At 41.3% G+C, this 72,089-nt stretch overlaps 1 non-coding gene across 1 annotated transcript; it reads left to right on the top strand.

Moving 5' to 3' along the window:
- The first annotated feature begins 62,571 nt into the window (after positions 1–62,571).
- On the top strand, positions 62,572–62,645 carry Trnat-ugu. Its single transcript has one exon. It is a non-coding gene; the product is annotated as a tRNA-Thr (tRNA).
- The last annotated feature ends 9,444 nt before the right edge of the window (positions 62,646–72,089 follow it).

Here is a 72,089-nt window from a genome sequence, read left to right as displayed (position 1 = left end):
GTGCCACAGCTGGGACTAACCTGGTCTCCTGCTTATTAGGCAGATGTGCTGACTACTACACCGCTGTATCAGTAGGTTTAGCGCAGCTCCACGCACTACACTAGTCCAGTGCCCTCCATAACATTAACATCTACTCACAACTTCAGCCCAGTTTTGCCTTCCCAAATAGTCAGCGAAGGTGTGAATTTAAATCTGTGTTAGGGAGGCACTGGACTATGGCAGTCCGTGCACCTGTGTTAGCCATACTGCTACAGTGATGCAATGGTCAGCACATCTGCCTAGTGTGGCAGGAGACCAGGGTTCAAATCCCAGCTATGCCACAATTCTTAATTCATTTCTCCAGCGTCTATCATTATTGAAGATAAACTTTAAATTGTTGTAAGAAATTGTAATTCCATCAGATCAATGAAATGGATTAGATCCATGGAGGAAAACTACTGTAACTCCATAGCATTCAGGTGATGAAGAGAAGTGATTTTTCATCACTACATGATAAATCTGCACTGTGAACATTTTTATATATTATTGCAAATTGGTAACAGATCAAATGCCAGTCCATTCTGAGATGTCACTCTATAAAGAACAGTGAATTGAAATCCAGTATCATGATATGAACTGGTGGTAATGAGAAGCAAAGATGAACAGTGATGTGTGTAACTGGTGATGGATGAAGGCTACCACCTTACACTATATTTTAAAGGAAAAGTACTCCAAAAATTTCAGTGAAAGGCATACTGGTGAGAGCAAAACTGAAGGAGTGGATGGAAATGACTGTGGTCAACAGGGTGACCCGTGTTTGGCAACATCACCCTGGAGTTACTGGATAAGTGGAACTTGTTGCTCCTGGACAGCTTTGATGGACTTTAACAGAGAAAGTCATAGTTAAGTTATGGAAAGTGAAAACTGACTACCATTATGCCCGGATGCCTAACAAAGTCCCGTTACACTTCATGTTTGTTGTAATAAGTCATCCAAATCTGCACTTAAACAGCAATACACATAATGGATGGCTGATGAAAACAAGTTCGCACCAAGTTGAAAATCAAGCAGCCAGATTTGTAAGTGGCTGAAATGTGCATGGGACTCCACATTCCACAAGCACTGGTGGAAAAGATTCTTAAAATTTATCACATGTTAACAAGATGGAACTGAGAACTATGCTCTATGGGAAGATTGTGACAATGATTCTTCTACTAGTGATTAAGAATAGAGCCTTGTTAGAATAATTTTCTGTAAATAAAACAAATTAAATCTGATATCTCTTTCCTCCCTTAAATTTAGGGTGCAGATTGGATGCCTAATTATGTAAATGTACTCTATTTTAATTTTCGTGTAATGCTGGCCCACATAAGCTGCAAATTTTCCCCAAAATTTGTCCACAAAGAGTTTATATTTGTGATTCTGATATGTTTTTGCATAGCAGACTGGTGCTCATTTCATAGAAATGGTGTAAAAATGTGGACAGTACCTGGAAATTATACATGATGTAAAGATGGAATCATTTTGACATTTCAGTTTTAATACTGACCAATGAAATCAGTCAGTTATTTCCCATGACAAGGGATGTATAGCATTTCTGCAACTAGATAGTTAAATTTAGGCTTAACCAGTGGGTTGGAAGATCATAACAAAATCAATGAACCTTTAAATTCAGCATAGTTATGCAATTTTGAAACTTGAAGTTAATTGTTACATTTCTAACACAGAAGCCAACAGAATGGTTTTGACAAATCCAGTGCATTCAGTGTTGATTCACTGAGCTGTAAACGGCTGTTTCACCACTGAAAAACAAAAAAAAAAAAAAAGTTTGGGCAGATCTTTAATTCAAGCTACAGTCAATTTCCTTGCATAATGTAAAGAGACAAAGTCCTTATTTCTTGACAAGCTAATCAAGCCTTGGAAATTATTTGGACATACCACAGACATAATGCAAGCAGAAGTATTGGTTGGCATCCTAAGATTTTGTGTAACAGATTAAGTACCTAAATATTTGGCCTGCAATGAGATTTTACTAAGTGTTCACTTAATCCAAATTCAACATAAACAGTCACCATATAAACCAGACAGGTGAGGTAATTGAATGTGCAGTCTTTTGGGAGATTCCAAGCAATACCATCATGGACTGTGAAGGGACATGTACCTGTTTAACTGTGTACAGAAAACCAGTGACTACAGTAATGTCAGTTACTACAGAGGAAAGAGAGCAATATCTTGTGTTATAAGGATGTGTCTAACAATTCTCAGGCAGTCAGTGACTTAAAGTAAAAGACAGGATGATAACATAACTGATTGGCTAGCAACTCATTGGTGCACTATTCAGCAAGAGGGTTATGCGTGACCAAGTACAAATACTTTGACACAGGACTTCAAGCCTGCAGATAATCAGAGCTGTTGCAGAGAAGTCACTTTAATATCTCAAGAAACACTCCAGGTTATTTAGAAATTGATCAAGCATTCACTTCACCACACAAGCTTAAAAACCATCACCCAGCTTTTCGTAGAAAGAGTGAAGTGCAAGTTTCTGTTGAGTAAAGATGTGGGGAACACCTTTCTGCATCTGTGGATTTTCCCCTCTGCTAGTATAAGATCAGTTGCATGCAAACTGCCAGTGACAGGGTGTGTCACAGGTGCTCATCTAATTATGATTTCTATAAGTTTTAAGACAACAAAAAACTGAGCAGCAATACTACATCAAGTTTTACCGAAAACTTGGCAACAGCCAAGTAAGAACCAATCAGAAGCACAAATATGTTTTCGATGACAGTGCCACGAGCAACTCTTGGATAAAGGTGTGGCACAACTGCTTCAGAGATGGCCAAAAATCACAGGACAGAACCACATTATGGCAAGCTGAAGGGAATGGCACTGACTAAGTGTGAGCTATGGTCCCAAAGTTCATTGTATCATTCTAGAAGATCTTGTGACCAAGACAGGAGTAAGCACTGGATTTGTACAGGGTGACACTTATTCATCTAAATGAAATAAAACCATCGTAACTTCTGAACTGAACAGTTGGCTGCAAGGCATGATGGGACTTAGAAAGCACCTTGTTGTTTGGTTTAGCAATTGTGCCCATTTTCATTTGGACAGGTTCATCAGTAAGTGAAACTGGTACATTTGGGGGACTGAGAATCCTCATTTTGGCATCAATATGTCTCTTCACCCTCAATGGGTGACAGTGTGGTGTGCAATGTCCAGTCACAGAATAATTGGTGTGATATTCCTCGATGGCACAGTGACTACGGAATGGTATGTGAAGTTTTGGAAGATGATTTCATCACCGTTATCGAAAGTGACGCTCATTTCGACAGGATATGGTTAGTGCCTGATGGAGCTCGACCCAATCAAAGCAGGAGAGAGTTTGATGTCCTGGTGGAGCACTTTGGGGACCGCTTTCTGGCTCTGGGGTACCCAGAGACCACTGCCACAGGCCTCCATTGGCTGCCATATTCTCTGGACCTGAACACATTCTTGCTAAAATACACTATAAATTCATGTAGAACATGCTATTGTATTTAAATACTATATTCAACAGTCATCATTATGAATATATGAACTTATTTATTCTACCTATATGAATGGATGCCTCTTTATTTTCTGAAAACAATGTCATATTAAATATATTTTGTCCAAGTTATACTAGACAGAATTTTGTTCATAGTCACATATTACAGAAGACAAAATGGGCTTAAAATAGAGTTAATTTTGTATTTATATGTCCGATATCCTCCAAGGCATTAATTTTTTAACACAGACAAAATTGCCTGTATTCTGCAGAGATGGATAAGTAGTGGGCTGATACTAATAGTGTTAAACTAATATACTGGGAATAAATATGATACTGTACTATTTTCTGGGACCATCATGAAATAATAAAGCCTCTCTTTGTTGCCACCAATTTGAGTACAGTGTTTAGCGCAAGCAGGAATGAGTTCCTCCAAACAAGTGACACACATTAAACATAACACCTAGGAAAACATGTCCAATATTCATGAAAGAGTAACGGGACATATTTTACAAGAACTTTGTTGCTAGACATTTGCTTTCATTTGCCATCCATACCCACTAGAGGTCATGCACATTCTTCACATTGGTGATAAAAGGAAATTTGTTTATGTCTTCCATATTCTCAATGAGCACTGTCAACAGATTTTTGCTCCAATTGAGTTTCAGTGATGAAGAAGTACTTCACGTTCAACTAAGGTTAACCAGAATAATGCAATTAGACATTTAGTAACAGGGAAACATAACTCATTTGTACAGTTTATCATACATTTGACATGCGACATTTTTAGACAGCTCCCTAGACTACTTCTGTTGTACCGTGACATTCAGCACTGTCATGGTACAAGAATTTTCTCTGTGGTGCTGTGCATTACTCCAAACTCGGTCACTGATTAATGTAGATTATACAAACCCATCACAGGTACTGCTGCTTGTGGAAAAAAACTGCCCATCTTGAAAAACTAGCAGTGTCCAACAGTTTAAGAATTACATGCATCACAGATGACAACCTCACAGACAGAATACCATTGTTCTATGCTGAAGTATTACATAGGTTCATCCATCATGACCATAAGTGTTGGCAGCTAGTTATATGTAGAGCTACATACCACTTTGCTGCAGCTAAGCCACAGCTTGTACATACAGGTGGAGATATCCGTTCACTGCACTGTTGGACACAGCAGTTGATACAAACACAGGCAAGCATTCAACCATTGTAGAAAAGTTTTACACTAAGGAATGTTTTAAAAAAGATCTCATGCTTTAACAGTCTACATATATTGATAAAAATAGTTTGGAAAAATGGCAAAAATTAGGTTTTTTATTTTGCAATTGCACTACAAATACTCAGTCTACCATTTCACGGACTTTACCTATGTCACACTTTCAATATTTCAACTTAACTATTTGCTGCAGTAGTCATGATTTCAATTAATTTATTGGGACCTCAAGAGGAATCAATACATTCTTCCAACCAACCACACAAGATGCTGTAACATCTGAAGACATTGGATGCTAATTGTCTAGGCCATTCTCTCAGGGTCCTGTTGGAGTTCCACAAACAAGGGTTTTGGTATGACATGTTCCACTCCACAGACTGTCACCCTGCTGATATGTGTATCAACTTTTACCCTACAGATGTGTCAGAGTGCCTCTAGATTGTGACATGTCGACTTGACAATGGACTTCACATATAACAGGGATGGATGCTCAAAGAGAGCTGCAGTGTGTTCCAGCTACTAAAATGGTCACATGTGCAACAACTCTACTGTATTATAACTACAATCTTTCCACTGTACAACTGTGGGTGAGCAGATGACCTCGCCTGTGGAATAGACCATGTGTATTTGTGTACTGATATATTACAGTATGGCAGTTCTCCTACATTCAGCTGTTGTGACATATACATTATCACACATGTCCTCGCCCGTTGATATCAGAGTGTTGGTGCCGAACTGTAAGTGGCCTTCCAAAGCTGGTGGAGACATCCACTTCATTCTGCCTTGTCAGTATCCTGAGTTGACATTTTGTACACCCAGTCTGCATGTATGGGAAACCAGAATGTTCACAGAGGATGGTTCTGCACTTAACTATCTAAAAGTTTCCCTTGGAACACTTCATGTCAACTTCCATTTTTTTCATTTCTGCAAATGCCAGCAACGTAGTAGTTGTAGTGTCAAAATTGCCTGGTGAATCTCGTTGGAGTTTCTGTTGGTAGTGCAGATTATGTCTGCATTTCGCCTCGCACATCTCCGCCTACTGCAATGATCAATCTTGTCATTGAGCTTTTTGTTCTACACTTTTACCAACTGTTTCTTAACATTGGAAATCTTGTTATTCCATTCACACCACCACCCCCGAGTGCAGTTGGAATTCTTCTTTAGTACCACTTGTTTCACACACTCAAAGAGAAAGACTGGACATGATGAAAGCTCAGACAGTAATAAGACTCATTAACACAATGAAAGTAAATAAAATCATGTCCTAATACAATTTCAAAAGAGCAAGTTCAAATATTTTCTGAAAAATTGTGAAAAAATATAAAATAAAAATTATGGCACTTGATATTGCTGTTTTGATATCAACATTTTTATCAGCAGCCCTAATTTACACCATAATTAGTACATCACATCAAGTGGCCAATGTATCTGTCAGTGAATTATGAGAAAAAACACATTAACACTATAGACAACACTTGATTGAAAAGCAGGTCACATTCAGTGATTCATCAATACAGTATTATTCCAACTACAAATTGAATTGGTTGTGTGTCTACCGTTGGATGGAAAGCAGTTTGAAGGCAAAATAGATATATGCGAATCCAAAAATAATGGACATCACAAAAGAATTTAGTTAACAGTCGCAGCAGTTTAGAATTGCAAGATAACAACAAAGTCAAATCTGAACACATTGCAGCCTACACTGTTCACCTGTGCAGACATCCCTGATAGCCAGCACCACCTTAGAAAAGTGGCTGATAAGTTGGCAGTGAAGGTAGGCTAGTGTCAATAATTTAGTCCTCACGAAAGCTAAGCTTGAACACTTTAATAGCACTTATCTGAACTATTGTTCATAGTATGTTTGGGTCTCTATTACTTCAGTTTTATACAGAAATAGGTAGCTACTTACCATACCTAGTAACAGTTCTACAGTAGCAGTTCAAGTGCAGTAACCAACCACCAACAGTTTGCAGTGCTTGACTTGTGGAAAATAAGCAATCAACACAAGTCAAAACAGATTTCTGTGTGCATTATGTGAAAATTTTAATATATCACAATGTTTGTCAGTCACACTGAATAATCACCAAAATATCCACAAGAGCACAGCAAGGAAGCAATTTTGTTACTTAATATTTTCATTACAAGTCAATGTTAAAGTTTAATTCAGTCATTAACTTCTATGGTGAATTTGGGTGAGGTTAACCTGTTTCAGCCATTACATAATTATTGTACGAACTTAACTGAAGAAATTACTTATAGAATTTTAATGTGCTCTAGACCAACACACATAGGTTTAACTATTATGAGCTCACTATATTCTATCTCTTTCAGCACGTACGATGGTCATGGCGGTGAAGGGATTTTGCAAATGACATAATGCTTTAAAAATATGGCCACATTGGATTTAATTGTTTTAAAATAACAAAACAAGAACCAATCAAATTTTAGATTACAGAAAATTTTGCTAAATACAAATGTAGAAAAATAAATGAACACTGTTGTTCCATTTGAAATGTGTATCCCAGTTTACAATTATGAACACCACATTGCAAATCTTAGTAAATTTCATTAAATTTATTGTTAACACACTAAGAGTGCTATATGGCCTACTATACAGAAAAATTAAGCTAACAATTGTGTACTCCAAATCTGGAATCTCACATTAGTTACCACAGAATTTACAAAGGTACCTGGCAGCCCCTCAGAGTTTTAAATACAATTAATATGGAAGACAGTTTCAGCAAAAATAAAATGCAAGTCTAATGAGTCTTATCACAGTTCACTACATGGAAGAAAGTGCATCTTGTCCACCTCTCCTCCAACAGGGAAGCCTACCTCTGATTCATATTCTGTTTCCAGCTTTGAGGGAGTGCTTATTATTTTTCCACTGGTTGTGACATGGAACATCCAGCAACAGATGAATCAGTAATTCTCTGTAAAATATGAGGAAGCCACTAGCCAAATTACAACTCACAGTAAGATTTTTCGTTTAATTTTTGTTAACTTATTTTTGCACCCTTGAGAATTTCTCAGTGTCATGACCTGTACAGCTGTGAAATACCAATTACCACAGTGTTCACAAAAAAATAGCTAATGGTGAAGTTTTCTCAGGAAGTCTGACTCACATCTTCAGATATTTTACAATTTCACAGTGTTCTACATATCAAAATATTTTGTATCACAAAAACAACTGACAAAAGGTTTTCTATAAAAGGAAAAACAGTCCATATTCAGCTTAGCAGTCTGATCACAGCATTTCAAAAATATTTATTCACATATAGTAGACATATGAAAATGTAAACTTCATTGCCAGATTTAGCTCAGTGTACCTTTGTTCAAAACAAGGAAATGGACCCTCTAATACTTTGCTTTCTTCACTTGAGCACTGTTACTTGGATGCAGTGCAGAGAAGACTGCAGGGAAAATAAAGTTCCTAGAAGAAGTATCTTGGATTTGCTCAAGTTTAGGATGGCCATTGCACAGGCACTGATAGTGACACCAGAGAGATAGAGAAACCATGCAGAAAGTGACAATCACGAGAAATGAACAACTTGAGAGGAAAAAAATGAAAATTTTCACTCCATCAGCAAACCCAATTGTAGATAAGTGTTATGATGGTTGCGATAATTGATCCACAGTGGATGATGTATCTTCACCAAGATCTTGCAGATACGAACACTGCAAAAGCAGGACCCAGGCATGTTGCATCGAGTGACCAATATTTGTTCAAGTCCAAGGAAGAAAATGGTTTCATTTACTCCATATTAAAAATTACTGTGTGTGTGTGTGGGGGGGGGGGGGGGAGGATACATGCAACATGTATATGGTCATATCACTTCTGTCATACTACTGTACTCAAAGTCCTTGAAAGAAAGCCAATGTGCACTCCATATGCACACAGGAGGGAGTCATCCAAGATGTGGAAAGCGTCCTTCCGGATGCCATGAAGGGTACAGGGTGCAGCCAACTGCAGGTGGTGGTTCATGTCGGTACTAATGATGTGTGTCGCTATGGATCGGAGGAGATTTTTCTCTGTTTCCAGCGGCTATCTGAGTTGGTGAAGACTGCCTGTCTTGCTAGCGAGATGAAGACAGAGCTCACCATCTTCTAATTAGGTCAGGTGTCCACTACACACAGGAGGTGGCTACATGGGTAGCAGGGGCTGTTTCAAAGGGCACAGGGCAAAGAAATGACAAGAATCAACCAAGAAGCAGTCAGTATTGTAGTTGTAAATTGTTGTAGCTGTGTTGGAAAAGTACCAAAGCTTCAAGTGCTGACAGAAAACACTGAAGCTGAAATCGTTAAAGGAACAGATAGCTGGCTAAAGCCGGAGATAAATTCTGCCAAAATTTTTACAGAGGCACAAACCGTGTTCAGAAAGGATAGATTAAATAAAGTAGGTGGTGGTGTGTTTTTGTCCATTGGTAGTACTTTATCTTGTAGTGAAGTTAAAATAGATTGTTCCTGCGAATTATTATGGGTAGAGGTTTTACTCAACAGCCATACGAAAATAATAATTGGGTCGACCCCATGACTCAGATGATGTAACTGAATGCTTCAAAGAAAACTTGAATCTCATTATGAATAAGTACCCCCCTCATACACTTATAACTGATGGAGACCTCAATCTACCCTCGATTTGTTGGCGAAAATACGTGTTAAAAGCCGGTGGTAGACAGAAAACATCTTCCAAAATTGTACTAAATGCTATCTCTGAGAATTTCTTTAAACAATTAGTTCATGAGCCCACACAAATTGTAAATGGTTGCGAAAATACTCATTATCCCTTAGGCCCAAATAATCCTGATCTAATAGAGAGCATCATGACAGATACAGGGACAAGTGAAAATAAGATCATTGTAGTGTGGCTTAAAACCATATCAACCAAAACCACTAAAAGTAAATGCAAAATAAATCTGTTTAAAGCAGCAGAGAGTCTCCATTCCTTCCAAGCTAATTATGTAAGTGTAGACCAGATATGGCTCAAATTCAGAGTATCAACAGCAATAGATAGATTCATACCACATAAGTCAATAAGAGTTGGGACTGATCAGCCATGGTACATAAAACACGTGAGAACACTGTTGCAGAAGCAATGAAAAAAAGCATGCCAAATTCAGAATAATGTAAAATCCCCAAGACTGGCTAAGTTTCGCGGAAGCTCGAAATTTTCTGCAGACATCAATGCGAGATGCTTTTAATATTTCCCACAATGAAATATTGTCTGAAAATGTGGTGGAAAACCCAAAGGGATTCTGGTCATACATAAAGTACATGAAAGGCAAAAAACAGTCTATACTGTCACTGCACGATAGCGATGGAAATGTTACTGATGATGGTGCCACTAAAGTGGAGTTACTAAACACAGTTTTCCATAATTCCTTCACCAAAGAAGATGAAGTAAATATTAGAGAATTCAAAACCAGAATAGTTGTTATCATGAGTCGCATAAAAGTAGATACCTTAGGTGTTGCAAAACAACTCAGACTACATAAGAAAGGCAAGTCTTTCATTCCATATAGTATACCAGTCAGGTTCCTCTCAGAGTAAGCAGACACAATAGTGCCTTTCTTAGTAGCCATATACAATTGCTCACTTGATGAAAGGTCTGTTCCTAAAGACTGGAAAGGAAATAGGAGTAACCCATTGAATTACAGAGCCATATCATTGACCTCAATTTGCAGTAGGATTTTGGAGCATATCCTGTACTTGAACATTATGAATCACCTAGAAGAAAATGCCTTATTGATACATAACCAACACGGATTCAGAAAATATTGTTGTTATGCAACACAGCTAGCTCTTTATTCCCATGAAGTAATGAGTGCTGTTGACAAGGGATCTCAGATCGATTCCATGTTCCTAGATTTCCAGGAGGCTTTCGATACTGTTCCTCACAAGTGAGTATTAATTAAATTGCGTGCGTATAGAGTATTGTCTCAGTTGTGTGACTCAATTCATTATTTCCTCTCAGAGAGGTCACAGTTCGTAGTGATAGACAGTTAATCATTGAGTAGAACAGAAGTGATATCTGGTGTTCCGCAAGGTAGTGTCATAGTCCCTCTGCTGTTCCTGATTTGTATAAATGATCTAGGTGATAATCTGAGCAGCCCCCTTAGATTGTTTGCAGATGATGCTGTAATTTACCATCTAGTAAAATCATCAGATGATCAATTACAATTACAAAATGATCTAGAGAGAATTTCTGTATGGTGTGAAAAGTGGCAATTAGCACTAAACAAAGAAAAGTGGGAGGTCATCCACATGGGTACTAAAGATTTCCGATAAATTTTGGGTACACGATAAATCGCACAAATCTAAGGGCTGTCAATTTGACTAAACACCTAGGAATTACAATTACGAGCAACTTAAATTGGAAAGACCACATAGATAAAACTGTGGGGATGGCAGAACAAAGACTGCGCTTTGCTGGCAGAACACTTACAAGATGCACCAAACCCACTAAAGAGACAGCCTACATTACACTTGTCCATCCTCTGCTGGAATATTGCTGCACGGTGTGGGATCCTTACCAGGTAGCATTGAGAGAGGACATCAAAAAAAGTGCAAAGTAGGGTAGCTCATTTCATGTTATTAAGCAACAGGGGTGAGAGTGTCACTGATATGATACATGAGTTGGGGTGGCAGTCACTGAAACAAAGACGGTCTTCTTTGCGGCAATATCTATTTACGAAATTTCAATCACCAACTTTCTCTTCCGAATGCGTAAATATTTTGTTGACACCCACCTATGTAGAGAGAAATGATCATCACAATAAAATAAGAGAAATCAGAGCTCTGACACAAAGATTTAGGTGTTCCTTTTTCCCACGTGCCATTTGAGAGTGGATTGGTAGAGAAGTAGTATGAAAATGCTTCAATGAACCCTCTGCCGGGCACTTAAGTGTGAATTGCAGAGTAACCATGTAGATGTAGATGTAGAAAAATAAATAAAAGCAATTCTTGAACAGCACAGTACATTTTATTTGGACTGGGATAAAACGTAACTAGCACCATTGTGCTACTGACATTTTGAGAAAACAATCATCCTGAGAATTTCAGTATTTTTACCTGATTACACAGGTCATAATGTGTGGGACATGGCACATTTCAGAGAGAGGTTTGCTAACTTTTCTCTCAGGGTGGAAAGGGATAATGCAGACAAATCTTCCACTTCTTTATGGGAAAGAAGGATTGAGACAATTTTTCATCACATTTAGCCAGCACACCACTTTCTGCCCCTGTAGTCCAAGTCGTTGAATGTGACCAGCTGCGTCTTAAACATGTGGCACACAGCAGCCGGCATGCGCCCCACCACCAGCACAGCGACAAGTGATATCACCACAGGGGAAGTGTCCACGCCCTCAGACTCTCTGCTCACACAGTCAGCAACTGTACTGGTTTTCCAACCACCCACAATTCCCACGCGGACTTCACACCCTTTAAATGCTCAAAGTTTTCAGTGATGAACCATTTCAGCTAATAAATTTCTTTAGAGATGGGGCATCAGCAGGACTGGATATATTTAGACACTAAATATTCAGTAGTGCCAGGCAATATCAAGAACTGGAAGTAATCTAGAAACTCTTCCCAAAAACTGGAGGGAATGTAGAACATGTCCTAGGGCTGACAACACACTGGAACCAGCAGTGGTTGTGTTTTGCCTGCACCTGGTACTCTCAATGTGAGCCAGCCTACATAGGGGACCAGTAGGACTTGTTCTCTGATGTATTATTCCAGCACTGTAGTTACTATACCAGTGTGCTGTCAAACACACATATCAGCTCTGACTGCTTCACACTATTGTAGACTACTGTGTCTGGGGAGTGTCCACTACAGAAACCTTACCTCATTCCTGCAGGAGATATTTTCACCTGCTATATGCAGCTCGGCACACGAGCAGTTCGCACCTCGAGGAGTGATTATGCATATGTGGGAGTAGCGCAAGTCACAATGGCAGTTAGCATTTCTATATTCTATATTTGTATTGGTACATTACATATTTTAGATTTTCAGGGTACAATTCTTAAACTATATGAATTAAATTGTCACGACTTGTGAGCAGTTTGCATTAGGACTTTCAAACTGCATGGTTGGCCACAAGGCACAATGGGAATTAGTTCACACATAGGCATGCACCTAGTTGTAGTCAGACATTTGCACATGAAAATGTCACGGTACAGTGTGCCTGACTGTGAAGCTCTTGTGAAGGCCTATTATGTGAACAATAACAGCCCAACAGCAGCTCAAAGGAAGTTTGCGTCTGAATTCGAGCTCTAAACAACCCGTCCAAGTACGCCAACAATCAAGAATTTCAATTGCAAGTTTGAGAGAAGAGGTTGTGTTTGTGATGACAGTGTTGGCAATGTCACTCATCCAAAGAGAGACAACAGGAGGAAATCAACTGATAGGGACTGCAACAAATTGTTGTTCAATATCTGCATCTCCTCCCATACAAAATTCAAACCCATCAGCAATTAAGCCCCAGGGCCATGGAACAGCTGTTGAGTTTTGCAAACACTCTTGTCCACAGAATCGACGAACAGGACTTTGATGTTAGTATAGTTTGGTATACTGGTGAAGCCCACTTTCATTTGGATGGGTTCGGGGGACTGGGAATCCGCATTTCGTGATCAAGAAGTCTCTTCACCTTCAACGGGTTACTGTGACCTGTGCAATGTCCAGTCACGGAATAATCTGTGTGATATTAATTGGCGACATGGTGGCGGCCGAATGGTACATGTAGGTTTCAAAAAATGATTTCATCCCCATTATCCCAGGTGACCCTGATTTCATAAAGATGTTTTTCACACATGGCAGAGCTCGACCCCATTGACACATGAGAGGGTTTGATGCCCTGGAGGAGCACTTTGAGAACTGCATTCGAGGTCTGGGGTACCCAGAGGCCACTGGCATGGTTCTCAATTTGCTAATATGTACTCCTTTTTGTGGGGCTATATTATAGACATGGTGTACAGCAATAACCCCAAAACAATTGCTGAGATAAAAACAGCTATTCAGGTGGTCATTGACATCTGCAATATTCCGACACTTTGGTACATCGGGTAGAATTTCGCTACTTGTCTGTGCCACATCATCACCAATGTGTCATAACCTAAATCTAAATATCTGTAGTGACATTTACATGTTCAATAAAAATTAATTTACCTTTTTTACCAGATAATTCAATAAATGTTGCCATCTTCTTTTTGTTTTATAGATCCAAGGATGGAGAACACGTGAAGCAGGTATACAATACATTTACAGAAATAGAGAAATGCTGTTGTTCCTTCTAAGTACCTTAAAGTGCGAAATATCAAGTGGAATGGCTTTTTTTGTTTTATTACCACTCAGATATTTCTGTTCTGTTCCATATACAAAAATGATTAGTACTAACTTGGTCAAATAATGAAAATTGCTTCTGAATTACTTTGTATTTGCTTGAGTGTATTAGGAAACAAAACAGCTACTTCAAAGAAGTCACTGCTGTTACTGCTGCTGCTGCTCTTTCATTAGTCAGTTGCTGTCTAATGCATCAAACAAAGTGTTAGGAAAAAACTGATAGTTGGCCAAGTTACATCATCTGCTTCACATAAACACTCCAGTTACAAAATGTTCCCAAGTCTAAGTATTACAGTAAATAAGATGTTAACAAGGTATTTATTTTGTTTCTGAATCTTCAGTTCCTCCTTGATATCTACCAGGAACCTGTTACAAACTTTTGCATCGGAATGCAAATTATATTCCAAATCCCAGATACAGATCCATGTTCTATATGGAAATTCATTTGGGTCTAGTTTTGTGGTTATGAATTTCACAGCCCATCTTAAATTCACACAGTTTCAGAGATAACACGTCCGTGCAATTCACAAGCTGTTTAGAAGCCACCCGTGTCAGCTCCCTGGTGCACTCTGGTGAGACACTTAAGAAACAATATTCTTTAAGTTACCACATAGGACTTCTACTCTGTAACCCGTATTACTAATGTCCAGTCAATGTGTTCAGTGCTACACACAACCTGTACATTTTATCTTATGTGTTGGACTATAAAGAACTAAGTTCCACAAATTGTGTGTGTTCTTAATATAACAAACTTGGCAACAACTGAGGGTTACGTTTCCTCCGTGTACGAGTCCCAGTGCTGAGTCACCTGACAAACGTCTCAATGGAAGAAATATTTGAACACATGACTGCCCAGCAGCACACTTTCACAGAACAGCAGGCTCTCACCACTGCTCTCAAGTGGCATCTGCTTGTTTGCAAACAGGTTACTCTCCCACCAGTGAAACTGTTGCCCATTCTGGCATATGACGAAACACCTGAAGATTGGGACTCCTACGAGACACTGTTATTACAGCATTTCTAGGTTTTTTGTGAGGGCAATACTGACCTGAGCAGAGCTTTCTTTCCTGGTTTTCACTGCACAGTCATCAGTTGTGCCAAATTGAACGTTTGCAACAACTGGCAAGCTTATTTGATAAAATGTGTCAACTTCTCTCAACGTGTTACTGTGACAGAACACTGTCACTGTGATCCATGTAGAAATTTTACCGTTGTCAGAAACACTCAAACCAATCGTACAAAGCCTGGGCTGCGGAATTACACAGGTTGAGCGATTGTCCTACCCATCCACTCGTTACATGATGCACAATAGTTGTTTCGGTCAGAAAGGGAAGACTCTGAAAACACATTTCATGAGAGAATCTGACACTTACAGATGTGTTAAGTACAGCACAGCAATGTGAAGTGTCACAGGCCGCAGGCGATCAGATTGCTGTGTGTGTGGTGTGGGCGGGGGGGGGGGGGGGGGGGGGGGGGAGTTATTTGAACCATCTCAGTCGCCCCCTATTAGCTACGCTGCAAGTGTTCAGGCTGGTGGGGAGCCGTGGCAGCTGGATGACCTTCGACTCAGCATCACACAGGGCAGTGTCAGTTAAGGCCACAGCAGCAACAGGCCACATTACAACAGCGGCTGTGTGCCCCCTTTGTACCACCCTTTCCGTTTCGTCTCACACGAGCGTGCTGCATGCCCTAGGCATTCGGCTGTTTGTGACTGAAACTTCTTCAAATTTTATCATTGCTGTGCTCCAGAATGTCATACTATTAACAGACATTGCTACCTTGAGATTCTTGCTCAACTCCATGAGAAAATAAACTACCTAAATTGTCAAAGGACAAATTACAGGTTTGCATCAAGTCAATGCCACAGGCTCATACTGCGTTGTTTGTTAAATAGGTTTGTAGCAAAATACCTCATCTCAGTGTTGGACCACCTAAAACATTTGTTGGACTTGCCACAGTGTCACTTACCCTTTCCCAAGATCAAATCTGCATAAAGAAGAGACAAAATTTCAGTCTGTTTTAAGCAGTGAAAAAGTAGCACATGTCGAGGAGCTCACAGATGACGACTTCTAACACTATTTCCCATTTCCATCAACAGAAAATTCCCTATGAGTGTTGTAGAGAGAGAGAGAGAGAGAGAGAGAGAGAGAGAGAGAGAGAGAGAGAGAGAGAGGAAGAGAGTGTATGACAACTAAATATTTATCTTTTGAAACCAGATGTTTTACAGCAATAGTCACATTAGTTTATATCCACACCTCACATGTTCACAAATCCAGCACTGATAGCTCACAACTGCTTTCTAATTCGTAACTTCTCTATTTGTAATGGAACACTATGTAGATTGGAAAAAGCAAAAAGAATGAACAAAAATCCACTTTTCCCAGTGTGACAATAGAAATGTGATCTAGAATAACATTTTTACATACTGTTTCAATGTGCTGTTTGTGTTAGTTCCCAATGCCTTTCACTAAATGCATTGAAAGTTGTATTGCATGATACTCACTTTTTGAGAAATGAGTGAGTGGAAGAATTTAACTATTGCACCAATCATATACAAATCTAAAAGTTAAGGAAATCTCTCTGTACCAACAAGATATTGATAACAAAAATATTGCAATCTTCTGAAAACTCTCAAAATCCTAAACTAAATCATGGAACATTGGAAAATTCAGGATGGAATAATAACAATATTATGAAAGGTCTGTCTGACCATGATGGACAACGAGTTACTTTCAACAGCTTGGGAATTCCTCTGAGTGACACCTCACTTAGATGGAAAACAGTAAGGAAAATAAGTGAGGAAGCTATTCAAACGTTCAGATCGTGTCTTCAGCATACTGACTGGACACCTGTTTATCTAGCAGAAACTGCTAATTCAAAATACAATTTATTCACAAATGAGATAGCAGGTACCTTTGAAAGTGTATTTCCAAAAAAGTCATACAGAGTCCAACCTGCTAGGTCTGCAAAAATACCATGGCTCACTAAGGGCATCATAGCTTCCTGTCAGAGATAAAGACAACTCTACATAGCATCAAAGACTTCTAACAACCCTGCTCAGCTAAAACATTATAAACTCTACTGTAAAATTCTTGCCAAAGTAATTAAAAACTCTAAAAGTATGTGTATAGCATCTGAAATTACTAATTCTGAAAATAAAATTAAAACAATCTGGAATGTGATAAAGAGAGAAACAGGGACTGTAAACTACACCAAAGACAAAAATATTGTTTTAACTGTTGACAACTCAGAGATAACTAATAGTGAGGAAATTGCTGAAATCTTTAACCAAAATTTTTTAACTGTCCCAACACAGATAGGTTGCCATGGTTCTGTAGATAAAGTTGCGTGTATAATGAAAAATAATTTTCCAGAACCTTTCAGTCAAATAAGTGTGCTTCCCATTACTGCCAATGAAATCAAAAAAAATCATACAGTCTTCGAAAAATAAACATTCTGCTGGTATCGACGATATTTCAAGCAAGCTGTCGAAGGCTTGCTGCAGTGAAGTGGCCGAAGTTTTGTCTCACATCTGCAACACATCCATGCAACAAGGAGTGTTTCCAGACAGAATGAAATACTCTGTTGTCAGGCCCCTGTACAAAGCAGGGGATGCTACTATCGCCCTATCACTCTATTAACAACATTTTCAAAAGTCCTAGAAAAAGCTCTGTACAACAGGATTGTGCCACACCTTGGTGACCTGAGCATCATTAACAGTCAGCAGTTTGGTTTTCAAAAGGGAGTTTCAATAGAGAACGCAATTTTCTCATTCAGAAATGATGTTCTAGAGTCTATAAACAGCAAGAGGCTGCCAATTGGTGTCATATGCAACCTATCAAAGGCGTTCGACTGTGTAGATCACCAGATACTCCTCAAGAAGGCCTGTCGTTATGTAATTACAGGACCTGTAGGGAACTGGTTAAAATCGTACCTCGAAAATAGGAATCAGAAGATTATTCTAGATGTTTCAGAGAGTGTATCACAATATATAATGGACTCTGAGTGGGGAATTGTGCAGCATGGAGTGCCACAGGGATCAGTGCTTGGGCCCTCGCTGTTCCTCATATATGTTAATGACCTGCCTCTATCCATCAATAAGCAGTGTAAATTTACAATGTTCGCTGATGATACGAGCATTGTGGTAGATAATGTGTCGACTACTGACTCAGAATCCGAGGTGAATGATATCCTTAAAGAAGTTCTGGGTTGGTTTAGTATCAACTCCCTTTCAATAAACCTGAAAAAAACCAATTGTATCCAGTTCCAGACAACCCACAAAAACCCAAAAGAAATAGTTATCACACAGAATGATCAGATGATAAAGCAAGTGTACTTATCAAAATTCCTAGGCGTATACGTGGACAGTAGGCTGAACTGGGAACATCACGTTCTACAAACACTAAAACGGCTAACGTAGGCAACATTTGCTTTACGAATTTTGTCGCGCTTTGATGACATTACCGTCTCAAAGTCAGCTTACTTTGGCTATTTTCATTCAGTCATGTGTTATGGCATCATCTTCTGGGGCAATACACCTGCCGCAAAGAAAATCCTCACAGCACAAAAAAGAGCAATAAGAATCATTTGTGGTGTACCCCCACGAACCTCATGTCGAAATCTTTTTAAACGACTTGAAATGCTGACAGCAACATCTCAGTACATATATTCACTGATGTGCTTCATAATAAATAACCCCACTCTGTATGAAATGAATTGCCTACATCATGAACATAACACCAGAAGAAAAGAGGATTTCCACTGTGAGTTAAAGAACTTGACACTTATTCAGAAAGGGGTAAAGTACGCTGGAACGAAAATTTTCAATTCCCTACCCAACAGCATCAAAAGTATAAGGAGTAGTACATCAGTATTTAAACGTAGCTTGAAAAATTATTTACTTGAGACCTCACTTTATTCACTAGAGGAATTCTTTCAGAGAAATAAGTAAAACCCAGATTGGAAAGATGTTTTTAAATTTTTTGACACTGTTTACTGTTAAACTAATGTAATAAAGTCCTAATGTAAAAATTCCTGTTTTTCTCATTTCCATTTTTGGGTCACTTTTAAACCCAAAGTGGGAAGTTTTGATTACTGTCCAAGGTTAAAATAGATGCAATAATGCCCTAAATATGAAACTGCTATCTTCACATTTATGTTGACTAGTTTTTAAGCTAATAAGTATGACTTTTGTGCACTGTTATTAATACTATAACAATGTCTTTATTCTATGTATTTTATTATGTACATTGACACGTTCCACATCTGAGTGACTTGCTCACATGTACAGATCTATGGAACAAGTATACAAATACATAAAATAAATAAATAAACTGTATGGCAGACATGTTGAGTGACACATGAACAACAAAGACTACTGAACATGTAGGCTTATGGCCAGAATGAGACTGAAGTAATGTTTTGTTACCTGTGTGAAACTCTTAAGAAATTTTTTATTTCTTGATGTTGCACAAATTGTGAGACCTGACAACTCATTTATCCTTTCTTCTCAAATACTCACAAACAAGTGTATCGACTGTGTCGTTGCCAATCCTGCTGCCACACTCGGCCACCACGACGACAGCACAGAGCTTCTCTATCAGGTGGCACACCTGTGGGAAGGAAAAACACTGCTGAGAAACAACTTCTGGTATACTCTGTAATGAAACTACTTTTCACCTAACTCATTTCACACAGTGCTGGAGTGTCACCACATCGGCTGTCGCCTGCACCTCTCAACGCTATGGCAAAAGTGGGCTGCAGTCACAGAGGAAACCACTGTAACCAAAAGGAGTTAAATTAGCTGCTAGAAATGCTATATAATTACCCATGCCTACTGCACTACTTGCAAACTGCAGGTGAAGTGACACATTGATGTGACACTCGACAGCCTTACGGTGGGAGCTCCAATCTGACAACAACTCCGAGGAGATGAATCAACTGACAAGCAGTTTTAACCAAACTGAGTATCAGTTGCACCCCTTTGCACCCATCTGTATGTCACTCTGCCCAGCTGGCACATCATTCACATGGTAGATGTTCTTTGAGATCCAGTCTACTGCCACCTCTGTTGAGTTACCTATCCCTTCCACATATGTCCTGCTGTGGTCTTCAGTGACTAGCAGTAAATTGTTGCTGTTTCTCCTGCATGTTAAGGAGTTTTAGTGCTCCTTCACACTGTTTTAAATCTTTCATTATGTATCTCTCTGTAGTGAAATAATGTTTAAACATATTGTGAGGAACCAGCCAACTTAAATAATGACCAAAGACTAACAGCAGTAAACATTATTAGTTAAAATTCAGTAATGAATCAGTGGAGAATGTGAAACTTTAGGAACATTTAAATTTAGTCACATTTTGAACTGAATTGTTATATATACAAATACTTTTATCAATAACTGGAGAATCTATTGAAGGGAAGGGTAGGTGCAAAAAGAGTGCAAGAAAATTGTATTTGTCCATAATGTTCAGCCTGATAGCTTCTTAAAACTTCACAGCATCTATAGTCCTATATGTTACGGATAGGGCATTTTATACAAAAGTTAGTTAACGTCACAAGAACCACATGTTGCACAGCAAAAGGAAAATACCATTTTATAAGGATCCTTAACAATGTTTTTTCTGTATAAAATATTTCTGGAGTATAGACAAATAAGTAAGTGTGAATAAATCCAAGTTGTGAGGTTTAATACCACTTGAGGGAAAATGCAAGCTGGTTGTGTTGTTCAATACCTCTTTTCATTAATTCTCAAGCTTTGGACAACATATTTCCAGAGAAATGGTTTTCTAATCATGTTCAGGTAATTCAAGGTCAAAATGTAATCTCATTATCAAAGATATTTGGATCTAAATAGTGGTGATAAAACTAAACCTGAGAACAATTTATGTATAAAGCAGGTTAAATACTCTGGTGTTCAAAGAAGAAATACTCAACAGTAGATTAGGATTTAGAGGTATTCCAGCTTTATTTCAGCCTTTAGCGCTGAAGACATTGCAAAATAAAAGTGAGCTAGCAAGAAAAGTACAGTCATCTGGAACTCAAATAGCTGGCCTGCGTAGTCAACATTATGAAATTTGTTACCACATAATATACTTCCAGTAGCATAGAGTAAATAAACCCTCCATTTTGTCTGAGTTCCACAAACAAGACTCACAACTTTACATTCCAGTTTTTATTTTTGGGCTCTGACCCTAGAAGATTTGCTTATGTTTATTTCACATGTTAACACTATCTTCCCCCTTCCCCCCCCCCCCCACCCCCCCACCCCATTAACCATGGACCTTGCCGTTGGTGGGGAGGCTTGCATGCCTCAGTGAGACAGATAGCCGTACCGTAGGTACAACCACAGCTGAGGGGTATCTGTTGAGAGGCCAGACAAACGTGTGGTTCCTGAAGAGGGGCAGCAGCCTTTTCAGTAGTTGCAAGGGCAACAGTCTGGATGATTGACTGATCTGGCCTTGTAACAATAACCAAAACGGCCTTGCTGTGCTGGTACTGCAAACGGCTGAAAGCAAGGGGAAACTATGGCTGTAATTTTTCCCGAGAGCATGCAGCGTTACTATATGATTAAATGATGATGGAGTCCTCTTGGGTAAAATATTCCAGAGGTAAAATAGTCCCCCATTCGGATCTCCGGACTACTCAAGAGGATGTCGTTATCAGGAGAAAGAAAACTGGCATTCTACGGATCGAAGCATGGAATGTCAGATCCCTTAATTGGGCAGGTAGGTTAGAAAATTTAAAAAGGGAAATGGATAGGTTAAAGTTAGATATAGTGGGAATTAGTGAAGTTCAGTGGCAGGAGGAACAAGACTTCTGGTCAGGTGACTACAGGGTTATAAACACAAAATCAAATAGGGGCAATGCAGAAGTAGGTTTAATACTGAATAGGAAAATAGGAATGCAGGTAAGTTACTACAAACAGCATAGTGAATGCATTATTGTGGCCAAGATAGATACGAAGCCCATACCTACTACAGTAGTACAAGTTTATATGCCAACTAGCTCTGCAGATGACGAAGAAATTGAAGAAATGTATGATGAAATAAAAGAAATTATTCAGATAGTGAAGGGAGACGAAAATTTAATAGTCATGGGTGACTGGAATTCGAGTGTAGGAAAAGGGAGAGAAGGAAACATAGTAGGTGAATATGGATTGGGGGGAAGAAATGAAAGAGGAAGCCGCCTGGTAGAATTTTGCACACAGCACAACATAATCATAACTAACACTTGGTTTAAGAACCATGAAAGAAGGTTGTATACATGGAAGAACCCTGGAGATACTAAAAGGTATCAGATAGATTATATAATGGTAAGACAGAGATTTAGGAACCAAGTTTTAAATTGTAAGACATTTCCAGGGGCAGATGCGGACTCTGACCACAATCTATTGGTTATGAACTGTAGATTAAAACTGAAGAAACTGCAAAAAGGTGGGAATTTAAGGAGATGGGACCTGCATAAAATGAAAGAACCAGAGGTTGTACAGAGTTTCAGGGAGAGCATAAGGGAGCAATTGACAGGAATGGGGGAAAGAAATACAGTAGAAGAAGAATGAGTAGCTTTGAGGAATGAAGTAGTGAAGGCAGCAGAGGATCAAGTAGGTAAAAAGACGAGGGGTAGTAGAAATCCTTGGGTAACAGAAGAAATATTGAATTTAATTGATGAAAGGAGAAAATATAAAAATGCAGTAAATGAAGCAGGCAAAAAGGAATACAAACGTCTCAAAAATGAGATCGACAGGAAGTGCAAAATGGCTAAGTAGGGATGGCTAGAGCACAAATGTAAGGATGTAGAGGCTTATCTCACTAGGGGTAAGATAGATACTGCCTACAGGAAAATTAAAGAGGCCTTTGGAGATAAGAGAACCACTTGTATGAATATCAAGAGCTCAGATGGAAACCCAGTTCTAAGCAAAGAAGGGAAAGCAGAAAGGTGGAAGGAGTATATAGAGGGTCTATACAAGGGCGATGTACTTGAGGACAATATTATGGAAATGGAAGAGGATGTAGATGAAGATGAAATAGGAGATATGATACTGCGTGAAGAGTTTGACAGAGCACTGAAAGACCTGACTTGAAACAGGGCCCCCGGAATAGACAACATTCCATTGGAACTACTGACAGCCTTGGGAGAGCCAGTCCTGACTAAACTCTACCATCTGGTGAGCAAGATGTATGAAACTGGCGAAATACCCTCAGACTTCAAGAAGAATATAATAATTCCAATCCCAAAGAAAGCAGGTGTTGACAGATGAGAAAATTACCGAACAATCAGTTTAATAAGCCACACCTGCAAAATACTAACACGAATTCTTTACAGACGAATAGAAAAACTAGTAGAAGCTGACCTTGGGGAAGATCGGTTTGGATTCAGTAGAAATACTGGAACACGTGAGGCAATACTGACCATACGACTTATCTTAGAAGAAAGATTAAGGAAAGGCAAATGTACGTTTCTAGCATTTGTAGACTTAGAGAAAGCTTTTGACAATGTTGACTGGAATACTCTCTTTCAAATTCTAAAGGTGGCAGTGGTAAAATACAGGGAGCGAAAGGCTATTTACAATTTGTACAGAAACCAGATGGCACTTATAAGAGTCGAGGGACATGAAAGGGAAGCAGTGGTTGGGAAGGGAGTAAGACAGGGTTGTAGCCTCTACCCGATGTTATTCAATCTGTATATTGAGCAAGCAGTAAAGGAAACAAAAGAAAAATTCGGAGTAGGTATTAAAATCCATGGAGAAGAAATAAAAACTTTGAGGTTTGCCGATGACATTGTAATTCTGTCAGAGACAGCAAAGGACTTGGAAGAGCAGTCGAATGGAATGGACAGTGTCTTGAAAGGAGGATATAAGATGAACATCAACAAAAGCAAAACGAGGATCATGGAATGTAGTCGAATTAAGTCGGGTGATGCTGAGGGAATTAGATTAGGAAATGAGACACTTAAAGTAGTAAAGGAGTTTTGCTATTTGGGGAGCAAAATAACTGATGATGGTCGAAGTAGAGGATATAAAATGTAGACTGGCAATGGCAAGGAAAGGGTTTCTGAATAAGAGAAATTTGTTAACATCGAGTATAGATTTAAGTGTCAGGAAGTCGTTTCTGAAAGTATTTGTATGGAGTGTAGCCATGTATGAAAGTGAAACATGGACAATAAATAGATTGGACAAGAAGAGAATAGAAGCTTTTGAAATGTGGTGCTACAGAAGAATGCTGAAGATTAGATGGGTACATCACATAATTAATGAGGAAGTATTGAATAGGATTGGGGAGAAGAGAAGTTTGTGGCACAACTTGACTAGAAGAAGGGATCGGTTGGTAGGACATGTTCTGAGGCATCAAGGGATTACTAATTTAGTATTGGAGGGCAGCATGAAGGGTAAAAATCGTAGAGGGAGACATAGAGATGAATACACTAAGCAGATTCATAAGGATGTAGGTTGCAGTAGGTACTGGGAGATGAAGCAGCTTGCACAGGATAGAGTAGCATGGAGAGCTGCATCAAACCAGTCTCAGGACTGAAGACCACAACAACAACAACACTATCTCTAATAAATCCTGTTTTCCAAAACTCAGATTTGATACCAGATTCTATATTTCTTAACAGTTACATATTAGTTGGAGTTTTTTCTACAACCTTCAGAAATCTTCACTAATAGGTTCAATGTTTCTAACAATCCCAACATGCCAGAACATGAGATCCAGGTCCTTTAAGGAATTCTGTTACCAGATACTGTGTTGAAGTGGTTAATTTTGATGTAAGCTGCAAAACCGTTTAAAAGAATGCTGCTGCCTCAGACAGACTCAGACAGTGGCATCTGGAACTTAAATCAGTAGGAGCCCACCCCAGCTTCAAAGCCACATGCACATTAAGCAAGACAATGCATATGTGGTGTTCACTAAATGTAATACAAACACTAGTAATATAACAGTTCATATTTGCAATATTGTATGATACTTACTGACACAGTAATCTAACTTATTGCCTATTAAAGGCAACTTTTTGTGAAAATGACAGAATACCAAGATTTAGGATTTTTAGTCACAAGCAGTCAAAAGTATATACAAAGATTTGCTAGATACTGCACACAGCAACAACAGCCAGTTTTTCACAGAAACCTGTTGAGTGACACTTCTAAGAAGTTGAAATTACAGCATTCCATGCTTTTTAATGTTCTAGGTAATGGCAACCAGACTGCTTAACTACAGAAATTAAACGTATCAGAATAGTTGTGATTATTGAGATGACACAAGGAAGATGTTAGACTTGTGCATGGACTAGACTTTAGAATTCTGATGTTTAAATGTGTAATTCTTATTGAGTTGGATTAATGGATGTGGTAGTAAGCATTCAAAGAAGAGTTTGACAATTTGTTGCAAGTTTGTGTAGTATTTCCATAACTCAAGTTTGTTAGATGAATTGCCTTATGTCTCCCATTGCAGTTTCCGACATACAGAGATTTAATAATGAAACAGAACCCATGATCCAAAAATAGTCATGAAACCCATGAACTGCTGAAGCAACTCACAAAACTACTTAAGGTAATGGAGAATGTTACCTAGACTGCTTTTGCATACCTTTCACAAATAAAACACAAAGTAATATTTCTACAGTGCATAGCCTGTGCCCACACAGTGGCTGGTAGCAGAGGTAGAGATGGAAATTAGCAGTAATAATACACTCACATAACAAAAATGGAGACTCTACTGGGAGATCAAATTATTTTCTTGCCAGTTTTCAACTTGGAGATATAAAAGGGTTGCTCAGCTGCCTAATGATAAAGGCTTTTCCTCTGTTCACAGGCAATGGCTCTTTTGTTGCTGAGCATTAACTGTGAGTTGAGTGTAGGTGACTAGTTGGTGTGTATTTACTGTGGTGCCATGTTTCTGTAATCTGGCCAGGAGAGGATGAGGGTGAAACCTGTCTCCAGTGCATGACATCCACTCTCTAACAGTCCCCACCTGCAACTATATTATGAAGAAGCTATCACGGTTAGGGAAGCAGTGAAGTGCACCAGATTATTCACACAGAGCAGTACAGTGATACTGATTTTGCAGTCACATTAAAGTGCATTAAAATTGTAACCTTGGTTGGGAAATACAGATATTATTCATGAAGTTGTCGTAAATAAGCAAGCAGGAATATTAAGATTCCGGGGCACAGTGACATCTTTCATAATGCAAGACAGCAAAGTGAATAACAAACTCAGGCAGAACTGTAAACACCAGTTGCTTGTCCAAGCAGTGTCCACTGCTGCAGGAGAACTCCTCAGTACCACAGGTAGCTGTTGCTGTAATTTAGTGACTGTCACATTGGGTTTAAATGATAACAGTGGATAGACTGGAATGAATACCATGTGCAGAGAGACTGACTTGAGCTTTCATGGTACATTTATTTAATATAGGGCTCCCATGCCCCTGCCACATCCAGTTGTGTAAATCTGGATATTTCCCCAGGAAAACCCCGCACTGATTTGACCTGGTTGCTGTCAGGTCACTCTGCACCCAACTTCTTACAGAGATCCCACATTATAGTCATACTGAGTCCAACTGACGAAACAAATGGTGAGAAAAAATCAGTGTCAAAAAATCTCCACTATCTTCAGATAACTGTTTTCTAACCACTTGTAAACCTGAGGAAATTGCCAGGTTCTGTTAAGTGAAAAATAGAGGAGGTGGTTCATTTACCTCATTGTCTCTGGTGTCTGTACAAGGAATCTACTGTATCCACAGTTTCAACTTTCTGGGACCAGTGGTAAATAACACTGTCTATAGAGATTCCTCATCATGAGGGGTGTAAAGCAAGGTGATCCCATCTCCTCAAAACTGTTCTCTGCTGTATTGGAAGTGGCTATGTCAAAGCTGAGCTGGAAAGGCAAGGGAATTAGAATTAATGGAAGAAGGCTTACCAACTTGAGATTTGCTGATGATACTATCTTACTGGCCAAAGACTTCGCAGAGCTCCAAAACTTAGTTACATATCTTGCATCAGAATGTCAGCTGGTTGGCTTGAACATGAACTTTTCCAAAAGAAAAGTAATGTGCAACAAATGGGTCCCAGCTGGAGATGTGAAAGTCAAGGACAATCTATTAGAAGAGGACACTGAATCTGTCTACCTTGGCCAGATTATAAATATGACGGGTGAAGGGAGACATAAGGCCAGAAATCTATCGACGCATCAAGCTAGGCTGGCAAGCATTTGGGAAGAATTCAACAGTATTCAGATCAAAAATGCCAGTAAATCTGAAGAAAGCAGTATTTGATCAATGCATTCTTCCTGTGATGACGTATGGCTACGAGACATGGACACTGAACTCATTTACAAAAGGGAAACTTACGACAGCACAGAGAGCCATGGAGAGATCAATGCTGGGCTATACAAGAAAGGATACGAAAAGAGCAGATGACATCCGGTCTGTGACAAAGGTTAACGACATCTTAGAGCAGTAGGTTCCTTGAAATGGCAGTGGGCTGGCCACGTCACGACAAGAAAAGACAACAGATGGATGAAGCTAGTACTGGAGTGGAGTCCGAGAGAGCACCGGAGGCCTGGAGGAAGACCACCAGACAGACAGGTGGGACAAAGACATCAAGGAGATCGCTGGTGACACCTGGCAGGGAACTGCCCAAGGCCGTCCCACTTGGAGAAGACTGCTGAAAGCCTACCTGAATCCACGACTCTAAGAGGCCACATCATTTAATGATTGAATTGGCTGATGATGATGATGATGATGATAGAGATTCGGGCAATCCAAGTGCAGCCTGCACTTACTGCCATTAGATCAGAATGCAGGTAACAGGAATTTCTGAATACAGCTCCAGAGCAGTGCAGTAGAGGACCCACACTGCGAACTGTTTTGGTTCCACTTTCAGACAGCAATGCCTAGTAGCAGCACCAGTGCCTCTGAATATATGCTTAAGGTCTCAGTTATTCCTAGTAGCTGGCTCCACGCAGATACTAAAATCTGGAATCAACTCCCTTTCACGTACTTGACTTATGGATAGTGCATCTCTAAGGAGATGGCAGCAGTGTGTATAGTGACAGATGCCATTCACCCACAGAAACCACCTGAAGATGTCTAGCAGTTGCCACAAGTAAATAGTATGCAGTTTACACTAGAGCAATACAGTCCTCTTACCAGGAAAACTTACATATTCTGTTTTGTATTTCAGAAACATACTTTACACCTGTCTCACAGTAACAGATCACTTGAAAACTTCAACACGAAGATAAACAACACTCACTTTCATCCTCTAAGTGATTATGGAAGCTACATAAGAAGTAGTTTACGTACCATTTGAAAAAGCAGATTGAATAACATATATGTATCTTCAATAAATTAACAGTGATTGCTTACTCTTTGTATACATTTAATCGCCTAATTAGATCCTAGGGTACATTTTTGGTAATTTATTATTCATATTTTTGTGAAATCTTTGAGTTTATCCTCTCATGGCATGAATAGAAAGCTTTAACATAACAAAATCTTTCTACTTACTGGAATTGTCATGTTCATCTGTCTAGTCTGGGCAGTTCACTTCCCCATCACATTCCCACATGTCCAGTATAGAGGTTCTGGAATGGCGCCTGAACTCCCATTCCCCACATTTAACTGCAATGTTGCAGATTACAATTTAACAAAATCTTCCAGTAGACAAATGCGAGATCACGGAAGGAGAAAGTATTTGATAGATTTGTGGCCATTGCAATGCATGAGTGTCTTATGTGGGAAGATTATTGACTATGTCTAAAAAATCGACTGCTACCTTTATGTAGCAAATTCTCAGCCGTAACAAATTGTCCTAAAATGAATCTATGGATCAATCGGATAGATGTCTGGTGGGGAAACCTGCCTACACAGACAATATCCATCCTATTGGTGTTATTCCATTAATAATTGCTTACCACCAGTCTACGATGTACACATTCTTTGGACATCCATACAACACACGGATTAGGGATCTTATGACACACATGTAAGACGTATGGATTACATCTGCAAGATATTTTGTAATAGGGAGGTTAACTTCGTAAAGGAAATCAAAGGGCAATCTTAAACACTTTGAAGCCCAAACCGAAGCATAGCTCTGGCTGCAACTGTTTCAGACTGGAGCCAAGTACAGGTCAGGATGTGATTTTCTCTATGTAAGAGCCACCGGTCACTGAAAGTTTACTCATTTCATATGTGAGTTATGTGCAGACATCTCGCAATTTGCCTCTTGACAGGTGCTGCCTTCTGTTAATTTATAGTATTATTTTTTAACTAACAGTGGACATAACAGATGCTGTTGATGGCTGAGTCAATATGATGGCATTGATGTAATTTTATGTGTGTACACTTTAGGTTTCACAATTTGCTGTAATTCTACTACAAATACATCAAGTATGTTTAGTGATGAATAATTTTGGTACCTCAAAATGAACAGTCATTCACTAACTCACCTCCTGCTTTTCTTGGGAGGAAAATTATACTTTGTAATTTTAAATATTGTAATATGCCCAATAACTAAAGTAGACATGGTAAATCTTTAAGCTTGGCTCCTTTTTAATATCTATTACTCTTAAAGATTCATCAGTTATGTATGAGTCAGTAATAATTAGAAAACAGCAGATATGGCCAGTTTCCTTGGCCCCACATTCTTCCCACTAGCCTATCTGCAATGTGTTAATGACAAATTTGAAGTAATTAATAAAATTATATTTGTCTTAGTAACTGTCTCTGTCTCTTTTGATGTACTTCAATGAAGCTGATATAAAAGAGTTCATCAACATTGCAATTGACAATATCTGTAATAAGAAGTGCATCTCTGAGAATGCACTACAATACTGTCATCAAAACAATGTACACAAGTGAATGCGATCTAAACTATAGCTGGCAACGCCTGACATCTTGGAAAGGAGATGTCCAAGAAAACTCATGGTTACTGTTTGGGCTGAAAATGGCTTCAGTTTCCACCAAAGTCTACTAGAATAGAGAAAGGTGATCTTATGGAGGGTAATATAGAGGAGATGTTTCTTTGATACTTACAGAGAATGAAGTAAACATTAACCAAACAATTAAGAAGGAAAACCATAACAGATTAACAAAGTTGGGGAATGTTGAAAGAGTTAACTGTCATACAGTGCTGAACATTATATGTGCATTTATTTAAAAGGGTATGTATAAAATAAATCTAACCTAATGTTGCTTTCAGTATGCACTTTTTCTTTCAATTTCATGAATATGGAAATGTAAGATATTTAAGACTAAAGTGACTCATATACCTTACCTTTGTTTCAATTTTCTTCATCAGAGCCATCATTACAGTCATCTGCAAGGACACACTGTCAGATCTTTGCTACACATGTTCCATTTCAACACTCAAAGCTGGCCTCTGCAATAGATGATTTTTGTTAAAGAATTTAACAATGTTATGAAAAGGATAGTTGTTACTTAACATAAAGCGGAGATACTTAGGCACAAATAGGAACAAGAAAAAGACTATCAGTTAGTGGGCTTTCAGCCAACAAGCTGAAAATTAACCCCTCATCCCCCCCACACACACAACACAAAACCGTTCCTACATCAGAGTGTGCCGACCCTCAGTTGCTGACCTGTGTCACACATCCCGACTTTACAGGCCTGCTTGTCCAGCCCATCTGAGCACTGCACAATGCCATCACATTTCCCCTCCAGGGACACACACTGCCTCTTGCTGCAGGCAAACTCGTGCTCCTAGCACACCATGCAGTTTTTCTTGTCCTTTCTGCTCCGGCAGTCATTTACACCATTGATCTGTTGTACAGAAAATGACTTTGTACAATATGCTCTGCTCTTAGTCATTTATGAAAAGCAAAAGAAACCGCGGGAATAGGGTTGCCACTCTGATCTATTTCATACAGGCATGCACAATGTGGACAAGTTAAGATTTTCAAGCTCAGAGACCTCTGCACCAAAATTAACATTATACATCATTTGACTGTGGATCAGCCAACTGCTTCACACCTAATTCAATTTGCTCTGTTTTTCCTGGACAGAGGTGATTGTTCTAAGCAAAGGAATTTAACTGTGTTTTTGGTCATTCAGTCTTCTCATGGCATCCAAAGATGTACCTAGGAGACTAATATTGTACCGATTAAACTTGTTTGTACCAAGTATATGAAAGGTTAACTATTAAATTGAACTATCAAATGAGAAACTCAATGCGTAAAAAAGCAGTAGCCAAACATAAGTAGTTAGTTTTATGTTCAGTTATAGAAATAAAATTTTGTTTTTTGCATTGCATTCAGGTGCTAAGCACGGATTGGGGGAGCATCGAGAAATCCGTGGCCACATGTCTCCCCTCCTCTCACTGCTCCCCTAAGCAGACATTTAACAGTTCTGGATTTTCACTGAATCCACTACATTAGTAGAAACACAAGAGCAGATCAGAAAGTAAGAAACTAGTTTGTTCAAATTTTTTGAAATGCATATGTCCTGTAAGTTTGTGTGGGGAGAACAGAACTTTAAAGATGAAGGCTAATTTGTATATCTTCAAAGGATGTCCAGATACAGAGACCCTTATGTCAGACTTTGGTATCCCTGTAAGATTGGATGTGTGGAACAAACTCTGCATTTGTTTCCAGAATTATATTTTCACTCTGCAGCAGAGTGTGTGCTGATTTGAAACTACCTGGCAGGTTAAAACTGTGTGCCAGACTGAGACTCGAACTCGGGACCTTTGCCTTTCTCAGGCAAGTGCTCCACCATCTGAGCTACCTGAGCAGGACTTACACCTCATCCTCACAGCTTCAGTTCTGCCGGTACCTTGTCTCCTACCTTCCAAACTTCACAGAAGCAGACATTTGTTGTTAGAGTTTTAAGAATGTTACAGCTAGCTTATTCTGAAGTTTGCACCACATCTCATAGTGACCAGTTCTTCTGCTAAAATGTGAAAGCAGGTTAGCATACCACTGTGTTCTGTTTAATATTTTTCTGGTACTGGAATACCACATGTTAGAAAAGTCTTACAGCAGCAAGACCCTGTTTTGATACATGACTTAATGTTCCAAAAGAATGCTGAAGTGAAAACTACTCGCAAGCTCTTCACCAAATTCCAGCATACAGTCTGTGTGACTGATCTCACAGGGAATGTTGGCCACAGACTAACTTTGGCTACTCCTTAAAATGGCTCCAGTTAATGGAATTATTCAGCAAAATCTGTCAAAATCCAGTGTAATAATTTCACCAGAAACAACTCTGAAGGGTTCCAGCATGCAGAAAATATCGAGACCCTATACATGTTTCCATTCAAAATCCAAACCCAGCAGGGCCAACTGTCAATGATATTCTCACAATGATTGGTAAGAATTTTATGTTGGCTGCATCCAGTTCATAGATGAAGCACACTTTCACTTGAATGGACTCAAGAGTAAATCAAACTGACTGTTTTGGGATTCCAAGAATTGCCATTTCTGGAGTGAAACCATTGTATTCTCTCAGAGTTACTCCTAGCACAGTCGATGTTCCACTATTGTTTATTTATCCGTGAAGAAAAACTATCACTAACATTATGCTGCAATTTTGGAACAACTTATCACCACACAGCTAGCGTTGGAGTATCAGCCAAACACCAATGGTTCATGCAGGATGGGGGTCAGACCATATTGCCCCCAACAGTTGTTTCACTTTGAGAAATACTTCATGAAAAGTCACTGCATTGGATTACTACAAATATACTGGCACAGTGATGGACTGGCCTCAATCTTTGCCCAGTCTGAGTGACAGCTGTGGGATACACTTTAAGAATGTCTACCAGAACTGACCTGTCACACCTGATGAGCTCTAATCTGCAATCTATTTGGTATCTAAATTCATTTCCACTAGGACACTGCACAATTTAATGATAAATTTCATTGATCATTTCTGTTCCTCCTTATCGTGAGTGGCAGACTCTTCAAAGATTGTCATGTGACAGCACATATTGATTGTAAATGATGAGTGTAATATTATTGATTCTCTCCCTAAACTAGTCTAACATTGTCAGTGACATTGTTAAATATTGTGGTTTGCAATACATTGCTGCTGTTGTGATAATTGTTCTAATTTGTTGCAGAAGGAAGTGGATGAAAGATTGGGTCAAGGAGCATTGAGAAAATCAAAATATTTAGATAATTTATTCTGAATGAGGGAAAGGTAACTGTGTTGATGGTCAAAAATACATCACTGAAGATGTCTGTCAATGGACATAGGCAACAGCTTTGCTAAAAATGTGAGAGACAGGTGGAAGCTGTTAAATCTTGCCGCAGTATCATCTCTTATTGTGTTGCAAATTTGTCCACATACAAGCTCTCCCAGTACCTACCATTACATATAAACATTTACATTGATATTTGTATAAAGCCAATAGCAAAATGTGGACATATTACCCTTAAAGGGAATACCTGACTCAGTCAAATTATATTAATAGATTATGATTCAACGAGTTCAAAATGAGCATTTCAATCCCTTTAGTACATCATTAATGGGTAAATAAGTTACCCTACATTAATCAGACTGACAACAAGATGGTTAGATTCAGGTGAGAAAAAGATGAGAAAATTAAATGCGAACTGGATACTCAATAAAATAAATAATATTAATGGTACTACTGTTGATACCGACAGACTACAGCATCCACTATCGATATGCAGAACCAAATGACACAGGTATGCCCCAGGACATACTAATGCTATAGTGTTACACTGAGCTGCGACTGCAATTGTCATAAAATGTGACTTTCATCTAATAAGATACTACAGTTTGTGATTTGTTGGATATTTTTTGACTCCATAATACATCACTGGTCTTACAACGCCATAGTGATAACACCAACAGAAGTATGGACTGCAATCCGAAGCTGAAGCAGTGAGATTTCCTGATCTGTGATCACTGCTCCAGTTCTCTGGGCAATATTTTAACTCAGCACTAAATATCTGCAGACATCAATTATTCTTTGTTCCAAGCCCATGTCAAGGAGCTGAGTGAGATGTGTCAGATGGCTGTAGCCAAGTTACACAGTGCAAGCTCACAGGCAAGCCTTAAGGTAACGCAAAGTAGTGAGGGAATCAGTGGAGTGCAGCACAGTGGCGAGCACGGCTGCCACTGCCGACAGCAGACTGACCTGTCCAAGACATGATCACAGCCAGACTCTTCTGCCCTGCACCCTGCTGGCACGAGGCACGCAAATTTTTCCTGCAGCAACGTGCCCTCAGGACAGCCACACACCTGCAGTCGAAAGCTGCATTCAGTTTCTTCACTCAGTCTGAACTATTACACTAACAAAATTTTCGAGGCCTACAGATTCAGTCCCAAGTCGTAGCAAGTTGCCTGGAGTACAGAACATTCCCTAGCAATTTTTGGGATAATATAACCGAGTTCATGTAAGTTGATCACTGACGGTTGCTGTGGGCTCCACATAGCAGCTTAACAGGTGTACCTCAACCAACAATGTAACATGATTTTAAATAAAAGTTTCTCGGTATTCGAGCTGCATCAATTTAAAAAAATTTGAGCTTTTGATGGCTATTTTTGCTATCATCATCAGGAGTAAAATTACTGACTGCTGGGGCTGGCACTATTTTCTGCTTCTATACCCACAATGACGACCACTGGCACCATCACACCGTGCCAAAATGATACACTTGCAGAAGGTGAGTTGGGCAGTTTCTAGCAGCTATGGCCTGCTGTGGAACCAAATGACATCAGGTGTCACGAGGGGCCGGTGCCACGTCTGAAACTGCCACTCCCACCTCCCTCTGAGCATTAAGCATCGGCCATTGCTTCCTTTTGACATCCAAAGCCCGTCCCTCTGCCCTACTCAGTGTTTACCCCTGGTCTTCACTGGAATCTCAGCTGCCTCTTTTATAACAGAATCCTGCTATGTTGACACAGTAGCCAAGACTATTGTGCTGTCAGACAGTATTTTATGTCCATTTACCAGGCAATATTCAGCTACGGCTGACTTGTCAAGCTCCCTTTCCTTAATATGTGTCACGTGCTCAGTACAAGACTCTCCGACTGTGCAAATTGTCTGGCTTATATAGATGCTGCTGCACTTGCAAACAAACAGCATTCACACTGGGCACACAAAGCGCTACATCATCTTTAACAGGGCGCAACGTATCTCTTACCTTGGGGGTGGGCCGTAACACAGGTCTCAATCCATGTCTCTGCAGTACACGTCCTAACTTGCTACTCGTTGCCCCACAGTATGGCAGGAAAGTCACTGGTTCAGATTCCTTTGCCATTTCACACAGAATCTTTCTTTGGTGACATCTAAAAGTGTTTCAGAGACTCTTTTCCTATAAGCATTTGCTCTGAACATGTGTCGTAAGTGCTGCAATTCAGACTGTAGATGGTCGTCATCAAAGATAGCATCCACACTATGTATTAATGTGTTCAGTTACACTTTCTTGTGCACCGGGTGATGAGAACTATCGGCATTCAAATATATATCAGTGTGCTTCAGTTTCCTGTACACTGAATAACTGACCTGGCCTCCTCCCTTCCACTTAACCAAAACATCCATCTATGGTAAATTTAATGTTGGGATGGACACTATTCATCTGATCCACAAACTGCTGCATTGTAGTTTCACCTCCAGGCCATATCAGGAAGGTGTCATCAACATACCTTAGGAAGTGAGATGGATGCCATACCGCAGAGTTCAGAGCCTCCTTCTCAATGTGCTCCACGAAGAAATTTGCGACTGTAGGATGCAGTGGTGAGCCTGTTGCTGTGCTGTCCATCATTTCATAATATTCATCATGGTACACGAAGTGCTTTGTTATTAGGACATGACCGAACAACTTGACGATTCCAGGTGGAAGTTGTTGGGCACAGAGATCTAGCGTGTCTCATACTGGCGCCCTCGTAAAAAGTTACACCAATTCCAGAGTATCCAGTATGTCAGTTTGGCCTATTTTCATTTTCTTGAATATACAATTTACAACATGGCACAGATAGTCATTGAGAGCTTGAGAATTTTATTCTAGAAGATTTTATTCAGACATGCCACTGCAAAATAACCAGGATGCTTAACAAATTTGTACATGTTCATGGTGATACCTCACTGTTGTCAGCTCTGTAGGCTGCTACTGTTTTTGCCTGCCGCCATTAGCACTCCAGTTTGAAGCTAGTGACAGCACTGCAAGCTCTCAGGGATCTATTTATGCTGTCTCAATTATAGTGAGACACAACTGTGACAGAACTACTCAACATGATTTGCAAACACAGATATGTTTAATACCATCACACTTCAAGAATAATTTAGTTATTCCTGTTCTGTAGAAGGCACATGCTATCAAGTGTCATTGATCAACTATCGGTTTAATGATCCATGGTTGCAAAATACTGACATTTACAGAAGGATAGGGACACTAGAAGAAGCTGATCTCAGGGAAGATTAGTGTGGGTTCTGGAGAACTACAGGAGCATGAGCCAACTATTAAATCTATGTTCAAAGTGTCTGTAGCTTCTTACAATGTTTATCACACTTTTTGAAACTGAAGATAACCAGGGTAAAATATAGGGAATGAGATGTTTTAACTTTTACAGAAACTGGAATTTAGTTTTTAGAGTCGGATATTAAAGGGGAAGCAGTGGTCATGAGGGGAGTGAGAGGCTTGTGGCCTATCCGTGATATTCAGTCCATACACTGAACAAGCTGTAAAGGAAGCCATGGAGAATTCTGGAGGGTGTAGTCCAGAGAAAAAAAATTGTGGTTTGCAAATGGCATTTTAATTGTGTCAGACAGCAAACAACTACAGAAGATACTATCCATTATGTCCCACAGCTCTTTGAAGAGGTAAGACGAACCTCTTTTTAGAGGTTCATGGATAATGGAATGTAGTCTTAAATTGCTCCTTGCCACTGGGAATTATATTAGAAAATGAGAAAATACACTAGTTTAGCTATTTGGGTAGCAAAAGAACTGACATCAGCTGAAACGGAGTGAATACAAAATGTAGATTAGCGACAGCAAGAACAGTATTTCTAAAAAAATATCTATATCACATGTTAAAAGGTGTCATAGGTATTACAAAGTGATATACTTTCCCTCTGAGTTTTAAAACTTTTCAGTCCTTTATTTTACACAATGGCGCAGAACTTCTTTGTACTTTAGGAAACTAAATCCAGTAAAAAACATTCTAGCATGATTTCTGAAGCATGGCAACATGAACACAGCATCTTTTCATATTGCAAAAGTAAAAATATGAATTACCCCTGATACAGCGCAGAAGCTTCTGGAGCATTGTGCAAAAACAATGGCAGAAAGTATAATTTATACAAGAACTAAAATGAATGAATAACCTTGAAGGTTCATCTTTTCTAGCATGCATTATATACTTTATTATATCCCAAACACAAAAAATGCCAATAAAATTTAACTTATTGCATAAGAGCTGTCTTCTGCACCCAAAATTGTTCTAAGTAACTGGTCATCAAAGCGTTAACTTTTGAATGAGAGTCAGACACACTGATTTAATAAATTCATTGAGCATCCTCACGTGCCACATAATTCCTTTTGCATAAAAGGAAATCACTTTTTAAGTACCACTTCTCAAACCAGCATTCACAATATTTTCCCATTACCTGTCAGAAATGTAAACAGATGTGATGTCAGTCTCACAGCAAGCAGTTTGTTGTTACTAAGTATTGTGTTGTGTTCCTCACAAAGTGTCTGACATTTTGCTGTCAGCAGATACTTTTGTGTGAACTGTGTTTAGTTGCAGAGAAATTGTGCCATTTATGACAAGAAAAGCTTTATTTTTGTGTTATTCTATTGCATTTTATTGCTACAGTATTATTCTGTGGTGGTGGGCTAAAGTAACATTTTTGTTGAATAAACACCAATAAAGAACAATTTGACTGGAAATTAAACAAAAAAATTGGGATTTTTTCCCATATTTCATGGTTTTCTGAGTGTACAGACCCTGGATTAACATGCCACTCAGTTATCTTTCTTACTGCTACATACTCTTTGTGGATTTATAAGGTTCTTGGGTAGTTTTCATGATGAAATTTCCATTCATATATAATTTTATGGGGAATGTTTGCTACTCATTTTTATTGACCACTCATTTCACATAATGTGTCAATGAGACACTACTCAACCTTAAAACTGTTTCTTTCTAACAAAGATTTTCTTTCTGCACCAGCCCCTGTGCTCTATTCATAAAAGGCACCCATTAAACTTTCCAAGTAACTTTAGGAAGGTGACCTAGATTTTAAATGCTGCTCAAGGTCAAAGTCTCAGAAGCTGTCGTCCCACAAAGCTCACCTGCTTCTGTCCCCTCATTAGGCACAGGTGGCTGCAGCCACCACTCCCCTGGAGGAACGGGTTGTTCAGCAGCAGCGCGACTCCCCTCACGGCTGTCAGCCCTTGTGGTGTCACAAGGCTTAGTTAGGCCTGTCCCACCCCTCATTAAATCGACCAAGACTTATACGAATAATTGTAAGAACAGTTATTATTATTATGTTCTTTAAGTTTGGTTAGGGTTTTCGGAAATACTGTGCGAAGAAAGTTTATTTATGTTGCAGATAATGTGGAAGACATTGCCCAACGATCACCACAAAAGTTTGACATAGCGGCAAGTGGGCAAGGAATAAAACGAATGCTGCAAACTACCGCAAGCCACGGAAGAGCCCGGGCCGCGAGGGTGTCGAGCTTCCTGGGTCATTGTTGGACAACGTCAAAGGAAGAGATATTCTGCTTTGTCTTTGGAAACAGATCGATCAAGTCTTGAAAGCTTTATGTAAAACCTATAGGCGGGTGACACATTTGGTGGAACCTGATTGCTGTAAAACTTCCACAGTTATTAAAAAGTTGTTAAATGGCAAAACTAGTAGTTCATCATTTATATAGATAAAAAGTAGTAAAGATATAGGAAAGGAAGAGTTGCGGCATCGGAACGAAAAGTGATACATCACTCATCAACAAAGAAGGACGTAAACAGCGGGTGTTACATGGTGAAAACAAATGAACTGATAAAATAGTAAGACTGTAATTAAGCATAAAGCCATGTAACACTGCACACTACACAGTACGTGTCCTCCGTGGCCACTGCAAAATGACTCTTCTTATATAAAAAGGTAAGCTGATATGAGGGCAAAACATTATAGAAACTCTGACCTAATTGTAGCCTCTTTAATTCTTTTTTAAATATGTTTAGGCTTTTTATTTCTTTTGGTAAGGCATTAAACATTATTTTGGGTAGATACATCACACTATTGTGGAACAGGGATTTTGAATGTGTGTTTCTAAGGAAATCATGCCCATTTCTGGTGTGATAGTCATGTACTTCACTTTTTAGAGAAGATAATTCTTGATTAGACTTCTAGAAACATACTGATTCATAGATGAATAAACGAGGGAGGGTCAGAATTTTCAACTCCTTACAGAGTCTTCTGCATGGATCTCTGTAGGCAACACCCTTCAGAATATGAATAGCTCTGTTTTGGAGCTTAAAACAACTTTTTGTGAAACCTGTATTCCCCCAAAATATAATACCATATCTTAGATTACTATGTATGTAAGAGTAGCAGGCACATATTACTGTTTCAAAATTGCAGTTTTCTTTAAGTTTTCTTAATATATAACAGTATTTACTAAGTTTTTTATTCAATAGTTCAACATGTTTTTCCCATCTCATAATCTGAGAGTCTTGACATGGTTTTAATGTGGTAATACTAAGATAGATTGCATAGTGAATACCTGATTCAAACTCTCTGAAAACTGCATGTTTACAATTTCTTTGTGGGGCACTGACAAGTTATGCAAAGAAACATAAATTGTGCATAAGTTCATAGCTTGGTCCTGACTCATAGATTTGTGTATCGTGCTTTGTGCATGATGCCTATTTATAGATGCATGAATTGCAAAAACTATAAATATGTAAAATACTCGTCTACTACAATTTAGCTATTAAACAGAAGATAGCAACAAAGATATATTAGGTAAAGAAGTTTAATACTGAACTGTACAACTAAGAACTATTTTACAGGATAATACTGTACATGATTCTCAAAATACACCAAAAGGTTTAGAGATAGTATGCTTTAAACTTGAATAATTAAATAGAAATATACATTTAACAAACAGAAAAATGAGGCCTCTAAAACTATATAATGAATTGTGGAAATCATTGCATTTTGCTATTTGAACATTCTAGATAAAAATTATGACTATATGGTTTTTGGGAGAAATGATAACTGACCATAGGAAAATGATAGCTTCTCAATGCTCTATAAGAATCTAAAAACAAATGTGGAAAATATTTCATTGTTTGCATGTATAGTAAATCAAAAATAATTTGTATTCAAATGTAGCATTATCAGTAGTTTGAAAACATCAGTGTGAATATATTTTAACAGATGTTCAAATGAGATGAAAAAAAAAGAAGTATGAGGGAAGAGTTCAACAGATTGCAGAAAACGCTATCAAGCCCCAAGTTTGTGTGTAACAGTGTACTGATTTCTGGAATTTTTTGGTGATTAGTATTTTCTCAGTACCTCTGAAAGGATATTCGTGTACATTCCATCATATAGGGCAATTATGAGGACAGTAGAAGCCATTGAACAATTTAAGGAAAGGCAGGTGCTTGAATGAAGGAAGCAGAGAAAGCTGTTTTAGAAGGGCATTTTAAAAATATTTCACTGGTTCCTAGAAGATAATCAAGCAAGACGGCTTCCCAGATTAATAGGAAACAGTTCTGAAGCAAAGGCTAATTTCAAATGAAAAAATTCAAATCCTTCATGGAAGATATCAATATTTTGTACATTAAGAAATGGCTCTGTGATATTGCAAGCCCACTGCTAGAAGTGCAAGAAAATTAGGAATGTTTGAAAATTTTCAAATGTTACCAAAGATTTTAGACATTCTGCACACCACGGAGGGAACATTCCTGAAAACCTAAAACCAGTTTGTTTGTGGTGGTGTACTCCCTGTAGTACATCAGAGAAAGTGCCTTCCATACAGTTTTAACAACACTGCCTAATTCACTTTTTTGCAATCTACTTTGATGTTTATTTCAGTTGTGGGACCTCTGTTACATATAGGGAACCACAAAAATTACATCAAAGTAGGGATGAAAACAGGCATGCTGAGGATAACCAATGCTAAAAGGCTAATCTACATGTGCAGCAGTGAGTGATACTTCACATCACGGGATCTTTTGGCGAGTCTTATTTTTGTTAGGAACACAGCACTGCAGACAAGGTACTGAATTAACATTAGTAAGTGGTGCAGGTCTGAGCACAGCAGGAAACACACATTCTGTCATCTTTCTGTGTACGAAGGAATCAAGTTCCCTGGTATTAGCAAACTTGTGCTCACTGAATGTTACCCTTTGGGAAACCTTAAAACAGATGAACCACAGTCCCAGAGTCTGATACTACTGGTTCTTTACCGTAGTCATCCACCTGTTGTCACATGGAAAGTGCACTCAAACCTTCACAGCTGGTGCAACACACCCGGCTTACACGTAATCAATTTAAACATATCTTAAGTCCCTGTCCCCTCCTGACATTTCACAAATAGGCCAATAAATAGCTCTTTCACTGCAATACCCACACTGACGTCTAGGAGAAGCATTTTTGACCTTACTGCAATGTGGATTATTTCACTGTTTCTACTATGAAGCCAACACATTTACACAGAGCCAATACAGTTATGTTCTTTAAGAGTTACTAGTGCCATGTGTGTGGGTGCTCAAGAACCTACAGAAAGTGCAAATGGAGATTAATGCCTATAGGTATTACTTTAGCAGGACCACATGAAAGTACCCCTACTTGATTTGGATAAGCCTGGTTTAGTTTCAGGCAGTGTCAAACAGATGATGTGGTTGACATGGGAAAGGAAACATATGCTACCACTGCTCGACCAATTGAGCAGTTAGGTGTAAGATTTCAGAAACTGCAACGGGCCTACATTTTCAGGAACACACTGTTGTTGTTTACCATTTGATAGTTAATATTTGTGTGAAAAAAATTAGCAAATGACCAAATAAAACTGAATGTTCAGTAGCATGCTCATGCAAATACATGTGTCATTATATCTGTCAAAAGTGTATGTTTGACATAACATGACTAATGTTGGAAAAGTAGAAACCGTAAGTGAGACTTCGTATATCCAGCTACTGATTGGATAGCTTTAATGTCAACCACACAACCACCACCAGCTGATACTCATGGTCACCATGCACTGATATATCACAGACACACAAAACTTCTCTTGCAATTTTCTTAAAATCTTCTACATAGTACACATTACTACTTTCACATTATGTTGTCCTAATGGACTAATAGAAGAGTACAAAATCTGAAGAAAGTCTCACTTGAATGTTCTGGCTTCTCCCTGTAGAAAGGGCATTTTACAGACTTGTCCTCATATTCATACTTACAAGATTTGACATTCAGTGTATGGATACCAGCTTAGTAATCCAGTGTGACACCACTCAAATACAGAAAAGTCTACTTCAAGTCTTTTGAGTGCTGTTAAGTACAAAAAATTTCATTTTAGTTAAATTTGTGAAGTATTTAATTCCATAATACTGCTTTAGGATATTGATATACACACATTATCTTTTAATAACTTTAAGTAAGAAGAGAATGTAAGAAGGGAGTCCATAAGGTTCCCTTGTAAGATTAGATAAGAAGATTGAGATGATCTGTATCAAAGTCACAGCTGCAGTAAACTGGTTCCGGGAAGACAAGCAGTAGCAGCCCTGCAGAGCTGGAGTCTTTTAGAGCAGACTCGTGTGGAGAGCAGCATCAGGTGCCGACATACGTGTGGCGACACCAGCCGGGCCCACAACTGTGAGAGACTGCTTGCCATCCACGGAGCTGCAGATGACTACGTCAACACCTCGGACACTCCTGGTCAGCACAACAGACTGGGTCTGCCGGTCCAGCAGCAGGTGCTCCACCTGGATTGTGTGGTTCCAGCCACTGCCACCACCACTTCCTTCTACAGAACAGCTGGAACTGTTACCAGATGTTGTAAGCACCAGTAGAACACAGTGCCTTGTTCACACTGTAGTGATCACATCCATAAGGGAACACAATGTCCCGACTGACTGTCCAGACCGAACCACTAACAACAAGCTTTAAATTTGAAGAGGATGTTTATCTTTTACAGTAGGCATCTAAGAAGGGTTGCTTTGAAGTTCCACCCCTAAGAAGGGTGTAAAGGAATGAAAGACTTTTGAAAATATGTACTCTTCAGGCAGTTTTCAAGATGACCTACACAAATTTGTGCTTCGTTCCTGAGCCAGAAATTAAGAAATGTGTGTCCTTTGCAGTTGAACACGTATATTTGTGTTAAGACGTAATGTACTAACATTTCGCCATAGATAAGATTGTTTTATACATGCGTTAATTTCATCTGCATAAGTAGCGCGTGCAATGGCCGGCAATGTCTGTCTAAAATCTCCGGACAGTAGCAGTAAAGCACCACCGAAAAGCCTCGTGTTATTATTTTGATCTTTCATCATTCCATTGAGAGCTTCAAGGGAATGCTTGTCGGCCATAACTTGTATGTGGCGTAACTTATATGTGAATGTAATACACTTAATAATCACTGAAATGCGGCACCTGAAATATCAAGTCACTGTACAAAACAATTAAAATGTCAAAATAACGAAACACATCTAATATAATACACTCAAATTAAAATGTCGAAAAATAAACGAAATCCTATGCACGTAACTTATATCTGAATATGATACGCTCAATATTGCACACAAAAATGCAACGCCACCTACCGTACTGATTTAAGAATGTAAATTTTCCAGGACCCCACTTGAGTGCATACACAAAAATTCATTCAAGTCGTTCCAGCCTTTTGGTTGCAGTATAGATAAATGGCCTGGATACCGACTGCAGCGCCATCTGCGCGGCTGATTTGTGAATGTAAACCATCCAGGGCGCCACCCAAATGCATACAAAAAAATTCATTCAAACCGCTCCAGCCGTTTAGGAGTAGTTCAGTGACATACACACGTACAGTAGAATTATATATATATATAAAGATATTTCACCCGGAATATTGGTGCGATACCAGTGAGAGTCAATCTGTTGAGGTGGAAGGTTTCTTAGCCACTAGATGCAGATAAACGGTTAAGCGTGTTGATGGAAGCACTTAACCATGCGATAAACTACATGACTGCTTGTTTCCTTTACAGAGAAGGTTACACACAGGTAGAGAATGGCGGTAATTACATTTTGTAAGTTATAACAATTTTCAGAAAATTCCGTAGGCCCTTTATCTACGGAGTTTTTATTTCCGGGGTGACTTCAGATCGCTGCAGCTACCCTAGACAACACATTGCGCACTATGTCGAAAAGCGTTTCCTGCGCGAACTGTAACAGGTTTTGACAGTGAGAAGTATTTAACGAATAATTGTATCCAAATAAACTGAGTAGATGCAAAAGCGATGACCAGATAGAGGGTTTAACCGCCAGAAATGCAAACAAAACAAGTGCAGCTCAACCCTTTCAATACATCTCCTGTAGTAGAGTTTATACTCTCCCTCTCAGGGTGGGGTGAGTATGACTGTGTATGCGTGTCACGTGGATGAGGTGTCTGTGAATGTGTAAGGAACGTTGTGCGGGTGTTCAGAAAGCGATAACATGTAACAATATGTGGCTATTCTTCGCTATGGGTTGCCAAAGCGAGATGGGAATCCATCATCACAGAGGCACCAGAGGTAATGAGAGGAAGAACCGATAATAGCGGCCGTGAAAGAGATTCTGGTGTACAAGGTTGCGACTGCCAGACGGGCTGAGTAGTAGCTAACTTGAAGAAGGACTTGCTACTGCTGTTACTGAGTGGTCGAGATTCGTGGATCAAGCAAACCAGTGCATATTTACGAGGATAACAAAATGTTTCCCGGCATCAGGTAAAAGCAAGGCAGAGCGTGGCAGAAATGGATGAAATAGCAAACATTTGCGGGGAGATGGTTACGTGAGAAGCATTGGCAACAACCAAGGACCACGCTCGTTATGATATCGAGGCATTGTGCAATTAACAGCATGACTCAAGTGGTTACTACACCCCGATTGCTTCAGGCAAATTGGGAACAGCAACTTGACAAGACAGATACTTCGGCTCTTTACTGCTAGGAAAACTCGAGATTCGCTGACGTGACTGTTGGAGAAGAAATCTGCCAACACCTGGGATAATACTCGGGTTCTAAGAAGGCAGCAAAATGACACAGTATGTAATGACTGTAATACAAGAAAAGGCGGATCAACATTGTAATAATGAATAGCATTTTAAAGCTCAGAGTGACTTACTGCCCGTTCTGTGGACAAAGATTTTGGGAGGTGAAGCGTGGCCGCACAGTAAAGTTCGCCGGTTACAATACGCACACGTGTGTTGCGTGGTGCACTGCTTCACAGCAGTACGCGCGGGGAACAAAACTTCCCTCTTACACGACCGAGTATTGGCGTACTTAGTTTAGCGAGTTACGCTGAGAGATAATTTACGTTGGCACTAAGAACTGTGTGGTGGCTCTTCCAAGTACGTATCGTATCGATGCTGCGACGCAAATTACGCGCCGCACTTGTGTTTAGTGTCACGGAAAGTCACGAGCAGCAAGGAAAAGTGAAAATGCGAACACGATGACTGTATTGATGTACTTTAAGGGAGGGACAAAGCTCTCCTTAGGAACAGCCAAGTAATGCCCGTGGTTACGCCTTTAAAAATTTCCAACGCGGGTTTTCGCCCACTGTTGAAGGACGCTGATTCTTCGCTTGGCTAGACAGCGGAGACACGATTCTCGCTTCACAACAGATCGTCGGAGAAGAGCTTAAACATGGACACTGCACCAAGGGAGGTGAAGAAAACGGCTGGAAAGACGGACAGGACCGGTGTTGTTGGAGTACTTTACAGGACCACTGCGTACTCGTGAACAAAAGAAGAAAGACAGGATAGATCCGAGGGCTCGGCAGCAGAGTAAGTAATAAAAGGGGTTGTTGTTGTTGTTGTGGTCTTCAGTCCTGAGACTGGTTTGATGCAGCTCTCCATGCTACTCTATCCTGTGCAAGCTTTTTCATCTCCCAGTACCTACTGCAACCTACATCCTTCTGAATCTGCTTGGTGTATTCATCTCTTGGTCTCCCTCTACGATTTTTACCCTCCACGCTGCCCTCCAATACTAAATTGGTGATCCCTTGATGCCTCAGAACATGTCCTACCAACCGATCCCTTCTTCTGGTCAAGTTGTGCCACAAACTTCTCTTCTCCCCAATCCTATTCAATACTTCCTCATTAGTTATGTGACCTACCCATCTACGTCTAATACGGCTATACAGGGATAGGGATGAAGGAGAGGTATATACAGATTTGCCAAAGTCTTTATTTGCAATTTCAGAAACATGGTAGGTCCTGTAGGCGATGATGTCTCTATCCACAAAACTCTCCAGTCCAGATACGTTAGGCACACCACTTCCACCACGTACAACAGCGACAGTTAACCACCCATTCCCATGTGAAAATGAATCGTTGAGATCAATACTAAAATTCAGCCTACATCCACAAAAGACAGCAGGTCCATCAAGTAGGGAGTGTGCAGCTACAGACTTAACGGTGTTCTTCTTCTTGTCAGCGGCTGAGGTAGTCATTTCTATGTCTTCAATGGTCCTATAAATGGTCTGTCTTGCACGACGACGACATCTCCTGTACGGCATCTTAGCAGCGGAGGGCTTCAAAATTAGCTGCAATCACAGGCGACTGCAGGTATCCAGCGATTCGGCAGCACGGATACCAGCATGTGGTGTGTTGTCAGTAGCGTGAAAAAACCGAGCCGACGAAATACTCGTCCCTGTTACTGGTTGTCCACTGTGGGTGCGAATCTGCCTCTCGCTGAACTAGCCAGTTGTGATTCAGGCCAACTCAGCAGGCGCTCCTTTACCCTTGGCCAATTACTACATAGCGCTTGGGCCCATTCCTGAATAGTTCCCATAATTTACAGAGTCCAACCCATCGATCTGCCACGTCAGTGACTGTGTCAGATAGTCTTCCATCGCTGTGCGGTGGCAGCGAAACATTCCCACAGACAAACAGGTGTATTATTTTTTATCGCGGAGCCGCTCCTTGTTACGCAAGGTAGCAGAATGACCGGCGTGGTTTAGGTGCTATTTGCTTCATAAAGGAAAGATAATAGTAAGTAACTATCCCTTAATACAGTGAGGCGAGGGGGAGGGTTGAGACATTTAATTCCGGACGAATTACGTCACTTGAAAGGAGACTGTCATGGTCCATGCCTATGAATACTAAGGACACCTGTTACTGGGTGTGTGAAAACTTTACTTGTAATGCAAGGTGGTGTGGTCGGTACAAAGTGCGTAAATGACGGTAACAGCAAATAGGAGCGAGTGGGACTGTAGTGATGTGAGTCAAATGTAATTCATTGAGGTGTTAAACTGTAATAAAATTGTGGCAGTGAAATGATGAGATTCTCTAACTTGTTTTGTACCACCTATAACCCCTGCCACACTCTCTAATAAATGGATCTTTCTTTAAATCCACTTACTCTGTTCACTTGGTTTGTAACCTGGGAAACGTTTTCACTAGCTTCTGCTAGACAATCAAAAAAAGTTCCTCTTAAAAGATAGCAATTTCTGTTGTGTACGTCGGCAGATATCATTTTGAAAAGGTGTACTTTATTTGAGCATTAGACAAAATGATTTGTGGTTAATAGCTATTGCAGCGATATTCAAAAGGAAGTTACCAGTACTGTCGTATGGGGGATGAATGGCATAAACACTAAAAGTGTAGTTCCCATAACCAGGTACCACAGCACAGACCACTCCTCTTCACAGAACACTCACCTCTCAACGTTCTTTGTCATACTCTCCAGCATTTCAGTGCAGGCATATGACGCGCTAAAACTTCGGTGCAGCTACCAGCTCTCTTTCATTACAGTGGCACTAGCAGGTGTATTTTGTTACTGATAGTCATACGTACTTTGCATAGGTGTGCTGTGTAGATGGACAGTGCATCGTGTGAAAAGAAATATCATTAAAATTACTGTGTCCTTCCCGGCTGAATGTTAGGTTTGTATGTACTGTGTAATTATTTCTTTCGATAATAAATGATTCCAAAACCTCGCTATTCTCGTCCTGTTACCTTATTGATACATAGATTGAACTCTGGGGTAAACTCCATAGTTCAAGCGTGGATTTGTACTCTCAGGGTGGGAAACAGAGAGAGAGATGTGGTGTGGTGTGATATTTACAACGAGGCAGATGAAGCTGGTATGAGAGTGACCCAGCGATTACAAGCATTGCGTCTGACATCCTCCAGTGTGATTCACAGGAACTGCAGAAAATGTGGACAGCTGTGATCGTTCCGTTATCTTAAGCTCTGGAGAATTTAATTACATGGAAGATACAAACAATGGCTATAACTGCTCTAATATCCCAGGATTGAGTTTTAAACTCGTGTTAGTGTAGGATCATGATAGCCTCGTATTATTTGTCAATTACTTTTTCCATTCAGGAAGTGGTTTGGAGTCCTTGCGACAACTTATCGTACTATTCGAGCAGATATCTCCTCATCGAATATAATTATACTGCCGTTCCAACCCATACTCCCAGCACTTTGCTTGCTCGCTACTTACTCTACACTTTGCACTTACATATTAGTAAGCTACACTTAAGGCTGCAGCAGCGCATGCAACTGAACAAGTATTACATGAAACTTCAAATGAATATGAGTTAACAGCTACGCTTGATACAAACTTAGTCTCTTGACCTCAGTGCATAAGGATGCTTGTTCCTTAAGGAATATCTAGGTCTGACAGGTAAAGGTTTTACCTTCTTTTTCTTCACTTTAGCCACTGTAGGTTCTGGCATAGTTGACACACTACTAGGCGATGGATCAGGCAAGACTGTCGGAATGGAAGGTGCTTTTCCATAAAAAGGTTTCAGACGATCAAAATGTACTATCACTAACCGATCTGGCAAGTGAATTTCAGCATTTACTGGAGAGGTTAGCCGAACGATAGGCTACGGTCCCTCATATTGAGGTGCAAACTCCTTTGTTCTTCCTCGTCTTACTGTTGGGTTATGCAACAAGATTAAATTTCCAGGCTTGTAAAGGGGCATTACTGCATTCTTATTGCTCCGCTGTAATTGTTTTTTGGTGGCTTTGGAATTATTGGTTTGAACTTGTTTCCAAATTGACTTGAAACGGCGGGATAACCTCTTGACACACCTGGGGGCAATTTGTCCAATTCAATAGGTGAGTTCATAGGTTTGCCAAAAACTATCTCATAAGGACTATAGCCTGTTGACTCATGGACACGGCTATTATAGACTGAAGCGACTATGTTGATATAACGGTCCCAATCTGAATGCGTTCTGTTTACATAGTAACTTAGCATTTTCTTAATTGTCCTCTGGACACGTTCCAGGCGGCCATTTGCCTTTGGATGAAAGGGGGTGGTTCTCCACTTTTTGATTCCTAGAAGCTTGCACCCTTGAACGAATAAAGCCGACATAAAGTTCGTCCCTTGGTCTTAGAACATCTTCAGAGCTGCCGAAAGGCAAAACTAAGTGACTGGCGAATTCTCTAGCAACTGTCTCTGCTGTCATATCAGCGAGAGGTACCAAAACAAGGTATCGAGAAAAGTGGTCCATAAGGGACAGGATGTATTTATTGTTTTGATTGCTTTGTGGAAAAGGACCGACGATATCCAGGGCAATATTCTGAAATGTTCTCGTCGCCTCTGGAAGGCTTTGTAAAGGTATTTTAGTTCTAGGAGGGGGTGCTCTTAAAGCGCAAGGTAAACTATTTTGAATATACTTTTGAACATCTTTCTTTCTGTTTTACCACCAATACCGTGCAGCTATCCTTGCATTCGGTGCTCTTCGCCCATTATGGACCGAGCGAGGTGGCGCAGTGGTTAGCACACTGGACTCGCATTCGGGAGGACGACGGTTCAATCCCGTCTCCAACCATCCTGATTTAGGTTTTCCGTGATTTCTCTAAATCGTTTCAGGCAAATGCCGGGATGGTTCCTTCGAAAGGGCATGGGCGATTTCCTTCCCAATCCTTCCCTAACCCTCCGTCTCTAATGACCTCGTTGTCGACGGGACGTTAAACATTAACCACCTACCTACCTACCGCCCCTTATGGCATGCTTGCAAACTACCATGACATTGAGCTATTACTCTGAACTGCAATTCCCTAGGAATTACAGCTTCATTACCACCCGGAGTCTTTCGGTACAAAATACCATCTTCAGTAACGAAATCTACACTGGTAACATACCTATGACATTCAACATCTCGGCTTCGCGCCTCTTTCAGTTCCTCAATCAAAACATCATTTGTTTCAACTATCCTTACTTTACGACTCAGGGAGCCAGCATTAGAATGCAGTCTACCAGGTTTATGCTTAACCTCGTAGTCATATTCGGCAAGTTTTAAAGCCCATCTAGTTAAACGACCGCTAGGATCTTTCAGATTCAACATCGAAGTTAATGCCGCGTGATGTGTTATTACGGTGAACTTTCTACAATGCAAACAACATTTAAAATAGTTTACATCGAACATAAGTGCAAGCAATTCCTTTTCAGTAGTACTATAATTTACTTCAGCCTGATTCATCTGGCGGGAGGCATACCCAACAGGTCTTTCCTCTCCGTTATATTCTTGGCTAAGGACTGCACCCGGAGCAAAATCTGAGGGATCGGTTGGAAGAATAAAAGGTTTTTCAAAATCTGGTTAGACTAACAGAGGTGAGCTTGTTAGTACTTTTTTAATCTTCTTTACAGCTACTTCACATTCTTCTGACCACTCGAAAACTGCACCTTTCTTTCAACAACTTGGTTAATGGCTTAGCTATGGTGGCATAATCTTTCACAAACCGGCGATAGTAATTATATAGGCCAAGCGGTGACTGTAACTCTTTTACATTGGTTGGGGTGGGAAAATCTCTCACAGCCTCAGTCAACCGAGGATCTGGTTTGACACCTTCAGCACTAATGACATGTCCCAATTACTGGACTTGTGACTGTGCAAATGAACATTTTTCTACCTTCAGACTTAAATGGGCACTCTTCTAATAGGGAACTGCTTCCTGTTTTGACTCTTACCTTCATTTACCACTTCCGGACCACTTGCTAAAACTGTTCCACGTGGAATCTCTATCTTTCTCAAACCAAATTTATCGACACATACAGGTACACAAAACTTCTTCCCTTTTCTCTCTACAGCACATAAACCTCTCTTCACATGAACTTGTAACCTGTCCAACACATCGTTTTGACGGAGCGGATCCACAAAAACGATTGAACTAGTAGGCAATGGAGCTTCGATATCAATCCACAGAACCTTGCCTGTCCCACTATCAATGGTAACTTGGCCTAACGATTCACTGGACCACGTACGCGGTTCTGTGGGATCCTGTGAGAACAGCCGTCCCTCACAGTTTCCTCGCGCGCTTTCGGTCCGAACGCCGCCGAAAAAGTGAGTTTCCTCACCAAATCGGACGGTGTGCGTCCTGTAGTCGATTACCCCTTGGTACTCATTGAGGAAATGATTGCCTAGAATGATATCAAAGTCCCTTCTACGTTTCCGTAAAACGTCCATATTGAAACCATATGTTTTTTTACTTAACTGAAAACTAACGAAAGACGACCCCGCAGGAATGATCAGTCCCTCACCGAATCCAGCAATGTGATAGCGGGGCGGTTTCTCCCTCCGCTTATCGTGATAGGGGACAAACAGCACGCTAATCTGTGCTCCCGTGTCTACTAACACTGTAATTGCTCTACCCCTAAGTTTACCCTCTCGCAAAATATTTGCCACTTAATCTTTCTGCTGTTTTTTATGCACCGGTTTCATTACTTTTATCGGGGGCGAGGGTTGGTGGCTGAGCCTGCCCTGCCCTGTTGGTAACTACCCCGTCGCCTGTTTGCCTGTGGAACTTTCTGCTGCCTTTGTCTGGTTACATTGTTTTGGGGGCACGTGGCGTTAGCGTGGCCGATCTTGTGGCACCTGCACCTGCCGCAACACGGTGCGCGGCAGTACGATTAAACTTGCCGCAGCGCTGACATTTTGCGTCATTAAGAGACACGCGCCGCGACTCGTTACTTCGCGCTGGGTGAGTAACAAATCTGCCTGCTTCCTCACGCAGCAGCGCAATTCGCACAGCTTCGTGCAATGTAGTAGGGGAAGCCATTTTCACTTCTGTCCCGGTCTGCGGGTTGATCCCTCGAATGAACACGTCTATAGCCCTTGCTTCTGCTTCCTCTATTAAAACTTCATTACGGGCCTGGCAGTTGCTAAGCACATAAGTGCGACACGATACCGTGCGGATTCGGTCAGCAGATACTTGTAAATCTTCGTCGGTTTTCTGTCGTAAGGTAGACAGCAAATCCCGATAATAGCTGACACCTCTCTGATCGGAACAGCGCTCTGCTAACCCCTTAGCCAGGGCTTCAAAAGTGATAGCATCTCGCAGAGCGACGACTGACTCGACATGTGTTGGAGCGTCTCCTGCTAGTTTCAGCTTCAGCACACTCAAAAGGAAACTATCAGGCCAGCCACAAGTCCTACCTACATCTCTGACACACTGTAAAAATGCCGTTACATTTTCGTTAGTTTCACCCGCGAAAGTCGGGATGAAATTTACGGCAGGGAGACTGCCAACAAGAGTGGACACAGGCGGAACTGGGCTGACCGCAGAGGCGCAGCTGCTCCTTCAGTTGTAGCTTTTTTGTCGCTTTCCGCCACAAGCGCATTGCACTGCTCTTGCAATTCCATCTTTTGCACAGTTGACTGTCTAATCTGTTCTTCTAACATGGCGACAGGGTCTGCGCCAGGAATTTCGGCAGCAGCTCGTGCTTGCTTATTGGAACGGGTGTCGGGCATGTTTACAAAATGACCTCACAAACAACTCGAGGAATTGCTACAAAGATAGCGAGTCCAGGCTACTGCAACTGCTCGCGACTTACACTACTTCATTATGCTGGAGGCGGCGACGTCGGCGGCGGCGGCGAAGGCAGACGAAGCGGCAGCCGGCCGTTGACTGCCGGCTGCGCAGCGACGCCACAGCGGCGGTGGGAAGTGCTGACAGACTGGCATCCGGCTGACTGCGGCTCGGCTGGCGGCGCGCTGCCGCCGTACCGCGGGCTTTAATGCCGGAACAGAGCGGGCCAGCAGGGCCGACGCGGCGGCAACAGGGGCTGCCGCGTGTAATAGCGCAGTGTCGTGTCGGTGCTTCCAGCTCCACAAGGAGTCAGTTTACTGCACGGCCCCCGGGTCAAAGACAATGTCCCGCCATCTAGCCGTAATGCCAGTACTTGTTAGACCGCATGGTGGGTCAGATCCCACTTCACTGGCAGCAGCTCTGCATGTCGGGATGTGGCTGGGGTGGAAGTGGGGTCTAAAAAAGAAGCAGTGTTTACTTTTCAACTCCGGTCGGCAAACTGCCTCCCGTTTATTGATAAAACATTTACTGATTGACCTAGCCGCGGTACTTTATGTGAGTTTAGCGGCCCTAAGGCGCAAACAGATTGAGCCGGGGCTCGCAAAGTGCAACGGAGGCAACCGGCCAATGCGTCTCATCTCGTCGAGGGCCTGTCAGTCAAAGAGGGCCATCCACACGCCTCACACGTGATCTCCTGGACCTTTCTGATTGGCTGCTGTAGGAGCTCTGCCTAGGCAAGCGACGCTTCCCTGAGCGTCACCCCGTCAGCAGAAAGGTTGTTCGTTCGCCGAGCGCGTGAACAAGCCGTGGGATAGCGGCACATACTGGAAAAATCTGATGTGTCGCTAACCCAGGGCCCGTGCACGGGTTTGTGAAGATGCATTGCCATCCATAGCTCACGCATATAAAAAAAAATTTCCCTTTTCTTTTATTGAAAATAAAGGACTCCCGTACTCAATCTGTCAGCAGCTGTACAATGTCGTAACGTCACAGTTGTCTATAATGGCGTGAGGCTTCTGAAAATACTAAGGAATATTGCAACACCTGAGTACATGTAACACAGCTAAAATGCAGGGAACAGTTAATTCTCGGAAGCGCGACCCATTTCTAACGTCTCCCGTCATTTACTACTTGAATTAACTAATTACAACAATTCGTTCTAGTGTTTCAGACAAAATCATTTACAGTATTGTCATCAACGGAAAACCGAGCCATACGTAATGAAACGCCTTTACATTTTCTGTCATGGGAAATGCCGCACAGAACATACACACATCAAAAAAAACTTTTGCATCGCCCCGATTCCCAGAACTGAAGTCGGACGTCGACTGTGGATATCGTTTCACAGACACACTCCTTCTGACTGTTCAGAGATATCACTAAACCCGACGAAAGATGTAAACAACCATGCATGAGCAGCGCCTGTTAGACGAAGGTGGTCCGACAGCCGATCAGTTCCAGTCATTCCACCAGGAAGGAGGTACACGGCTCGTGTTGTCTGTAGCTCAACCGTGCCTAGACGGTCAATACCTCGGTTCGATCGCGTCACCATTGTTACTTTGTACCAGGGAGGGCTCTCAACAAGGCACCTCGGAGTGAACCAAAGCGATGTTGTTCGGACATGGAGGAGACACAGAGAGACAGGAACTGCCGATGACATGCCTCGCTCAGGTCGCCCGAGGGCTACTACTGCAGTGGATGACCGCTACCTACGGATTACGGCTCGGAGGAACCCTGACAGCTATTCCACCGTGGTGAATAATGCTTTTCGTGCAGCCCCAGGATGTCGTGTTACAGACTCAAACTGTGCGCAATAGGCTGCATGATGCGCAACTTCACTCCCGACGTACATGCCGAGGTCCATCTGCTCAGGATTGGCATCACGTTATTTTCACCGATGAGTGTCGCATATGCCTTCAACCAGACAATCGTCGAAGGCGTGTTTGGAGGTAACCCGTTCAGGCTGAACGCCTTACACTAAGACAGACCCAGAGTGCCGCAAGGTGGAGGTTCGCTGCTGCTTTGGGGTGGCAGTATGTGGGGCCGACGTACACCGCTGGTGGTCTTGCAAGGCGCCGTAACGGCTGTACGATACGTGAATGTCATCCTCCGACCGATAGTGCAATGGTATCGGCAGCATATTGGCGAGGCATTCGTCTTCGTGGACGACAATTCGCGCCCCCATCGTGCACATCTTGTGAATGACTTCCTCCAGGATAAAGACATTGCTCGCCTAGAGTGGCCAGCATGTTCTCCAGACATGAACCCTACCGGACATGCTTAGGATACACTGGAACGGGCTGTTTATGGACGACGTGAGCCATCAACCACTTTGAGGGATCTACGCCTCATCGCCGTTGAGGAGTGGGACAATTTGGACAAACAGTGCCTTGATGAACTTGTGGACAGTACGCGACGACGAATACAGGCATGCATCAGTGCAGGAGGACATGTTGCTGAGTATTAGAGGTACCGGTGTGTACAGCAATCTGGACCACCCCCTCTGAAGGGCTCGCTGTGTGGTGGTACAACACGCAATGTGTGGTTTCCATTACCGACAAAAAGGGTGGAAATGACGTTTATGTTGATCTCTATTGCAATTTTCTGAACAGGTTTCGGAACTCTCGTAACCGAGGTGGTTCAAAACTTTTTTTGGTGTGTGTATTTCGCAACAACAATTACAGCCTGGGCAGCGGCTGTTTTCTTGCCGTCGAGTGAGTGCAGAGAAATTCGCCGGATTTATTACGTCTCCCAGTATGGGAAGAGTGTCACAGACATCGACGCCACCTCTGGCAGCACGACGGCACTAATACGGTCCAGAAAAAAAGACGACGTATTTTTTCGCCCTAATCTCGATTTGTTACTCAAGTTTAACTCGGACGGCGTCTGACGTAAGGATTCCTTCGCGAGCGACCCCGTGCCCAGTTACGACGGCCAGTTCTCGGCCCACAGCCTTTTTGTCGGCAACTTATAAACACCGCGTCTTTTTAATTTTTCGTTTATCTGATACTGACGAATTACAGATCAGTGGACTTGAAATAAATGGGGTCTCAATGATCATTTGGTGAAGACTTTTTCTTTTCTATTGTCAAATCGTAAGACTGTTTTCTGCGGATGAAGGGAGAAAAAACAATGAGCTTTCCGTCTGTTCCCGACGTATGGGAACTTAAAAACAGAACATTTCAACGAGATGGTCAAATCGCTGCATCGCCTCGTTAGCAAGGGAGTCCTGATTTGATAGCGTCTCTCGTTTTGAAACAGAGATTCAGCCGTTGGCAAAAGTCTGCTGGCTCTACTAACCACGGATACGTCCCTAGTTCCGAAATAGAGCAAAGCACAGACCGAGAGGTGGAGAGCATACGCTGAAATGAAAGCTGCCGTTCCATATACTGATAAAAGTGTTTTTCCCTTTCCAGTCTCATTTTCAATACAGACCTACGGCAAAAAGAGTAACGTAAGCTCTGTGACGTAGAATAGATGAAGGAACTGTTAAACATAATCAGTCGGAACAAATAGGTGCTACCAGTTTCTTGTCGCCAGAAGACAACGTTGCTTCACACATTACCAATCATAACTAAACTGAAAGCTGCTCCAGAACCACATGTGGATAAACTCTAGAACTTTAGTAGTAGCCGGCCGGTGTGGCCCAGAGGTTCTAGGCGCTTCAGTCTGGAACCGCGCGAGCGCTACGGTCGCAGGTTCGAATCCTGCCTCGGACATGGATGTGTGTGATGTCCTTGGGTTAATTAGGTTTAAGTAGTTCTAAGTTCAAGGGGACTGCTGGCCTCAGAACTGCAGAACTTGGACCATTATGGAGTAAGGGGAATAGCTTACAATTGGTTCGCCTCTTACTTTAGAACAGAAAGCAGAAGGTAATTCTCCGCAATATTGAGAGTGGTAGTGATGTTCAGTCCCAATGCGGCACTGTTAAGTGCGGCGTTCCCCAAGGGTCGGTGCTGGGGCCACTGCTGTTTCTTATTTATATAAATGATATGCCTTCTAGTATTACAGGTGATTCAAAACTATTTCTGTTTGCTGATGACACCAGCTTGGTAGTGAAGGATCTTGTGTGTAATACTGAAACATTATCAAATAATGTAGTTCATGAAATAAGTTCGTGGCTTGTGGAAAATAATTTGATGCTACAAAATGGTTCAAATGGCTCTGAGCACTATGCGACTTAACTTCTGAGGTCATCAGTCCCCTAGAACTTAGAACTACTTAAACCTAACTAACCTCTAACACATCCAAGCCCTAGGCAGGATTCGAACCTGCGACCGTACCGGTCGCGCGGTTCCAGACTGTAGCGCCTAGAACCGTCGGCCACTCTGGCCGGCTTGATACTACAGTAAGACTCAGTTTTTACAGTTTCTAACTCACAATTCAACAAGAACTGATATTTTGATCAGACAGAATGGGCATATTATAAGTGAGACGGAACAGTTCAAGTTCCTAGGCATTCGGATAGACAGTAAGCTGTTGTGGAAAGCCCATGTTCAGGAACTTGTTGAGAAACTAAATGCTGCTTTATTTATCATTAGAAGAGTATCTGAAATAAGTGACAGTTCAACACGAAAAGTAGTCTATTTCGCATATTTTCATACGCTTATGTCATATGTAATAATTTTTGGGGCAATTCTTCTGATTCAAAAAGGATATTTTTGGCTCAAAAACGGGCTGTTCGAGGTATATGTGGTGTAAGTTGGAGAACCTCTTGTCGACCCCTATTCAATAGTCTGTGAATTCTGACATTTCCCTCACAGTACATATTTTCTTTAATGTCGTTTGTTGTTAGCAATATTAGCTTACTCGTATTCCCAAGAGTTAGCAGCCTTCACTCAGTTAATACTAGGTAGAAATCAAATCTGCATGTGGAATGCACTTCCTTGACTCTTGTGCAGAAAGGAGTGCACTATTCTGCTGCATCCATTTTCAATAAGCTACCAGAAGAACTGAAAAATCTTAGCAGTAGCCCAAACGCTTTTAAGTCTAAACTGAAGAATTTCCTCATGGCCCACTCCCTCTATTCTGTCGAGGAGCTCCTGGAAGAGCTGAAAAATTAAGCAAATTTCAGTGTTACATTGTTGATTTTCTTTATTTAAACTTACGAACTGTCGCCTGAATACGTTTGTTGTATTTCATTTTATCTGTTTCTACTATCGTGTTATAATTTCATGTATTGACTCGTTCCATGACCATGGAGACTTCTCCCTCATTTGGTCCCACGGAACAATAAATAAATAAAATAAAATAGATACATAGTCGCATAGTACTCAGAGCCATTTTTTTCTTTAGTAGTAGCTGGCAGTTTCGGTGTTTACATCGAGGCACCGGTCCGAACGTAATAAACCGCAGTAGTATGCGCAATTCGCAGAACTGTTCCCACTACAAGAGACGCTTTGCTACACAAAGTCAGTGTATTAAACAGAAATTAAACGTTTCAGTAGCACACCGCAGTTCTAACATAGCAACTGTGTTTGCCTCAATTCGGCCATGGGTTTCAAAGATTAGACACATATACGATTCACACCAATTCCTGGCGGTGGACAACTCAAACACGACGGAATGCGGACACCACACTTCATGGAGCAGCTAATAATGACAGATTTCTCCCCTGGCGTCATCACGGCCCTGTTTAAATACGTGGCCGGGAAGTGCGATATATCGGCAGGAGTAGCTCGCAGAGGAGCAACTGCAAAGAAAGCACTTTGGCGACAGAGGTTGCGCGATTCGATTGTCGAGGCATAAAACAAAGCGATGGAAATTTCTACGTCTGACGCTGTAACACGGCACCCTTTGCTTGTCCGATTTTTGCGTGTGTTCGCCCATGACAAACAACTTACAGAGAAATTGTGAGTGGGACTGTACGCAAAAATGGATAACGCTAGATTTAAATGTCGCCCTGTCACCCCTAATTAATCTGCGGTGGTAGTGTTGACGATAAATCACACCTGTTTCTACTTCCAAGCATGAACGATCACGAACACTTAGGGTGTTCATTGACATCAAACACATAGACAAAAACAAAGTAAAGCAAAAGGGTGAATTCAGGATCAACTACTGAAAGTAAAGGCTCTACTGAATCACAATAATTTTATTGTAACCTTCAGATCAAAGCTGAATCAAACACAGTGAACGATTTACAAATTATCCTCCTGACTGACATTGGCAGTGAACTGTGTTAAAACTGGTCCAAAACGAGATGTCTTGTAACTTGGCTGACCGACTGACATCGACACAAAACGTAAAATACGAAGAACCACTAGACCCCACAGTATTGTGAAACCTCTGTGGAAACAGCAAATGCACGTGATCCAACTATTTAACTTTACTCCTAAGACAGGCCGAAGCGGGAGCCATCTCGCCGAAATGTTCCTGCTGCAGCGGCGGTCTCCGACGGCGACGGCGCGGCTGTGCGGTTGGCGTGTGGCGACTCGGAAAGTACACTCCTACACTACTCGGACAACAGGCCGCTGTGTCCATAAACTTCTCTATTTGCAACGATCTTCCCGGCAGCAAAGAGCTGGTTCGGCTAACGTCCACTCAGAACGAAAGACCAAGACGTGAGAGGACTTGTCTGACCTCCTCTCAGTAGTAGAGGCCAGAACGGAAGGCCTCTACCGAGAGTCCAGCAAGATCGGTCTTCACCTTTTGTTTTCTCACCTCAACTTTTACCGAGCCAATCGCATCACTAGAAGCTCTCAAAATACCCAGTTTGCCAGTGCAGAGCAATGTACGGCCTGGGAAGAACCACAGCTGTGGCCAATAACACGTTTACTGGAAGTTTTCTCCCAAGAGACCACTCGAGATTTTCCCGGCAAGATTCCCCGTCGTTGCGAACACAGATTCTTACATTGAAAGTCTGTTATTCGGAACTCCTGGCCTGCCCCACTTGAGTTACTCGAAGGCGTAAAATTTGTGGGACACAGGCGAGAGCACGCACAGGAAAGCCCGTCCAGCTACCCACTGCTCTGTTTTGGTAAACACTCGAACACCCGCAGCCGCGCGCCCCACAGAGGCTGGCGGCCGCTGTGGCCTCTCTAAACGGATTCCACTGTTCCAGGCTGTTCCAGCTCGCGGGCTCCGCTGTGAGCCGCGGAGCGCTCCCTGCTCCAGGGAGCCGCGTCGCTCGCTGCGACCAGTCAAGTGGGCCGGCACGCCGACACGTGGCACGGCTGGCTGAGGCAGGCGGCAGGGCGAGCGTTTTGATGTGCCAGCTGCGTCTTACAAGATCGACAACCTCACACTCTTAGCTGCTAAGACGTGGTGACGTGCTACACCTGGAAATACGATCTTCAGGAAATAAATAAGAAACAAATATTTTACAAGAAATTGCATACTAAATTTATTGGGCCTCTGTAGTTTGAAATTTTCTTTTCATTGCAAGATCGGAAATATCAGGCATCAAAGTGTTCGCAGCGTTAATGCGGAGGATGGCCTTCATTGTTGCACCCTGAAGAAGCGATCGTTCCTTACTTTATAACTGTTTTCACTGCTCAGAAAAGCTGCTCACATCAAAACGTAGATCCAAATATGCACATGATCTGAGCGGCATTGTTGTGAAGTTTGGGAAATGTTTTTTCTGTAATGAACACTCCCATCGTGACAAATACAACTTGTTGTAGTACCTCTCTTTCAACAAAGTTGAATTTTGCAAATCAATAATCTCCAATTCAAGTGACGATGACAAGTCATCGGTGGAAACTGAAAAAGAAGTGCTGAACACCGTAAGTTCCATTTCCAAACTAGTGAGGTCTCCGAATCGTGTTTCAAACGACGTGATGAGCTGCTTTAAGTTTGCTTGGTAATCGCCGAAAGTAGTGCCTTCAGGTAGTTTTAAAGAAGCAAGATGATTGAAGAACGTTAGATGTCCATTACTCATCTGTCTCTCAAACAAAGGTAACTTTTCCATGAACACTTTGATCTGGTCGTGCATGTCAACGATTAGCTGCCCTTTGCCCTGCAATGACAGATTTAAATTATTCAGATGCATAGTTATGTCAGCTAGGAACGCCAGGTCTGATATCCATTTTATATCTTTCAGATAACGCATTTCTTCCCCTTTCATTTCGAGAAAATGGGTATTTCCTCACTAATGGCAAAGAAAACATCAAGAACTTTTCCCCGACTCAGCCAACGAACTGTACTGTGGTAAGATATATCCCCATACTCCGCTTTCACATCTTTCAGGAATCCTTTGACGACGCACAAAATTCACACAGTTCACGACATCTTTCATTACGCCACCTAGCTCTACTGTTTCAGCACACAGTGCCTCTTGGTGCATTACAGAACACGAACTGTGTTGCACGTTTTGATACCCTCCGTATTACGAATCCGTTTTAAACATACGTCTACTGGTATGACGTTCTTAAGCCTGGCTACCAGTTCTCTGCGAGCAACGGCTTCTACCTGACTGTATTTAATTCTGTATATTGTACCTCTTCGCGGAATTAAATACTTTATGACATACAAAACACTGCGGTCGGCCATCCCTCTCAATGAATAGAAAGGTATCCTCCAATAGAGGTACAGAGCTCCCGCGGCTAGTCGCAGCTGTCATTGAGCACGGATTATTACGGCTGCATGCGGCCAGGGGGCAGTGAGTTCGCTTTCCCCCTCCACGCGGGCTCCGAGCTGCCGCAGCGAGCGCTCCGGAGCGCTCCGGCTCCCTGGAGCTCGGTTGGAACAGCCTGGATTACAGGAATCCCCCCGTGGACCACTCATACTGTCAGGCCGTGGTTCTCGGCGGCTAGGCGGGGAGGTAGCCGAGCTCTGTCTCGCGTACTGCCTTTCCGCAAAATCTTATAATTAGAAAATCGAGGAATTCTCGCGTGCCGGTGCGTTTCCACACGGATTTCCTACGCCGTGATTTAGAGTATTACTCCAACAAAACCTGAAGTGTCACGTTAAACGGACTCATCTAAGGTGCAACGCCGTCGCCACCTTACAACGCTTGTCACCCGTTGTGTTCCAAACGATGGATTAGATGTACGCCATTTGTAGCTTTATAAAGTGTGTTTAAGCCGTGCCAGAAGGAAAAGTGCGCCCTTTAAATGCTTAAACTTGATAACAGGACGAATCTTTTCGAATACTTAACGCCTAATTTCGGTGAGAAAAGTCCAAGGCCAAGCTCTGTCGCTGGTAGAGGCTGCACACGTGGCGTCGCAGAGTCGGCCGTAACAGACAGGACGGCAGTGTCCGTGTTGTGACGTCACGGCTGTGCACCACGGAACGAGGCCTGCCGCGGTGTCTGCCGAATACACGTGAGTCTCCCCAGGCGGCAGTCCGGCTCCGCACACGCGTCCCCAGGGCCGGCTTGGCACTGCTGCAGATCCCCGAGTGCTTGCCGGCCGTCACAGGCACACGTCAGACAAGGGTGGGTCGTTACATTCACTAAGATGCTGTCTGTTCTTCCGGACATTCTCAACGTATTGTCCCGCACTACGTTCGCAGTGGCCCCGCCCATTATACTCATTACTCGCGGCGCGTTGCCGATTCCCGTAAGAGGCGTGCCAGAGATAAATCCCTGCAGTCGCCGTATGCTGTGTGTCCTCGGTGGCTCAGATGGATAGAGCGTCTGCCATGTAAGCAGGAGATCCCGGGTTCGAGTCCCGGTCGGGGCACACATTTTCATCTGTCCCCGTTGACGTATGTCAACGCCTGTAAACAGCTAAGGGCGTTCATTTCCTTGTAAGAGTCGTTACACTTTAACCAGTGACGGAGCACCGAAGAATGTTTGAACATTCCCTGTAAAAAGGGAGAATTTTAGGCCTAATGACTGCAAAAGCTACGCACCAGATCTATTTCAAAATCCTTCTATGGGTTCAAAGTAGGGATGTATGTCGGCCGTAAGATCTAGAACTCTACGAATGGAGAAGATTCTGAGGCGACCGAATGTTAATCTCTAACTCACTATACGAGTTTCCTCTACAAATAAGGTTTCCGATATATCACCCTTGATACCTCGATATCGTGTCTGTATCTGTACTGCATTAAACACAAGTCATAAACTCTTATTCTGTGTATGAACCGTAAATTACGGATGTTATTTGTTATAGCATTGTAAAACATATCGTACGTATTGCTGAGGAAAGCACCAGAAAACTATATGCTTCCTCCCAAACCGATATTTGGCATTCTCGTCCTGTGGAAACGTTCAGCTAAATGAGTCACAGTCCACCATGTACAAGAGTTCATCGAATGAGTGAAAGTCGGTCGTTTGTCAAAATACAGATTAGTGAGTACAGTGTTTGAAACGATTGCTGTCGTTCCACGTGGCCGAACGTAAGAAGGTCAGTCACCCATTGCCACTGGGAGTTCTGGGGAAATTAAGTCAACTGAATTACTACAGGTGTAACATTAATACAGCAAGGAGATCAGTTGTTGAAATCTGCTGGCAATAATTGCCATTTATTGCCGTTTGAACTCGATTATAAGCAAAAATTTAGTACATAACAAAATGAACTTCCAACACAAACCGAAATCATTATATTTGCTTCACAGCTGTTTCTGCTTAATAGAATTTTTTTAAATGTGTACTGTCTGTCTGTCTGTGTGTGTGTGTGTGTGTATGTGTGTGTGTTTGTGTGTGTCTGTGTGTGTGAGAGAGAGAGATTTCGGAGTTTTTATCGTCCTGGAGCGAGCTGCAGCTGCAGGCGGCCGTATGAAGAGGCTCCGCTCTGCCCAGAGGCGGCCAGGCAACACGTGGAGCGAAGGTCAGCTGTGGTCAGCCCAGGGTCAGAGGTCACGCGTGGTCAGCCCAGCTGCAGCCGCCACAAACATCTGTCCCCACACCTCGCAAAGGGTCAACTACAAGTTTTCAGCTACTGGTCTGTGCTGTACATCGCTTGTCAAATTTCTCTTTCCATACGTCACCACATATGCGAGTGTGTCAGTAGGAAGCTTATCGACGAAAGTTGCACAAAGTTTCATCGTAGTCTTCTGTCAAGTGACAACATTCTTTCTACGCGTCATGTTAATGACATAAATCAGATAACTCGTTATGAAACTAAATGGGCTAACATCGATATCTGCTTTTAGTACAGTAACTCGTTTAAAATCGAGAAATGCGTCGTATGCTTTGAGAAAGTTGTCTGGGGGGGGGGGTTCATGTTCCACATCTCCTGCGGACCATTTTTCAGGTACATGTTCTGAAGTTTAACGTGATCGAATGATGATGAGTCAAGTAACAGATTTTTTTTTTCGATTTGCCTGAAATGTGACAAAAACGAAATAAGGCATGCCGAATTCTAACGAGTTATAGTAATTTGTGATATCAAGTTCAAAATTTTTCTTGCCAGATAAGGCAGCAACTTCTACAGTTTGAAGCTCACAAAAGCAGATAGGAATTTTCAGGTTTTTCAGAATATTTTCTCGCTGTCCTAGCTCGTAATGTGGCTCGTATTTTTAACAATAGGAAGACGAATTTCCATGGATTCTATGACGATCTTTCCTTCTTTTGGAAGAGTGGCTTTCATTTAAATTTCAGTGCCATTATAGTCAATCCATTGAAGAATTGCGTCTTCAGAAGTTGAACTGTGCGTAAAAATTACAGTTCAATCTCCTTCCCACATAACTTTTTTGTAATCCTTAGAAAATCCGCCAAGCATTGACAACGGATAAACTACTTCATTTCTCTTCCTCTTCATTTTTCCACTGTAAGAATATGCACCTCTAACCTTATTTTGTCAGTAACAGATGAAGTCATCTGCAGTAAAGCTGATGAGGAAATAAGAGGATGTCCAATTGTAGATAAAATATTATTCCCCTTCCTTATCGTTGTGAAGTCAAACAGTTTTGCTACGTAATTATCGATAAACCGCTTGTTTGATTTTCCGTCGTACGTTGGACAATCCGTTCCATCAGTTGCAATAATACTGAAATTCATACAAAGTTGTGCATGATTCGGATGAAGCCATCCATCGCCAATATTTATTTCAGTTTCTGTATCCTTATTTGGAGCATTTAAATTATTTTCAGTCTTCTCTTTCACAGGGAATACTTTACTTTTACTTTACTTTTCCGTGTCCAGATCAAATTTTATATTTCCAACAGTTAGCCACCGCTACGGCTTTGTCGTTGGCTTGTAGCAGGTCACTAAAACTGCAGGGCTCCGGCAGTAGTCGGCACATGAGCAGACGTGCCCCGTCTCGCACCTCTCCGCATCCGCAGAGAACGTCGTCATCGTTAGGCAGCAGTCCCCACTTGCACAGATTAGTTTTGCATCTGGGTACACCAGCCCTCAGCCTGTTTAGTGTTCTCCACACTGTTTGTTTCCAGGTGCCATTTGCTCTTTTGGTATCATCTGCAGTGCGGTTTGTTCATTCTCCCATCTACGGACTCTATTATCTTCCTGTGAACCGTCAAGGATCTCGGTTCTTGCAACAAAGCTATTTCCAGACTTAAGCCTCCGAGCCTGAGTGACGTGCCCATTCAGTGGGTGTCGAGAATCTGTTTCTTTCTTTGTTCTCTCGGCGTCTGCTGCCACCTGCCTTCTGATCTTGGGTGGGGCAATTCCAGCAAGTAGGTACAAATTACCAGTCGGTGTGGGTCTGAGACAGCCTGTAACAATTCGCACTGTCTCATTTACACTTACATAAACCTGTTTAGCATGTGCAGATGCTTCTCACACTGGCGCTGCACAGTCTGCTGCAGAAACACACAGAGCAAGTGCTCATGTTCTCAGTACTGATGGATGAGCTCCCCATTCGTAGTTTGTCAGGCTGCGGATGATGTTGTTCCTGGAGCAGACTTTAGCCTCGGTGTTTTGGCAATGCTGCTTGAAGGAAAGCGTTCTGTCAAGTACAACCCCGAGGTATTTAGGTGTTGGACAGTGCTTTAGCTTCTTACCTTGCCATGTAACGTCGAGCTCAACTCCAGCATCTCTATTGCGCAGGTGGAAAGCACACACATACTTGGGTTTTGTCAGGGTTTGGCTTGAGGTGGTTTGCGTCATAGTATTGAGCCAGTTCTTCAAGCGCTCTAGAGAGATTTCCAGATGTTGCATCAAAATTGGACCCCTGGACCACCACAGCTGTGTCATCAGCATATACGAAGAGTCTTGCATCTTGAGGTATAGGTTGGTCATTAGTGTACACATTATAAAGGATGGGAGAAAGTACACTTCCTTGTGGTAAGCCATTCTTCTGCAGTCGCCATCTACTGCTCTTACCATTTAGGGAGACATAAAATCTTCGATTCTGTAGAAGACTACCAATAACCATCGTCAACCTACAGTCCCCTGTGAGGTGATATAATTTGCGCAATAGCTTTCTGTGGTTTACCGTGTCGTATGCAGCAGTAAGATCTATGAAAGCTGCTCCAGTTATTAATTTTTTTTCAAACCCATCTTCTATATGTTGCGTCAGATTAAGTATTTGCCCACAACAAGATCTTCCCGGTCTGAAACCGGCTTGTTCCTTTCAGTTTCTGCCACCCGGTTGAGAATCATCCGCTCCAGTATCTTATAGAGATGGCATAGTAGTGACACTGGTCTGTAACTTTTGGGGTCCTTTATCTCCTTGCCAGGTTTCAGCAAAGCCACCACTTTCGCCTGCCGCCATAATTTTGGAATATTCAGCTCTTTATTACAGGTGTTCATCATTTGTAGTAACCAGTTTCGAGCTTTGGGCCCAAACTGTTTTATCTGCTGCGTTCTAAGGTCATCAGTTCCAGCTGCCTTATTCAGTTTCATACTCTGAATGGCGTCTTCCAGTTCGGTTGCTGTGAATGAAGCATTGAGGAGTCCGTAATCTTTTTGTTCTTGGGGTATAACTCTTTCCCTTTCTCTTTTCCCTTTGGTTTTCCCATTCTTCAGAAGTTGGCTAGCAATCTGATTTGCTGTTACCCCGTTGTTCTTCTGCTGGTGGTCAGTTGGGTTACTTTTCAGTAATTTCCATGCACGTCTGCTGTTTTGTTTCATGTCAAGATTCTCGACTAGTTTGCACCACCGTGATCTCTTATGCTCAGCCATAGCCTGCATTAGTTCCTCCCCAGCCTCCATCGCATCTTCGCTGAACGGGTCCTGAGTGAACAGGTTTTGGTACCTGTCAAGTAAGACCTTGCTGCTGCCGGTCAGACCCTGGATGTGCTGGGTACGGCAACCCCTTGGGATGTTTTTCCGTGAGATCCCTTTCACAACATCGATAAATCTACCATACTCATCTGGTCGAGGAGGGATTTTCTCAATCTCTTCGTCCAATTGCTCTTTAAATTTCTGCCAGTCTTCCTTTTTTAAATTAAACCGTCTTCGGAAAGGCACCTCCTCTGGTTTAACCATGGCATTCGCAACACAAACGACGGGTCTGTGTTGTGTACTTGGGATAGGTTCTTCAACAAGCTTCATACACTGTGCTGCCAACTTCCTACTCACAAAGATGTTGTCGGGATTATATCCCCTTCTCCATCTTCTGCTGTTGAACGACGCTGGCTGTTTTGGGTCATGAATGAGTTGTGGGTCGTTAGTGTCAGCCCAGGACTCAAGCTGTACACCATTCTCATCAGTCTCATTATATCCCCATGCTTCACCATGGCAGTTGAAATCACCCATGACAAAATTAATATGGTCATTTGTAAAATTGATTGGTTCATGGAAAACAAAGTCCACATCTGGTGGTTTGTACACAGACGTCACAGAGAACTTCTGGGCGCGAATGGTAAGTACTTCAACGTTGTTTACTTCTGTCATTGCGGCTGATGTTACGTTGAACCCGGGTCTGATGAAAATCGCACTCCCATACTTGTCGTGAGGTCTTTCAATGGCCAAATCCATTCCTGCTATTTTAGGTCTGTGGCTGGTGGCTCCCCGGTGTATTTCCTGCACCAACAATACGTCGCATTTATGCTTATGGCACCTGTCTGCTAATAAAACGCTCTTATGACTAGAGAATCCCTCAATATTTATCGAGATCGTCACAAGGGGTGGTCTTGATAAAGGCCGTTGCATCTTGATGTTAATTTGGTTTTGGACTTTAACTTGACCTGGTGTTAGAAGGATTAGCCGGTGAAATCTTCAACGTTTCCAGGGTACGACCGATTGTACCTGCCTTCAGTCTTTAGGCTCACAATCTTCTAGGAGGCTCCTTCTTTGTACCCCTTTCACAGGGAATGAGTAGAACTGATAACTCTCAATTTTATTCATGACGCAGTCAAACACTGCTCTAGCTGTCGCTGATTTATTCAGGAAAAAATTTAAGACATTTCAAAAGAACTGTCACAGTTGCTCCATGAAAGTCAATTAAATTATCATTTTCGTCAGTTATAGTAATTTGTATATTCTGAATTGGTTCAAAAATTGGAACACGAACAGCAATATGTGGTTCGTGAATTATTGGCCCACCAAATTCTGCATTAGGCTTGAATGAGGCGATAATATTAGTTTGTCTGTGACAACGATCAGCATGCTTTACAAACATCCCATCAGCAAGCTTGGAATTTATATTGATCAGTGCAAACGGAATAATTTTGGGGGCGTCCTTAGCCACAGCCTTTTCATTAACCTCAACAATCTGGTTACTGAAACCAAGCATACTTCCAGCTCTATCTTTTATATCCATATACAATTTTACATCACTCTCAATAGTAACTCTGCTTAGAATTTCATCTGCTTTAATGTGAATATTAGACTTTTTCGAATGAATAAATTTTTCCAAGTTTTTCAAACTATACTTACCAGTTGGAATTTCTATCGTTTCTCCGTAGCAGTAAAGTTTATTATTTCTCGGTGTAATACTCGGAGTTAGAAAATTTGAATAAAAACCAACCAGTGCAACATTACTAAAGCTGTCTCGCATGGGTACAGTCAATCTTTTTTTGAGGACAGATGACTTACCACTCAGTTGAAATAACTGAACCATTTTAATAGCTTTTTTTAAAAAATAAATGAGCAAAACTGACTGAGAGCCAAAAATAAGACTTCCAGAGAAGAAGTCGAAAAACAAACATGGTAAGCTTTTACCAAATTCTGCTCGATGTGCAATAGTTGGGCCGAGCGGATGTGGAAAGACTACATTAATGGTCGACAATTATATTCTAGCTCCTAGTTGTTTGAACTGGAATAAAATTAATCATCCATATGTTTACTCTAAAAGTTTAGATCAGTCAAAATACTCAGAATTTATAAAAATGTGCCAAAAAATTTAAGACAAGCGACAGCAGTCCGAAAAGATAGCTACCTTCGTCGAGAATAACGACGACATCGTCCCATTGGATCAGTGTCAAGACAATTGAGTTGCTGCTTTGGACGACTTCATTCTTGAGAACCAAGATATCGTTATAGAATATTTTACGAGAGGCAGACACGAACGAACTGAATGGTTTTACTTAGCTCAAACGTACTGAAAAATACCTAAACAGTTAGGCAGAGACAACCTCATTTTTTAAAAATATTTTCAGACAGAATGACACAAATCTAAATCACACCTATCGCGAGTTCGTTGGTGGTGATCTCAAGTTTGATGAGTTTAAAGAAATGTGCAGCACATGTTGGAATGATGACACGGATTTTTTACCATAGACATGACTAGGAAACGGAACGATGGCAAATTCAGAAAAAAATGCAACATTTTATTAAATTTTAATGTATTAAATGAAAGATAAAATTGCATATCTATTAGACCACAGTCACGACGTTTTAGCAGAACATGTAAGCTAATTTAAAGAAGCTCTTGATTATTTGAAAAAATATGAAAAATTAGCTAAGGTTGGCGAACATTACAGCAATTGTGTGTGGTCTGATAATGATGCTACATGTGGTCCAGACACATGTGGTTGTTATCATTTTGATAAATGCATGTTTAGAATACGTCAGCTAATTAAATTTTATTATGAACGTAAACGTTCCTCTGGAACACGTACAACACAAACGTTAGAAATGTTGAATTAATGTTTTTCGTCATTAATAACTGTCCGCACAATACGTTGTTAAAAAAAGCCAAACGAAATGGAAAGAAAGCTGAAGAACTGAAAGAGCACTTCAAGCTTTGGAAAAAAAACAGCCTAGAACAGAGTACGAAAAATATAAAAGAGAGGACCAACCGGTTATGGACGCAATCGAACAAGTAAAACATGGAATCGAGGGTTTGGGTGATAATGTTTTGAAAGCGGTTGAGGGAAACACAGAGGTTGAAGACCAGATGATTCCTTGTCGTCACCACCCAGACGACTTTGGAGATGTATGCCCAGTTAGACAACTACATGATTGGTCTGACGACGCTCCTGGCAACTATGACTACACATCAAGTGAATCAGAAATTGAAGGCGTGTTGAAAAACTATGAAGAAGAGAAAGGAGAGGAATATCTTTAAAAAATTGGAGAGGAGCGAAAGACGAAGTCTGATGACATTTAAAATAATAAACGTTAGTGAAAGAATGTTAAAGTTTATTAACCACGGTGAAGATCCAACTTTCGGACTAAAACTTGTTGGTGCATTTAAATTTGTTGGGCGTAATGCTGTTGATTTCGATGGCGATAAATTAAAAATTGGTGGAAGAGAATATGAGGGCAGAGATGGACTAAGGAATCTCTTAACTAAAAAACAAATTACTATGGATGATTTGAATGATAAATTCGATGGTGAAGATTTATCAAAATATTTAGATATGTTGTACCGTTCAGGAGCATTATACTCTGAAACTAACCCAAATAAAATAAAATCAAATAGAGGTAAAAAACAAGAAACTGATAAAGAAATTGTTAGTGTCTATTTCCCGAAAGTTCATCAAGTACCATCAAATTCAGAAACAAGTTCGGCTGAAAGTAGTTTCGCTGACGCTGAGAAGATGGAGTAAAGGGTTAATTAAGAAATATACAGAAAAACCGGTCGAGTATGTCTGGATGAATGATGTTCGGCAATTAACAGACAGACTAGCAGTTATTCATGGTAAAAAAGTAGCGGAGAATAAAAATTTTCACAGTGAAATAATTGGCATAACGAAGATGCTGAGGAACAAATTTAGCGACTTCACCATCAACAATCCTAAGGAGATTCCATTCTTGGTCACATTTTCGAACAATCTTCTACACACGTTCTGGAGAAGCGAAAAACATGGGAAGGGCCTAGTAAACACTGTGGTCAACAAATTACCGTTCGAAATGCGTCTTCCAGGCTACTCGTACTGTGGCCCAGGAACTAAACTGGAGGAGCGACTGGCGCGTGGTGATCCGAGAATTATCCAGTAGATGAGGATATTGCCTACAGAGATGATAAGGATTTAGAAAAATGGCTTGAAGTTGATAAAGAAGTACAGCTAGCAGCGAAAGAAAGAATGCATGCAAGTGATGCTTCAGCGGGTGAATAAATGTCTGCAGCTGCAGTTAGGGGATGAATGTGTGGGAAGAGAAAACCAGGAACGGGACGCAGTCCGGAGACTGCCTCACTGCGTCTGCTTCGGCCGGCGCTGGCTTAGGCGTGGATGACAATGGTTGAGGACTTCAATCTTTGTAAATTTTTTAATCTATGTCAATGAATAGCTTTTCGACCGATTATTCTTCACTACCTAGTGGCAAAACCAAGCCAAAATCAATAAAATTTAAACTGAATAATGATCAACTAAATGCGATAGAACCATTTTTAACCGATGCACAAAAGAGAAAGAAAGAGAAAGCGGCAGCTACAGTTGGTCGTAATTTACTCATTACCCTAGGTATTCCTGTTGTGAAAGAGATCGTTGAGTATCTAACAGAAAAGAAGGAAAAGGTAACACAACACGACGGTGGATTCCTTCCTCTACTTTTGGCTGCATTGCCATATCTAGCAACTGTTGGCTCACTTACTGGCGGGTCTGCAGCAATCGCAAATGCAGTCATAAACAAGAAGAATGCTTCCAGAATGAGATTTTCACTCTGCAGCGGAGTGTGCGCTGATATGAAACGTCCTGGCAGATTAAAACTGTGTGCCGGACCGAGACTCGAACTCGGGACCTTTGCCTTTCGCGGGCAAGTGCTCTACCGACTGAGCTACCCAAGCACGACTCACGCCCCGTCCTCGCAGCTCTACTTCTGCCAGTACCTCGTCTCCTACCTTCCAAACTTTACAGAAGCTCTCCTGCGAGGTCGTGAGTCGTGCTTG

This window comes from Schistocerca americana, chromosome 11 (assembly GCF_021461395.2).
Source record: "Schistocerca americana isolate TAMUIC-IGC-003095 chromosome 11, iqSchAmer2.1, whole genome shotgun sequence".
Taxonomy (NCBI): Eukaryota; Metazoa; Arthropoda; class Insecta; order Orthoptera; family Acrididae; genus Schistocerca; species Schistocerca americana.
Note: the sequence above shows the minus strand (reverse complement) of the source record. Positions and strands in the feature narration are given on the sequence as shown.